Source organism: Quercus lobata, chromosome 1, assembly GCF_001633185.2.
Source record: "Quercus lobata isolate SW786 chromosome 1, ValleyOak3.0 Primary Assembly, whole genome shotgun sequence".
NCBI classification, from domain to species: Eukaryota; Viridiplantae; Streptophyta; class Magnoliopsida; order Fagales; family Fagaceae; genus Quercus; species Quercus lobata.
This window is the reverse complement of record NC_044904.1, coordinates 11,402,432-11,474,520: the sequence shown is the minus strand read 5'-3', so window position 1 is coordinate 11,474,520 and position 72,089 is coordinate 11,402,432. Positions and strand designations below refer to the sequence as shown.

At 31.3% G+C, this 72,089-nt stretch overlaps 2 protein-coding genes and 1 long non-coding RNA gene across 3 annotated transcripts in view; 1 reads left to right on the top strand and 2 right to left on the bottom strand.

Annotated features, from left to right (window-relative positions):
* The window catches only part of LOC115995055 (wall-associated receptor kinase-like 8), a 17,954-nt gene extending 14,670 nt beyond the window's left edge, over positions 1-3,284 (bottom strand). The window contains exon 1 of the mRNA XM_031119471.1: positions 2,344-3,284. Coding sequence (XP_030975331.1) covers positions 2,344-3,253 — 910 coding nt within the window. The 5' untranslated portion in view covers positions 3,254-3,284. The remainder of the gene's footprint in view (positions 1-2,343) is intronic.
* Positions 3,285-25,141: 21,857 nt separating this feature from the next.
* Positions 25,142-51,036, top strand: LOC115978749 (wall-associated receptor kinase-like 8). The gene is made up of 3 exons (XM_031100609.1): positions 25,142-26,134; positions 35,345-35,464; positions 49,658-51,036. Exons 1-3 carry the CDS (start codon positions 25,216-25,218, stop codon positions 50,854-50,856), a joined length of 2,238 nt encoding a protein of 745 aa, XP_030956469.1. The 5' UTR covers positions 25,142-25,215; the 3' UTR covers positions 50,857-51,036.
* LOC115978760 lies at positions 32,943-36,213 on the bottom strand. Its single transcript, XR_004088861.1, has 2 exons — positions 36,106-36,213; positions 32,943-33,208 (listed from the first exon to the last, which is right to left on the bottom strand). It is a non-coding gene; the product is annotated as an uncharacterized LOC115978760 (long non-coding RNA).
* Positions 51,037-72,089: the final 21,053 nt, after the last annotated feature.

Here is a 72,089-nt window from a genome sequence, read left to right as displayed (position 1 = left end):
GATTTGAATGCTTCACGTCTTTTACTGAGGAGTCTAGTTTCAACTTTCACATGAAAAAGAGAGAAACAATAAGAGAGAGAGGGAGGGAGAAAGTATAGAAGAAGATGCAGAGCAAAACACACCGATGGATGCCGATGAAAACGAAGAAGTAATCTGAAAGCAAAGAAAAAACAAAAAGAAGAGAGAGACCAAAAATCTAAAATCATCACAGACACTGTTAGATCAATCTAACCAAAACAACCAAATCTAAATTTGTCTATTCAGAATACCTTTACCACTTCCAATTCCGGTTGTGGGATGCTGGCCTATGCTTGCTTGACGGTTGTAGTGCCCTCAAATTTCTTACTCTTTTTTCTCTCCTTACGCCTTACTTATGTTTTCTTCTCAATAACAATTTTTTGTTTTAATATATATATATATATATATATATATCTTATGTAGTTAGTTACTGAAAATTGAATCAACAAAATGAAAAAACACAATTGTTCAAGTTAATATCTTGTGAAACGAATTGAACTAAACAGTAAGTTAAAATCCCAAAAGAAACAATTGTTCAGTGTTTTTAAATATAGGCGTGTCAATAATTTATGTAGCCACATGGTGCAATGAGGTGCAGTCAACAAAAAGTCAAACGTTTCGGCTATTAGTTATTATATAGATATAGATATATAGATTATTAAGAATATTTGAGTCCCTGAATGTTGGGAGGCATCCCTTATTTATAGAGGTGTTAATTGCTTAGAAAATAAGGTAGGTTTGCTTAAAAATTAAGTACAATCAGCTTAAAAAATAAGCAAAAACGTATGGGGAAAATCCTTAAAAAAAAGGAGATTTGGATAAGAATAAGCTGATTTTTCAGATCAGAACCAGTTTCAGTATTTTGATCATATCTCTTTACTCAAAATTCAAATTAAGATGAAATTTTGACAGCTGAAGGGAAATTCGATTCTCTACAACTTTTTCAGAAATAGCCTAGTCCGAATTTTGAGTTCTACCATGCCAAAAGTGCCTTAGAACGTGAATCTGAAATCTGCTACTTGATTAGCACGTTTTTGAAGTGTTTTCCAACTCTAAAACTGTATTTGGACGAATTTCAGAGTTATTTTCATGATAAACCTCATTCCAAAGTGATAATTATGACTTTTAAATAATTATTTTGAATATAATTATCCCAAAAGCTTAATTATCTACAGTTTTTAAATATTATCAGTTTATTTGTTTTAATCCCATGCAACAAATCTCACTTTAAGAAAAATACTCCACTAATCACATAAATCCATTTAATTAATTTTAATCATTAACCAATCAAAATTAATTTCAATTAATCACATGTGATCGGCTTCACCTCACACAATACATACAAACTGGGAAAACTTGATCTTGTGATATATTTCAATTCGATGGTCTGATTTAGAAACCGGACATACTGTTGTAACCATTAGAATCTCAAGATCATTTTTATGATATACAATAGACAAATTAATGCATGTAATGAAATCATGATTTTTGGGATACGTGGATGGTTACTCCAATCATCTTCCTTGATTAAATCATGGGTGCAAAATCGAGTGTCTACAGTATTTTTGCACAAATTTTATCTTTGTAACTAAGTTTCTATTGCTTAGTGCCATATGTGATTTTTTTTTTTTCTTTTCTTTTTAAAGCCTCCACGTGTGACTTTCAAGATATTTTTTTCCACAGTGCCTATATGATTTAGAAATTCATATAATACAACCAAATACCAATAGTTCATGTTAGTTAATTCTAAAAGAAATAAAGAAGTACAATCCACTTGCAGCCAAAGAAGAACAAATGCAATATTGTTCAATTAATAATTGGAGAGAAAATTAAAACACCACACAAAATTTTAAAAAATATAATTAACAATGAAGTATGTCATGTGACAACATTCCAAGAGTTATATGTAACTGATCGTAACTGTCAAGAGGGAATAAAAAAAAGGGTTGTTCAAATTTTCAAGCTATGAGATGAGATCTAATATATAACATATTAACTTCCGTTTGTTATATGAATTATACCTTATTGTTCAATGAGTTTTATTTTTGTGTAAATATATATTTCATAAATTTTAAAAAAATATTAAATACATTTTCGAGATATTATTTCATTTTCAGTTATAAAAGTCCATTAAATATAATAGAAAATCTAAATTGAGTTTGAAAAATATGTTTGCTTAGTACTTTTCAAAGGAGCATGAAATGAAATTTCATTTCATTCGTATATTTACAAATAAATAAAATAAAATAAAATGAGTGAATTAAAGTAGTGAAAACTAGATGAATAATATGCGAGAAAATGAAAGCTTGTTGGTAATTGGCTGACCTTGACATCCCGTGGGAAGATAAGGATTTCCTTGGTATCCTTTAAGGCAATAATAATATTTGGTCCCGTAAAGTGTAGGATACCCTTCTGAGTTCCGTCTTCTCAGCTCGTTTGGATCCACGGTAATAAAGTCAGATGCTGTCCACTCCAGCACCACAGGAACGTATTCCAAAAACTGCACATTGTAAGTGATATCTTCTGAACTCAACCATTTATCATCTGCAAGGAAGGCATATTTGCATTCTTCACTGACTTTATTTTCTTCTTTTATGCTTCTGAAACTTGCATTAAGTACTTGAATCCCAGAAGGGATTGTGATCATGCAGCAGTTGATGCCTGAGCAGTGCTTAAGTTTGATGTCCTCTATCACGCTTTTATCAACGCAATTCGATTTGCATCCAACCGCCACCATGCCGGTCATCATGGCGAAGTTGTCGCATCCAACTGAAATGAATTTATCCCGATAAGATGAGAAGAAAAAAGGACTACCTGAGATATTCACACCACCAATATGGCTGGAACTCCTATTCTTACAGCTGGAAGAAATAATTGGCACGTTGAGTCGAACGAGTCCCGGATCATTCCAAAAATAATAATCATTATACGGATCAGTAAGATTGATTTCCAGGACCTCCATGCCAATGCTGGGTAGGAATGCTTTAAGAGAGCCGCCAGTTTCATTGCAAACAATTTTGAACCAGTAATTCAAGTAACATTCGGTAGTCTTTCCAAACGGGTATGGAATGTAAATATCTCCACAGCTATCAGAACAATTGGGTTTTGCTATAGGTGCTGCAGCTTCTGCTAACTCATAGGTGGTCAGTAGAAGAAAGAAAGTAATTCGCATTACCACTTGCACAGCCATTTCTGGGTGTCTATAGTTCAACAAAGCAAACCAGCTGGCCTTCATATATAAACCAATATATGTAGCCTTACAAGAAAAGTACTCCTATATCTAGAACCTCGACATTAAGTGGACCCAAGTTCAAGGCACAAGAACCAACATGACATTTTTTTCGTAGTGGGTGGAGGTTTTAATAGTTATATAAATGCCCGTGAAACAGACATCAATTTTTCTAACCCGGAAATACTATTGACTTTTTTTTTTATTTTTCTCATCGTTATTTAATATAAGACTTCACTCATATGTGTATATCCAATGAATAAATTATGTATAATGCTCTTGCTATAGAATAACCCATAATTTTGTGCTTCCACCAAGTTCCAATTGTTCAGACACAATAATGGGTTCTCTGAGAATGATTTAAATATTTTCTGTAGCTACTTCAAGGGTTGGTAGAATGGCAGTAGAATTTAATATGCAATTTTTATTGCAGAGCAGGCATAAACATCTATCATCGATGATATTACGTTGAATGGACAGGAGCCAATCCAATAACATTGCGTGAAGTGCAGGGGCAATTTTCCTCACTCTATCAATTGAAAGATATCTGTTAACTATATAAAAAGAGCCAACAGGCTTAGGAATAGTATTTTGGTTTAGCCTAGTTCTTGGACTCATTCTAATGCTACTAAAAAACCTTTCATACTTATTCAAGACATTTGGCCAATCTGGTGAGATGGATTTTTTTTTCTTTTCAAGTACACCAATTTGTTTTTGTTTGTTTTATATTATATTAGCTATATATAAAAAGAGCACATGGCTTGAAGTTACAGTGTTTTTGGTTTGTTCAACTTACACTGTCAATTGAAAGATATTTGTTAACCATATAAAAAGAGCCAATAGGCTTAGGAATAGCGTTTTGGTTTAGTCAAGTTCTTGGACTCATTCTAATGCTACTAAAAAAGCTTTCATACTTATTCAAAGCATCTGGCCAATATGGTGAGATGGATTTTTTTTCTTCTCAAGTACACCAATTTGTTTTTGTTTGTTTTATATTATATTAGCTATATATAAAAAGAGCGAATGGCTTGAAGTTACAGTATTTTTGGTTTATTCAACTTGCACTGTCAATAGAAAGATATTTGTTAACCATATAAAAAGAGTCAATAGGCTTAGGAATAGTGTTTTGGTTTAGTCAAGTTCTTGGACTCATTCTAATGCTACTAAAAAAGCTTTCATACTTATTCAAAGCATTTGGCCAATCTGGTGAGATGGATTTTTTTTTCTTCTCAAGTACACCAATTTGTTTTTGTTTGTTTTATATTATATTAGCTATATATAAAAAGAGCGAATGGCTTGAAGTTACAGTATTTTTGATTTGTTCAAATTGCATTGTTTCACCATAAGCATTTTTTTTTTTCCTTTTCGAATGCGTAAAGTTACAGTAGTTTAGCTACACTAATTTTGGTTTGTTCAATTCACAATGTTTCACAAAAATATTAACACAACAAGTTGACACAATATTTTCACAATGGTTGAGGTGTTAATTTCTTATGGGTCAAAATAAGATAATAAAATATCACTAGCCACATCATATGCGCTTTGTGCGTGCGACGAGGCTTTTTGTTTAGGGGTCCTATTTTGCAGCCAAAAAAAAAGAAAAAAAAAAAGAAAAAGAAAACCGGTGTTTTTAATTTTTTATATATAATTTTTATTTTGAGAATCTAATTTATAAGTGAATAAAGTAATTTGAAAATCAATATAAAAGTGACCCTATTTTTTTGGTAATGTTTTACTAGGAGTTAGAGTAGTATTTTTACAAGATTTCCTTTATTTTTGTCTCTAATTAAACATAGGGGAGTAGGGGCTTTTTTGAACCAAAAAAATGAGGATCTCAAATAGGAGAAGCCCCTTAAAATAGTACAGATATTGGAACCAACAACAACTAAAAATAAAGGTATTGTGTAAAAAAAGTGCTACATCCACAACATTCTCCACAACACTTTCATAACAAACCATAGAAGGTAAATTGTTATTAGTTCTAATTTAAACTTGCTAATTAAATTATTTTTTGCCCAAAGATAACAACCTGTACCAATCTATTGCTTATAATTTGTGATGCAAATGTCATCGACATAACATTTCAATTGTGAAAAGTTTAAGACATCTTGTTGTCATAACAATATTTACATAACTACTGAGTTATCAATTCTTTACAAGTCCAAATAAAATATAAAAGAGCCAATACGCTTAGGAATAGTGTTTTGGTTTAGTCAAGTTTTGGGACTCATTCTAATGCTACAAAAAATCTTTCATACTTATTCAAGGCATTTGGCCAATCTGGTGAGATTGATTTTTTTTTTTTTCTCAAGTACACCACTTTGTTTTTATTTTCTTTTATATTATATTACCTATGGATAAAAAGTGTGAATGTCTTGAAGTTACAGTATTTTTGATTTGTCCAACTTGCAATGTTTCACCAGCCACTTTTTTTTTCATTAATTGTGTAAAGTTCCAGTAGTTTTGCAACATTATTTTTTGTTTGTTCAATTGGCAATGCTTCTCAAAATAGTAAAATATTAACACAACAAATTTGCTCAAAATTTTCCCAATTTTTGAGGTGTTCATTTCTTATAGGTCAAAATAAAATAATAAAATATCATATTGGAAACAATCACAACTAAAAATAAAGTTATTATGTAAAAAAAGTGCAACATCCACAACATTTTTCACAACACCTTCATAACAAACCATTGGTGGTAAATTGTTATAGGTTCTAATCTAAAGTTGATAATGAAATTACTTTTTTTATTACCAATAATAACCTACTACTTCAAATTTATTTTGAAAATGCCGTGGAAATAACATTTCTGCAGTGAAAATTTTAAGACATCTCATTATCGTCTCAATATTTTCAAAACTGCTAAGCAATTTGTTCTTTACAAGTCAGAAAAAATATATTAAAATTTCCAATAGGCTTAGGAATAGTGTGTTGGTTCAGTCAAGTTTATGGACTCATTCTAACGCTACTAAAAAAGCTTTCATACTTAGTCAAGGCATTGGGCTAATCTGGTTTTTTTTCTTTAATTGCGAAAAGTTACACTAGTTTTGCTACATTATTTTGGGTTCGTTCAATTTGCAATGCTTCTAAAAATAATAAAATATTAACACAACAAAATGGCACAATATTTTCTCAATTTTTGAAGTGTTCATTTCTTATAGGTCAAAATAAAATAATAAAATATCATATTGGAAACGATCACAACTAAAATAAAGTTATTATGTAAAAAAGGTGCAACATCCACAACATTTTTCACAACACCTTCATAGCAAACCATAGGTGGTAAATTGTTATAGGTTCTAATCTAAACTTGCTAATGAAATTACTTTTTTTTTATTACCAATAACAACCTACTACTTATAATTTGTTATGAAAATCTCGTGGAAATAACAATTCTGCTAAGAAAATTTTAAGACATCTCTCTATCGTCTCAATATTTTCAAAACTGCTAAGCAATTTGTTCTTTACAAGTAAAAAAAAAAATATATTAAAATTGCCAATAGGCTTAGGAATAGTGTGTTGGTTTAGTCAAGTTTATGGACTCACTCAAAATGCTATTAAAAAAGCTTTCATACTTATTCAAGGCATTTGGCCAATCCGGTGAGATTGATTTTTTTTCTTCTCAAGTATTGATTTTTTTTCTTCTCAAGTACACCAATTTGTTTTTCTTTTCTTTTATATTATATTATCTATTTATAAATGTGCGAATGCCTTGAAGTTATAGTACTTTTGATTTGTTCAACTTACACTGTTTCACCGGCCACTTTTTTTTTTCTTTAATTGCGTAAAGTTACACTAGTTTTGCTTCATTATTTTGGGTTTGTTCAATTCGCAATGCTTCTAAAAATATTAAAATATTAACACAACAAAATGGCACAATATTTTCTCAATTTTTGAAGTATTCATTTCTTATAGGTCAAAATAAAATAGTAAAATATTATATTGGAAACGATCACAACAAAAATAAAGTTATTATGTAATAAAAGTGCAACATCCACAACATTTTTCACAACACCTTCATAACAAACCATAGGTGGTAAATTGTTATAGGTTCTAATCTAAACTTGCTAATGAAATTACTTTTTTTTTTATTACCAATAACAACCTACTACTTATAATTTGTTATGAAAATCTCGTGGAAATAACATTTCTGCTGTGAAAATTTTAAGACATCTTACTGTTGTCTCAATATTTTCAAAACTGCTAAGCAATCTGTTCTTTACAAGTCAAAAAAAATATATTAAAATTGCCAATAGGCGTAGGAATAGTGTGTTGGTTTAGTCAAGTTTATGGACTCAATCAAAATGCTACTAAAAATGCTTTCATACTTATTCAAGGCATTTGGCCAATCTGGTGTGATTGATTTTTTTTCTTCTCAAGTACACCAATTTGTTTTTCTTTTCTTTTATATTATATTATCTATTTATAAATGTGCGAATGCCTTGAAGTTATAGTACTTTTGATTTCTTCAACTTGCACTGTTTCACCAGCCACTTTTTTTTTTTCTTTAATTGCGTAAAGTTACAGTAGTTTTGCTTCATTATTTTGGGTTTGTTCAATTTGCAACGCTTCTAAAAATAGTAAAATATTAATACAACAAAATGGCACAATATTTTCTCAATTTTTGAAGTGTTCATTTCTTATAGGTCAAAATAAAATAACAAAATATCATATTGGAAACGATCACAACTAAAATAAAGTTATTACGTAATAAAAGTGCAACATCCACAACATTTTTCACAACACCTTCATAACAAACCATAGGTGGTAAATTGTTATAGATTCTAATCTAAACATGCTAATGAAATTATTTTTTTATTACCAATAACAACCTACTACTTATAATTTGTTATGAAAATCTCGTGGAAATAACATTTCTGCTGTGAAAGTTTTAAGACATCTTACTGTTGTCTCAATATTTTCAAAAATGCTAAGCAATCTGTTCTTTAGAAGTCAAAAAAATATATTAAAATTGCCAATAGGCTTAGGAATAGTGTGTTGGTTTAGTCAAGTTTATGGACTCATTCAAAATGCTACTAAAAAGGCATTCATACTTATTTAAGGCATTTGGCCAATCTGGTGAGATTGATTTTTTTTCTTCTCAAGTACACCAATTTGTTTTTCTTTTCTTTTATATTATATTATCGATTTATAAACGTGCGAATGCCTTGAAGTTACAATACTTTTGATTTGTTCAACTTGCACTGTTTCACCGGCCACTTTTTTTTTCTTTAATTGCGTAAAGTTACACAAGTTTTGCTTCATCATTTTGGGTTTGTTCAATTTGCAATGCTTCTAAAAATAGTAAAATATCAACACAACAAAATGGCACAATATTTTCTCAATTTTTGAAGTGTTCATTTCTTATAGGTCAAAATAAAATAATAAAATATCATATTGGAAACAATCACAACTAAAATATAGTTATTATGTAATAAAAGTGCAACATCCACAACATTTTTCACAACACCTTCATAACAAACCGTAGGTGGTAAATTGTTATAGTTTCTAATCTAAACTTGCTAATGAAATTATTTTTTTATTACCAATAACAACCTACTACTTATAATTTGTTATGAAAATCTCGTGGAAATAACATTTCTGCTGTGAAAATTTTAAGACATCTTACTGTTGTCTCAATATTTTCAAAAATGCTAAGCAATCTGTTCTTTAGAAGTCAAAAAAATATATTAAAATTGCCAATAGGCTTAGGAATAGTGTGTTGGTTTAGTCAAGTTTATGGATTCATTCAAAATGCCACTAAAAAGGCATTCATACTTATTCAAGGCATTTGGCCAATCTGGTGAGATTGATTTTTTTTCTTCTCAAGTACACCAATTTGTTTTTCTTTTCTTTTATATTATATTATCGATTTATAAACGTGCGAATGCCTTGAAGTTGTAGTACTTTTGATTTGTTCAACTTGCACTGTTTCACCAGCCACTTTTTTTTTCTTTAATTGCGTAAAGTTACACAAGCTTTGCTTCATTATTTTGGGTTTGTTCAATTTGCAATGCTTCAAAAAATAATAAAATATTAACACAACAAAATCGCACAATATTTTCTCAATTTTTGAAGTGTTCATTTCTTATAGGTCAAAAGAAAATAATAAAATATCATATTGGAAACGATCACAACTAAAATAAAGTTATTATGTAATAAAAGTGCAACATCCACAACATTTTTCACAACACCTTCATAACAAACCATAGGTGGCAAATTGTTATAGGTTGTAATCAAAACTTACCAATGAAATTACTTCTTTTGTTACCAATAACAACTTACTACTTATAATTTGTTATGAAAATCTAGTGGAAATAACATTTGTGCTCTAAAAATTTTAAGACATCTTACTGTTGTCTCAATATTTTTAAAATTGCTAAGCAATCTGTTCTTTACAAGTCAAAAAATATATATTAAAATTGCCAATAGGCTTAGGAATAGTGTGTTGGTTTAGTCAAGTTTATGGACTCATTCAAAATGCTACTAAAAAAGCTGTGATACTTATTCAGGGCATTTGGCCAATCCGGTGAGATTGATTTTTTTTTTCTTCCCAAGTACACCAATTTGTTTTTCTTTTCTTTTTATATTATATTATCTATATATAAATGTGTGAATGCCTTGAAGTTACAATACTTTTGATATGTTCAACTTGCACTGTTTCACCGGTCACCTTTTTTTTCTCTTTAATTGCGTAAAGTTACACTAGTTTTGCTTCATTATTTTGGGTTTGTTCAATTTGCAATGCTTCTAAAAATAGTAAAATATTAATACAACAAAATGGCACAATATTTTCTCAATTTTTGAAGTGTTCATTTCTTATAGGTCAAAATAAAATAATAAAATATCATATTGGAAATGATCACAAGTAAAATAAAGTTATTATGTAATAAGGGTGCAACATCCACAACATTTTTCACAACACCTTCATAACAAACCATAGGTGGTAAATTGTTATAGGTTCTAATCTAAACTTGCTAATGATATTACTTTTTTTATTACCAATAACAACCTACTACTTATAATTTGTTATGAAAATCTCGTGGAAATAACATTTCTGCTAAGAAAATTTTAATACATCTCTCTGTCGTCTCAATATTTTCAAAACTACTAACCAATCTGTTCTTTACAAGTAAAAAAAAAATATTAAAATTGCCAATAGGCTTAGGAATAGTGTGTTGGTTTAGTCAAGTTTATGGACTCATTCAAAATGCTATTAAAAAAGCTTTCATACTTATTCAAGGCATTTGGCCAATCCGGTGAGATTGATTTTTTTTCTTCTCAAGTACACCAATTTGTTTTTCTATTCTTTTATATTATATTATCTGTATATAAAAAGTGCGAATGCCTTGAAGTTACGGTATTTTTGATTTGTTCAACTTGCACAGTTTCACCAACCACTATTTTTTTTTTCTTTAAATGTGTAAAGTTACACTAATTTTGCTACACTATTTTTGGTTTGTTCAATTTGCAATGCTTCTCAAAATAATAAAATATTAACACAACAAAATGGAACAATATTTTCTCAACTTTTAAGGTGTTCATTTCATATAGGTCAAAAAAAAAAAAATATCATATTGGATACAATCACAACTAAAACAAAGTTATTATATAAAAAAAGTGCAACATCGACAACATTTTTCACGACACCTTCATAACAAACCATAGGTGATAAATTGTTATAGGTTCTAATCTAAACTTGCTAAAGAAATTACTTTTTTTTTATTTCCAATAACAACCTACTACTTATAATTTGTTAGGAAAATGTCGTGGAAATAACATTTCTGCTGTGAAAATTTTAAGACATCTTTTTATCGTCACAATATTTTCAAAACTGCTAAGTAATCAGCTCTTTACAAGTCAAAAAAATATATTAAAAGTGCCAATAGGCTTAGGAATAGTGTGTTCGTTTAGTCAAGTTTTTGGACTCATTCTAATGCTACTAAAAAAGCTTTCATACTTATTCAAGGCATTTGGCCAATATGGTGAGATTGATTTTTTTTTCTTCTCAAGTACACCAATTTGTTTTTATTTTATTTTATATTATATTATCTATAAATAAAAAGTGCGAATGCCTTGAAGTTACAGTATTTTTGAATTGTTCAGCTTGCACAGTTTCACCAGCCACTATTTTTTTTTATTTAATTGCGTAAAGTTACACTAGTTTTGCTACATTATTTTTCGTTTGTTCAATTCGCAATGCTTCTCAAAATAATAAAATATTAACACAACAAAATGGCACAATATTTTCACAATTTTTGAGGAGTTCATTTCTTATAGGACAAAATAAAATAGTAAATTATCATATTGGAAACAATCACAACTAAAATAAAATTATTATGTAAAAAAAGTGCAACATCCACAACATTTTTCACAACACCTTCGCAACAAAGCATAGGTGGTAAATTGTTGTAGGTTCTAATATAAACTTTCTAATGAAATTACTTTTTTTATTACCAATAACAACCTACTACTTATAATTTGTTATGAAAATGTCGTGGAAATAACATTTTTGCTGTGAAAATTTTAAGACATCTAATTGTCGTTTCAATATTTTCAAAACTGCGAAGCAATCTGTTCTTTCCAAGTCAAAAAAATATATTAGTAGTGCCAATAGGCTTAGGAATAGTGTGTAGCTTTAGTCAAGTTTATGGACTCATTCTAATGCTACTAAAAAAGCTTTCATACTTATTCAAGGCATTTGGCTAATCTGGTGACATTGATTTTTTTTCTTCTGAAGTACACCAATTTGTTTTTATTTTCTTTTTTATTATATTATCTATATATAAAAAGTGCGAATGCCTTAAAGTTACAGTAATTTGATTTGTTCAACTTGCACTGTTTCACTAGCCACTTTTTTTTTTTCTTTAATTGCGTAAAGTTACACTAGTTTTGCTACATTATTTTTGGTTTGTTCAATTTGCAATGCATCTCAAAATAATATAGTATTAGCAAAACAAAATGGCACAATATTTTCTCAATTTTTGAGGTGTTCATTTTATAAATGTCAAAATAAAATAATAAAATATCATATTGGAAACAATCACAACTAAAATAAATTTATTATGCAAAAAAAGTGCAACATCCACTAAATTTTTCACAACACCTTCATAACAAACCATAGGTGGTAATGAAATTGTTATAGGTTCTAATCTAAACTTGCTAATGAAATTACTTTTTTTTTTTTATTACCAATAACAACCTAATAATTATAATTTGTTATGAAAATGTTGTAAAAATAACATTTCTGCTATGAAAATTTTAAGACATCTAATTGTCGTCTCAATATTTTCAAAACTACTAAGTAATCCTTTCTTTACAAGTCAAAAAAAATTATTAAAAGTGCCATTAGGGTTAGGAATAGTGTGTTGGTTTAGTCAAGTTTATGGACTCATTCTATTGCTACTGAAAAAGCTTTGATACTTATTCATGTCATTTCGCCAATCCGGTGAGATGGATTTTTTCTCTTCTCATGTACACCAACTTGATTTTATTTTCTTTTTTATTATATTACCGATATATAAAAAGTGCAAATGCCTTGAAGTTACAGTATTTTTGATTTGTTCAACTTGCACTGTTTCACCAGCCACTCTTTTTTTTCTTTAATTGCATAAAGTTACACTAGTTTTGCTACACTATTTTTGGTTTGTTCAATTTTGAATGCTTCTCAAAGTAGTAAAATATTAACACAACAAAATGGCACAATATTATCTCAATTTTTGAGGTGTTCATTTCTTATAGGTCAAAATAAAATAATAAAATATTATATTGGATACAATTACAACTAAAATAAAGCTATTATTTAAAAAAAAGTGCAACATCGACAACATTTTTCACAACACCTTCATAACAAACCATTGGTGGTAAGTTGTTATAGGTTCTAATCTAAACTTGCTAATGAAATTACTTTTTTTATTTCCAATAACAACCTACTACTTATAATTTGTTATGAAAATGTCATGGAAATAGCATTTCTGCTGTGAAAATTTTAAGACATGTTGTTGTCGTTTCAATATTTTCAAATCTGCTAAGCAATCTTTTCTTTACAAGTCAAAAAAAAAAAAAAAAATTTAAAAGTGCCAATAGCCTCAGGGATAGTGTGTTGGTTTAGACAAGTTTAGGACTCATTCTAATGCTACTAAAAAAGCTTTCATACTTATTCAAGGCATTTGGCCAATCTGGTGAGATTGATTTTTTTTTCTTCTCAAGTACACCAATTAGTTTTTATTTTCTTTTATGTTATATTATCTATATATAAAAAGTGCGAATGCCTTGAAGTTACAGTATTTTTGATTTGTTTAACTTGCACTGTTTCACCAGCCACTATTTTTTTTCTTTAATTGCGTAAAGTTACACTAGTTTTGCTACATTATTTTTGGTTTGTTCAATTTACAATGCTTCTCAAAATAATAAAATATTAACACAACAAAACGGCACAATATTTTCTCAATTTTTGAGGTTTTCATTTCTTATAGGTCAAAATAAAATAATAAAATATCATGTTGGAAACAATCACAACTAAAAATAAAGTTATTATTTAAACAAGTGCAACATCCTCAACATTTTTCACAACGCCTTCATAACAAACCATAGGTGGTAAATTGTTATAGGTTCTAATCTAAACTTGCTAATGAAATTACTTTTTTTTATTACCAATAACAACCTCCTACTTATAATTTGTTATGAAATTGTCATGGAAATAACATTTATGCTGTGAAAATTTTAGGACATCTTATTGTCGTCACAATATTTTCAAAACTATTAAGCAATCAGTTCTTTAGAAGTCAAAAAAAAATATATATTAAAAGTGCCAATAGGCTTAGGAATAGTGTGTTGGATTAGTCAAGTTTCTGGAGTCATTCTAATGCTACCAGAAAAACTTTCACACTTATTCAAGGCATTTCACAAATCTGGTGAGATGGATTTTTTCTCTTCTCATGTACAACAATTTGTTTTTGTTTCGTTTAATATTATATTTTCTTTATATAAACAGAGCGAATGCCTTGAAGCAACAATAAATTGGTTTGTTCAACTAGCATTGTTTCACCAGCCACTTATTTTTTGTAATTTGTAAAGTTACAGTAGTTTCACTACATTATTTGTGGTGTGGTCAATTTGCAATGTTTCACAAAATAATAAAATATTAACACAACAAATTGGTACAATATTTTTCGCAATTGTTGAGTTGTTAATTTCCTATAAGTCGAAATAAAATAATAAAATATCATATTGGAACCAACTACAAGTAAAATTGTGAAACTACTGTAACTTTACATGTTCAAAAAAATAAGTGGCTAGGGAAACAATGCAAGTTGAACAAACCAAAATTATTGTTGCTTTAGGGCATTCGCTCTCTTTATATATAGATAATATAAAATTGTACGATACAAAAAAAAAAATTGTTGTACTTGAGAAGGGAAAAAATCCATCTCCTAGATTGGCGAAATGCTTTGAATAAGTATGAAAGTTTTTCTGGTGGCATTAGAATGAGTCCAAAAACTGGACTTAACCAATACACTATTCCTAGGCCTATTGTCACTTTTAATTTTTTTTTGACTTGTGAAGAACTAATTGTTTAGCAGTTTTGAAAATATTGTGACGACAAGAAGATGTCTTAAAATTTTCACAACAGAAATGTTATGTCCATGACATTTTCATAACAAATTATAAGTAGTAGGTTGTTATTGATAACAAAAAAAAGCAATATAATTAGCAAGTTTAGATTAGAACCTATAACAATTTACCACATATGGTTTGTTATGAAGGTGTTGTGAAAAATGTTGTGGATGTTGCACTTTTTTCACATAATAACTTTATTTTTAGTTGTGATTGTTTCAAATATGATATTTTATTATTTTATTTTGACCGATAAGAAATGAACACCTCAAAAATTGAGAAAATATTCTGCCAATTTGTTGTGTTAATATTTTATTATTTTACGAAGCATTGTAAATTGAACAAACCAAAAATAATGTAGCAAAACTACTGTAACTTTACACAATTGAAGGAAAAAAAAAAGTGGCTGGTGAAATAGTGCAAGTTGAACAAATCAAAAATATTGTAACTTCAAGGCATTCGCTCTTTTTATACATAGATAATATAATAGAATAGAAAATAAAAACAAATTGATGTACTTAAGAAGAAAAAAAATCAATCTCACCAGATTGGCCGAATGCCATGAATAAGTGTGAAAGCTTTTTTAGTAGCATTAGAATGAGTCCAAAAACTTGAAAAAACCAAAACACTATTCCTTAGCAAATTGGCTCTTTTATTTATTTATTTATTTATTGACTTGTAACGAACTGATTGCTTCGCAGTTTTGAAAATATTGTGACGACAAGAAAATGTCTTAAAATTTTCACAACAGAAATGTTATGTCCACGACATTTTCATAACAAATTATAAGTAGTAGGTTGTTATTGGTAATAAAAAAAGCAATTTCATTAGCAAGTTTATATTAGAACCTATAACAATTTACCACCTATGGTTTGTTATGAAGGTGTTATGAAAAATGTTGTGGATGTTGCACTTTTTTCACAGAATAACTTTAGTTTTAGTTGTGATTGTTTCAAATATGATATTTTATTATTTTATTTTGACCTATAAAAAATGAACACCTCAAAAATTGAGAAAATATTATGCCAATTTGTTGTGTTAATATTTTCTTATTTTGAGAAGCATTGCAAATTGAACAAACCAAAAATAATGTAGCAAAACTACTGTAACTTTACGCAATTAAAAAAAAAAAGAAAAAAACAGTGGCTGGTGAAACAGTGCAAGTTGAATAAATCAAAAATACTGTAACTTCAAGGCATTCGCTCTTTTAATATATAGATAATATAATATAAAAGAAAATAAAAACAAATTGGTGCACTTTAGAAGAACAAAAATCAATCTCACCAGATTGGCCAAATGCCTTAAATAAGTATGAAAGCTTTTTTAGTAGCATTAGAATGAGTCCAAAAACTTGACTAAACCAAAACACTATTCCTAAGTATATTGGCTCTATTATATTTTATTTTGACTTGTATAGAATTGATAGCTCAGTAGTTTTGAAAATATTGTTATGACAACAAGATGTCTTAAACTTTTCACAGTAGAAAAGTTATGTCGACGACATCTGCATCACAAATTATAAGTAGTACGTTGTTATTAGTGGGCAAAAATTTAATTTTATTAGAAATTTAAATTAGAGCCAATAACAATTTACCACCTATAGTTTGTTATAAAAGTGTTGTAAAAAATGTTGTGGATGTAGCACTTTTTTTACATAATAACTTTATTTTTACTTGTAGTTGTTTCCAATATGATATTTTATTATTTATTTCAACCTATAGGAAATTAACACCTCAACAATTTTGAAAATATTGTTCCAATTTGTTGTGTCAATATTTTATTATTTTGTGCAACATTGAAAATTGAACAATCCAAAAATAATGTAGCGAAACTATTGTAACTTTACACATTCGTAAAAATAAGTGGCTGGTGAAACAATGCAAGTTGAACAAACCAAAATTATTGTTGCTTTAAGGCATTCGCTCCCTTTATATATAGATAATATAATGTTAAACGAAACAAAAACAAATTGTTGTACTTGAGAAGAGAAAAAATCCATCTCCCTAGATTGGCGAAATGCCTTGAATAAGTATGAAAGTCTTTTTTGGTAGCATTAGAATGAGTCCATAAACTTGATTAAACCAACACACTATTCCTAATCCTATTGGCACTTATAATATTTTTTTTTTTTTTTACTTGTAAAGAACTGATTGCTTAGTGATTTTGAAAATATTGTGACGACAATAAGACGTCTAAAAATTTTCACAACAGAAATGTTATGTCCACGACATTTTCATAACAAATTATAAGTAGTAGGTTGTTATTGGTAATAAAAAAGGTAATTTCATTTGCAAGTGTTAGTTTCTAAAGACTTAGGAACTAATGTATTTACAACTCTAATGTGTATTGTTGGCAAACCATGATTAAAACAAGTTGTTTAGTCTTGTTTAGACTTGCTCAAAGTTGTATCTTTTATGTAAAGTTGGATTCAAGCTGATGCAGAATGAATAGTGCATTTCGGCCTGGTTCGATCGATCAAAGCTTAGGCTTGATCAATCGAAATTCGAGCAGAATGCGTTTTTCTACAGAATTCCAACTCAGGCCTAGTTCATTAAAACGTTTAGGGTTTTATGTTTTTGCCCTAGGTATATAAGGCAAACCCTAGCCATGTTTTAGTGTTGCTCATATTGCTGTTTATGTAAATCTCTTGTGAGATCTGTGAGGAGTTTTCCTTTACACAAGCTTAGGATTATTAAGAAGGAGATTCTCGTTCAAGAACGTGATGATCATTCAGTTGCTGCCATAGAAGCTTAAAGAAACACAAGTGGGTGTGCTTGTACTTGCTAGAGAATCCAGGAAAGAAGGAGTTCGTGGTTTCGGAGCTTGAACGTGGTCGTGTTAGTAAGTTTCTACTGGTGGGTAGCAATAGGATATTAGAGGTCTAAGTCCTGTTGTAAAACTTCGATTATTTCATAGTGGATTCAGGTTTACCTTGAGGATAACTAGGTTAAATCCTCCCCAGGTTTTTACCAGTTTGGTTTCCTGAGTCATCATATCATTGTGTTATTCATTTTTCCACTGCTTTACAGGATATGATTGTGATAACCTAGATTTGGAATTTGGACTAAGTAAATAACTTGGCTAATTAACTAGGTTAATCCAATTGTGTTTTAAGGGGTCTAAAAACTCACAGCAAGTTTAGATTAGAACCAATAACAATTTACCACCTATGGTTTGTTATGAAGGTGTTACGAAAAATGTTGTGGATATAGCAATTTTTTTAAAATAATAACTTTATTTTTACTTGTAGTTGGTTCCAATATGATACTTTATTATTTTATTTCGACTTATAGGAAATTAACACCTCAACAATTGTGAAAATATTGTACCAATTTGTTGTGTTAATATTTTCTTATTTTGTGAAACATTGCAAAACAAACCACAAATAATGTAGCGAAACTACTGTAACTTTACACATTCGTAAAAATAAGTGGTTGGTGAAACAATGTTAGTTGAACAAACCAAAATTATTGTTGCTTCAAGGCATTTGCTCCCTTTATATATAGATAATATAATATTAAACGAAACAAAAACAAGTTGTTGTACTTGAGAAGAGAAAAAATCCATCCCACCAGATTGGCAAAATGCCTTGAATAAGTATGAAAGTTTTTGTGGTAGCATTAGAATGAGTCCATAAACTTGACTAAACCAACACACTATTCCTAAGCCTATTGGAACTTTTAATATATTTTTTGACTAGTAAAGAATAGATTGCTTAGCAATTTTGAAAATATTGAGACGACAATAAGATGTCTTAAAATTTTCACAGCAGAAATATTATTTCCACAACATTTTCATAACAAATTATACGTAGTAGGTTGTTATTGGTAATAAAAAAAAGTAATTTCATTAGCAAGTTTAGATTAGAACCTATAACAATTTAACACCTATGGTTTGTAATGAAGGTGTTGTGAAAAATGTTGTCGATGTTGCAATTTTTTTACATAATAACTTTATTTTTAGTTGTGATTGTTTCCAATATGATATTTTATTATTTTATTTTGACCTATAAGAATTGAACACCTCAAAAATTGAGAAAATATTGTGCCATTTTGTTGTGTTAATATTTTATTATTTTGAGAAGCATTGCAAATTGAACAAACCAAAAATAAAGTACCAAAACTACTGTAACTTTACGCAATTAAAGAAAAAAAAAGTGGCAGGTGAAACAGTGCAAGTTGAACAAATCAAAAATACTGTAACTTCAAGGCATTCACACTTTTTATATATAGATAATATAATATAAAAGAAAATAAAAACAAATTGGTGTACTAGAGAAGAAAAAAAATCAATCTCACCAGATTGGCCAAATGCCTTGAATAAGTTTGAAAGCTTTTTTAGTAGCATTAGAATGAGTCCAAAAACATGACTAAACCAACACACTATTCCTAAGCCTATTGGCACTTTTAATATTTTTTTTTTGACTTGTAAAGAACTGATTGCTTAGCAGTTTTGAAAATATTGTGATGACAATAAGATGTCTTAAAATTTTCATAACAGAAATGTTATGTCCACGATATTTTCGTAACAAATTATAAGTAGTACGTTGTTATTGGTAATAAAAAAAGGTAATTTCATTAGCAAGTTTAGATTAGAACCAATAATAATTTACCACCTGTGATTTGTTATGAAGGTGTTATGAAAAATATTGTGGATGTAGCACTTTTTTTACATAATAACTTTATTTTTACTTGTAGTTGGTTCCAATATGATATTTTAATATTTTATTTCAACCTATAGGAAATTAACACCTCAACAATTGTGAAAATATTGTACCAATTTGTTGTATTAATATTTTATTATTTTGTGAAACATTGCAAATTGAACAAACCAAAAACAATGTAGTGAAACTACTGTAACTTTACATATTCAAAAAAATAAGTGGCTGGTGAAACAATGCAAGTTGAACAAACCAAAATTATTGTTGCTTCAAGGCATTCACTCTCTCTATATATAGATAATATAATATTAAACGAAACAAAAACAAATTGTTGTACTTGAGAAGAGAAAAAATCCATCTCACTGGATTGGCAAAATGCCTTGAATAAGTGTGAAAGTTTTTTTGGTAGCATTAGAATGAGTCCAAAAACTTGACTAAACCAACACACTATTCCTAAGCCTATTGTCACTTTCAATATATATATATATATATATATATATATTTTTTTTTTTACTTCCAAAGAACAGATTGCTTAGCAATTTTGAAAATATTATGACGACAACAAGATCTCTCAAAATTTTCAAAGCAGAAATGTTATTTCCACGAAATTTTCATAATAAATTATAAGTAGTAGGATGTTATTGGTAAAAAAAAAGTAATTTCATTATCAACTTTAGATTAGAACCTATAACAATTTACCACCAATGGTTTGTTATGAAGGTGTTGTGAAAAATGTTGTGGATGTTGCACTTTTTTTACATAATAACTTTATTTTTAGTTGTGATTGTTTCCAATATGATATTTTATTATTTTATTTTGACCTATAAGAAATGAACACCACCTCAAAAATTGGGAAAATTTTGAGCAAATTTGTTGTGTTAATATTTTACTATTTTGAGAAGCATTGCCAATTGAACAAACAAAAAATAATGTTGCAAAACTACTGGAACTTTACACAATTAATGAAAAAAAAAGTGGCTGGTGAAACATTGCAAGTTGGACAAATCAAAAATACTGTAACTTCAAGACATTCACACTTTTTATCCATAGGTAATATAATATAAAAGAAAATAAAAACAAAGTGGTGTACTTGAGAAAAAAAAAAAAATCAATCTCACCAGATTGGCCAAATGCCTTGAATAAGTATGAAAGATTTTTTAGTAGCATTAGAATGAGTCCAAAAACTTGACTAAACCAAAACACTATTCCTACGCATATTGGCTCTTTTATATTTTATTTTGACTTATAAATAATTGATAGCTTAGTAGTTTTGAAAATATTGTTATGACAACAAGATGTCTTAAACTTTTCACAATTGAAAAGTTATGTCGACGACATTTGCATCACAAATTATAAGTAGTAGGTTGTTACAAGTTGTTATTTGTGGGCAAAAAATAATTTAATTAGCAAGTTTAAATTAGAACTAATAACAATTTACCACCTATAGTTTGTTATGAAAGTGTTGTGAAAAATGTTGTGGATGTAGCACTTTTTTTGCACAATACCTTTATTTTTAGTTGTTGTTGGTTCCAATATCTGTACTATTTTTTAAGGGGCTTCTCCTATTTTAGATCCTCATTTTTTGGGTTAAAAAAAGCCCCTACTCCCCTATGTTTAATTAGAGACAAAAATAAATGACAATCCAGTAAAAATACAACTCTAACTCCTAGTAAAACATTACCAAAAAAATAGGGTCACTTTTCTATTGATTTTCAAATTACTTTATTTACTTATAAATTAGATTCTCAAAATAAAAATTATATATAAAAAATTAAAAACACCGGTTTTCTTTTTCTTTTTTTTTTTCTTTTTTTTTGGCTACAAAATAGGACCACTAAACAAAAAGCCTCGTCGCACGCACATGAAGCGCATATGATGTGGCTAGTGATATTTTATTATTTATTTTGACCTATAAGAAATTAACACCTCAACCATTGTGAAAATATTGTGTCAACTTGTTGTGTTAATATTTTTGTGAAATATTGTGAATTGAATAAACCAAAATTAGTGTAGCTAAACTACTGTAACTTTACGCATTCAAAAAAAAAAAAAAATGCTGGTGAAACAGTGCTGTTTGAACAAATCAAAAATACTGTAACTTCAAGCCATTCACTCTTTTTATATATAGCTAATATAATATGAAACAAACAAAAACAAATTGGTGTACTTGAGAAGAAAAAAAATCCATCTCACCAGATTGGCCAAATGCTTTGAATAAGTATGAAAGCTTTTTTAGTAGTATTAGAATGAGTCCAAGAACTTGACTAAACCAAAACACTGTTCCTAAGCCTATTGGCTTTTTTTATATGGTTAACAAATATCTTTCGATTGACAGTGCAAGTTGAACAAACCAAAAATACTGTAACTTCAAGCCATTCGCTCTTTTTATATATACCTAAAATAATATAAAACAAACAAAAACAAATTGGTGTACTTGAGAAGAAAAAAAATCCATCTCATCATATTGGCCAAATGCTTTGAATAAGTATGAAAGCTTTTTTAGTAGCATTAGAATGAGTCCAAGAACTTGACTAAACCAAAACGCTATTCCTAAGCCTATTGGCTTTTTTTATATGGTTAACAAATATCTTTCGATTGATAGTGCAAGTTGAACAAACCAAAAATACTGTAACTTCAAGTCATTCGCTCTTTTTATATATAGCTAATATAATATAAAACAAACAAAAACAAATTGGTGTACTTGAGAAGAAAAAAAATCCATCTCACCAAATTGGCCAAATGTCTTGAATAAGTATGAAAGGTTTTTTAGTAACATTAGAATGAGTCCAAGAACTTGGCTAAGCAAAATACTATTCCTAAGCCTGTTGGCTCTTTTTATATAGTTAACAGATATCTTTCTATTGATAGAGTGAGGAAAATTGCCCCTGCACTTCACGCAATGTTATTGGATTGGCTTCTGTCCATTCAACGCAGTATCATCGATGATAGATGTTTAATCCTGCTTTGCAATTAAAATTGCATATTAAATTCTACTGCCATTCTGCCAACCCTTGAAGTAGCTACAAAAAATATTTAAATCATTCTTAGAGAACCCATTATTGTGTCTGAACCATTGGAACTTGGTTGAAGCACAAAATGACGGGTTATTTTATAGCAAGAGCATTGTACATAATCTATTCGTTGGGATACACATACGAGTGTTATATTAAATAATGATGAGAAAAATGAGTGGTTAATAGTGGTTAATATAACATAATTGAGCACATGCTCATTAGGCTTAGGTCTTTTAAGTTAGATTGTGTGTGCCAAAAAAAAAAAAGGTTTAAATAAAATTCCACCCACTACCAAAAAAAAAAAAAAAAGACGTCAATAGTATTTTCAGGTTAGAAAAAATATAAGTCATTCAAATTCAACCCACTTCCAAAAAAACAAAAGTTTCATTAAAATTCCACCAACTGCAAAAAAAGAAAAAAAGAAAAAGAAAAAGAAAGTCAATATTATTTTTGGGTTAGAGAAATTAATGTGTTTCATGGGCATTTATTAACTCATTCTACCCACTTAATCGCGACTCCAGGATATATTTTTAGGGGATCAGTAAAAGGATACACTTTGGGTAAAAAAAAAAAAAAAGTGAATTTTACGGTCTACATGATTTTTTTATTACAAAAGTTTTCATAGCACGTACTAGTAAGAGAATAAAAGATGAGAAGTACTACATATACAATATTTTCACAACACTTTTCCAACAAATTTTAGATTATAAGTTGTTATTAGTTCTAATTTAAACCCACTATTGAAATTACTTTTTTTCTCATCAGTAACAATTAGTAACAATTTGCCACTTAGGCTTTATTATAAGCGTATTATGAACAAAGCGTTTCTCATATAAAATAAACTATAAGTTCATTGAATATTCTTTATTAATACGATGAAGATAATAATTATTGTTGCTAAGATTAATCTTTAAAATTATCTATTGTTTTTAAATATAATTAACATATGAATTATTGTTGTTAAGTGAGCTCCAAGTGAGATCTAAATACAATAAACTTTTATGTATTAGTTTATTTCAAATTTGTTAAGATCTAAATGATTTTTTTTTAGATTTTAGATGAACAAATTTATGCTTTTGTTGTTAGGCTTACTATTTTTTCCTTCATATTTTAGATCAAATTGGTTTTTTATTGTTTTTTTTTTTTGTGTGTGTGTGTGTGTGTTTTAAGAGGGTCAAATAAAAAAAAATTAAAGAATTATATATATATATATATATATGGCATAAAACCTAGAGCCGCCCAGAACCCAATATATATATATATATATATATATATAAATTTATTAAAATTCCACCCACTAGAGAGAAAAAAAAGTTTTATTAAAAATCCGGCCACTAACTACAAAAAAAAGTCAATAGTATTTTCGAATTAGAAAAATTAATCTGTTTCATGGGCATTTATATCATTGTCATGGATACCGTTCCGTTCCGGCCGGGGGCCTGAAAATTTCGTACCGGCAAGCAAACTGGAACGGCAAGCCCCTCTATTCCACCTCGGGTAAGATTTCGGCCTATTCCGGTGTGTTTCAGCAGTTCCGGGCTGTTTCGGTTAATTTCGCCCGAAATAAAAAATTCGGCCGGTATGAGTTTGTTGCACAGAAAGTTGAACTTGGGAGTCTTGGATCTTCATAACAGACCAAAATCGATCCCATCGTTCCTTTCCACAAATACACTGTGGTCTTTTGCTTCATAAGATGAATTGTAGAGGAATAACAGTGTCAAAACTAGAGGAATGTTGTGGCTCACGCAGTCATGCTTAACAAATCTGGATATCCATCAGAGAGAGAGAGAGAGAGAGGAGAATAGAGAAGAGAGAAAAGACTTGAGAGGAAAACTGAGATAAGTTGCGTGTGAGAGTAAAAAAATAAAAAGAAAGATGAAAGTCATGAAAAGATAAGATAGTGGGTCAGTTTTAACGTGTAGATCTCATAAAAGATGGGATAGAATTCAAAAGTGAGTAGTGTAAATATCAAGGAGTTAGATACAGTAGACGTGTGTGGATGAGAGAAAACAAGAGAGAACAAATTAAAAATAGGAAGAAAGTGAAATATGGTGGGTGAGGAAAAATATAATAATATAAAAAGTTGTAAATAGAGTTGGCTTGGTGGTCTGCTTTAGTCAAATTATGAAGCCACTGTCCAGGCTTACTTCAAATTTGCCTTTGCATTAAAAAAAAAAATAATTAGTATTTTAATTAAAATAATAATATTTTAAGTGAATTAATTAGATTAATCTTAAAATAACAAATTTTATAAATGTATGAAAATATAACTTTTATGTTTTTTTTTTAATATAAAAAGTAATAGGATATGAAATTATATAAATATATATATTATTTTTTTGGAATCCGGAACACCTTGAAACAGTACACTAAAATTAGCTGATACCGAAATATTCCGTTTCACTAGACAAATCGAAACGGGTCCGAAACGGTATTCATAACAATGATTTATATAACTCAATAATGAGTTTCTCAAAAAAAAAATAAAAAAGTTAATAGTATTTCCGGGTTAGAAAAATTAATGTCTGTTTCACGGGCATTTATATAACTATTAAAACCTCCACCGATTACCAAAAAAATGTCATGTTGGTCCTTGTGCCTTGAATTTGTCCACTTAATGTCAGGATTCTAGATATAGGAGTACTTTTCTTGTAAGGCTACATATATTGGTTTATATATGAAGGCCAGCTGGTTTGCTTTGTTGAACTATAGACACCCAGAAATGGCTGTGCAAGTGGTAATGCGAATTACTTTCTTTCTTCTACTGACCACCTATGAGTTAGCAGAAGCTGCAGCACCTATAGCAAAACCCAATTGTTCTGATAGCTGTGGAGATATTTACATTCCATACCCGTTTGGAAAGACTACCGAATGTTACTTGAATAACTGGTTCAAAATTGTTTGCAATGAAACTGGTGGCTCTCTTAAAGCATTCCTACCCAGCATTGGCATGGAGGTCCTGGAAATCAATCTTACTGATCCGTATAATGATAATTATTTTTGGAATGATCCGGGACTCGTTCGACTCAACGTGCCAATTATTTCTTCCAACTGTAAGAATTTGAGTTCCGGAAATATTGGTGGTGTTGATATCTCAGGTAGTCCTTTTTTCTTCTCATCTTATCGGGATAAATTCATTTCGGTTGGTTGCGACAACTTGGCCCTAATGACCAGCATCAATCCTATGGTGGTGGTTGGATGCAATTCGATTTGCGTTGATAAAAGCATTATAAAGGACATCAAACTTAAGAACTGCTTAGGCGTCAACTGCTGCATTACCACAATCCCTTCTGGGAATCAAGTACTTAATGCAAGTTTCAGAAGCATAAAAGAAGAAAATAAAGTCAATGAAGAATGCAAATATGCCTTCCTTGCAGATGATAAATGGTTGAGTTCAGAAGATATCACTTACAATGTGCAGTTTTTGGAATACGTTCCTGTGGTGCTGGAGTGGACAGCATCTGACTTTATTACAGTGGATCCAAACGAGTTGAGAAGACGGAACTCAGAAGAGTATCCTACACTTTACGGGACCAAATATTATTATTGCCTTAAAGGATACCAAGGAAATCCTTATCTTCCCACGGGATGTCAAGGTCAGCTACTGCAATTATCAACAAGCTTTCATTTTCTCGCATATTATTCGTCTAGTTTTCACTACTTTTATTTATTTATGTGTAATTATATGAATGAAAACCATGTAATTTGGGGGAAATTTTTCTTCATTTCATGCTCCTTTGAAAAGTACTTAGCAAATATATTTGTCAAACTCAATTTAGATTTTCTATTATATTTAATGTACGTACTTTAATAACTAAAAATGAAATAATATCATGAAAATGTATATGATATATTTTGTTAAATTTATAAAATATATTTACACAAAATAAAACTCATTGAACAATACAGAGACGGGAAGTTAATATATATTATATTAGATCTAACCTCATAGCTTGAAAATTTGGACAACCCTTTTTTCCCCTTCTTTTAGTTATATAACCCTTGGAAAGTTGCTACATGATATACTTCATTATTTGTTAATTATATTTTTGAAAATTTTTGCGTGGTGTTTTAATTTTCCCAGTATTGCATTTGCTCTTCTTTGACTGCTAGTGGATTGTATTACTTTATTTCTTTAAGAGTTAACTCGCATGAACTATTGGTATTTGGTTGTATTAATGTGGAAAAAAAAAAATTGGCATGTTAAAAATCACATATGACATTAAGCAATAGAAACTCAGTTACAAAGATAAAGTTTGTGCAAAAATACCTAAGGCAAAGTTTAATAATCCTAGAATTTAAAATTTAATAAATACAAACAAAGAAAATGAATTTTTGGCAATCTTTCACTAAAGAACCTATTGAGTATTGCATGAAATACAAATTTGAATAGAAACATAAACCTATAAAAAGATTTCTTATTCATTTTATTAAAAAAAAATGTATATCATGAATATTATAAATTTTATTGAATCTAGAAAGATCAAGTCACATATTGCAAATTTAACAAACAAAAATAACCCATAACTTTAATGAAGAAAATTGAAAAAAAGAAGAAAAAGAAAGGAACAACTTAAGATTATCCCTACTAATTACAATCCCAACTATTCTGGTTTAGGAGGGTATGCATGGTACCGTTGGTGCGGTTATTGAACAAATTTGCCACCCCATCATAGGGGTTAGTTACCCCTTTCACTACCAAAAAAAAAGTTTGTTTTTTTTAGGGTCCAAACCCTTAAAAAAAAAAATTATGAAAAACCCTTTAAAAAATTATTTTGAGGCTCAGCATGACTTTAATGACCTTTGAAACAAATTCCCTCAAAAAAGAAATTTTGACAGCCTACATGTACATGTGCAAGGATTATCAATGGCTGAGATGGATAATAGTTGATTTAGAGGATAGTTGAACCTCCGGAACAAGATACAGGGAACAGGGGATTAAAGGAGGGAAAGAAATAGAAGAGATGAGAAGAATGAGAGTATCATTAGTCAATTGCTTGAATGTCTTCACATACTGCCCTTATATACTGATCTATTACTTCTACTAATACCTGCCAACCACACATTATAACTGCTGCTAACCACACCTCAGTCCTACTAACCCAGCCTTACTAACTATAGTCACTTACAAGCCTCATACAACAGTAAAACATAGCACAGTATAGTAATATTGAATTACAATGTTTATCACAACCACACTACACTACAAAGTAATGATCCTAACAATTCCACCCCCCCCCCCCCTTAAAGCACCTTGCCTACAAGGTGTGGGAACCGAGTCTGCAAGTCATACAATACTTTCGAAGTAGCATCTTCTTTGCTCTCTCCTTGCCACTACACTAACACCTGAGTCACAATCCTGCTCCTTAGCTTGATTGATTTCCTATCCGAAATCAGCACAGGTACAAGAGTAAGCACCATATCAGCATTGACAACAGGTAAAGTGGGTCTTGACACCACTTGATTGCCCAATTTAGCCTTAAGGTTGGATACATGGAACACAGGATGGATCAAGGAACCAAGAGGCAGATCCAGCTTGTAGGAAACTTCCCCAATCTTCTGAAGAACCTTAAATGGCCCATAATACCTTGGAGCAAGCTTACCCAGCTTTTTGTTGTGCACTGAAGTCTGCTTGTAAAGCTGTAATCTGAGGTACACCCAGTCCCCCACAGCAAAGGACCTTTCCACCCTTTTTTAATTAACAAACCACCTCATACGTTCCCGAGCAGCACACAAGTTCATCTTGAGCAAAGAAAGAATCTGCTACCTATCCCTTAACATCAGATCAACTACATCAATCCTTGTAGTACCAGCCACATAGTTTAAAACCCTTGGGGGAGGGTATCCATACAAGTTTCAAAGGGTGTCATCTTAATTTAGGTGTGGAAGTTGGTATTGAACCAGAATTCTGCTAAGGGTAGCCACTACACCCAAGTGCTAGGCCTATCAACTGCAAAGGCCCTTAGGTAGTACTCCAAGCTCTTGTTCACCACCTTAGTTTGGCCATCAGACTGAGGGTGATAAGCTGAGGACATGGCCAGTGAAACACCCTGTAATTTCATCAATTCCTTCCAAAAGTGTGAGGTAAAAACTGGATCTCTATCACTAACAATGGTTGAGGGCATCCCATGCAGCTTAAACACATAATGCAAATAAAGATTAGCAACCTTGGCAGCAATGTAAGGGTGGGAAAGATCCATGAAATGAGTGTATTTGGAGAGTCTATCTACAACTACAAACACTACAAACTTCAAATGGGACTTAGGCAAACCTTCATCAAAGTCCATGCTCACATCCAACCATGGTTTCTCAGGAATGGGCAAGGGTTGCAACAATCCAGCAGGAAAACAAGTTTCATGCTTAAGTTTTTGACAGGTGTCACACTCTTTCACATACTGTTATAGATCTTGCCTTATGCCAGGCCAAATAAAATCCTTTTAAAGCCTGTGCAAGGTCTTTAGGTTTCCAGAGTGACCACCCAAAGGGCTATCATGTACCTACTGCAATACCACAGCCTTCAAATCCTTATTAGAGTCACCCAAATACAATCTATCTTTGTAAAATAGCAGCCTATTACAGAATGTGAACCCTGGGAAACTGTTGGTACTTGACTGTATAGCTTGCAAAATAGCCTTCAGTATTGGATCAGAATCATAGCTGCTCTTGCGCTTAGATAGCCAAGAAGGAGTGGGAAATGAGATAATGCATAAAGTACCTATAGAAGCAATACAAACATCAACACCACGAGAACTACTTGCAGTAAGAACCAAGGCTTCAGACTAAGCTAAATCAGAAGAAGAAACAGCAGCAACATCACACTGCCTCCTAGAAAGGGCATCGGCCACCACATTCTCCTTACCTGCTTATACTCCTCTATGAAAGCCTATTCCAATAGCTTAGAAATCCACTTTTGTTGGGCTGGGGTACCCACCTTTTGTTCCAGCAAATACTTAAGACTATGGTGGTCAGTCATGGTAACAAAAGGCCTCCCTAGTAGGTAAGGTCTCCATTTCTTTATTGCCACCACCAAGGCCAATAACTCCTTCTCATAAGTGGAGAGAAAGAGCTTACTTCCCTTCAAAGCTTAGCTGTGATAAGCAATAGGCCTGTGGTCTTGCATTAAGACAGCAAATCAGGCAAGGCCAGAACTGGAGGGCAAGAAACAGCTGCCTTAAGCCTTTGAAAAGCATTGTCAGCCTCTAAAGTCCAAACAAAAGAGTCTTTCTTCAAAAGAGCAGTCAAAGGGACTGCAATTTGGCCATAACCCTTCACAAACTTCCTATAGTATCAAGTTAATCCAAGAAACCCTCTCAAGGCCTTCACATCTTTAGGGATTGGCCATTGCTGCATAGCTGCAGTCTTCTTAGGGTCAGTTCTAACTCCCTCACTAGAGATAAGGTGTCCAAGGTACTCCACCTCATTAGTAGAAAACATGCACTTGGACTGTTTAGCATAAAGTTGGTGCTTTGCCAATGTTTCCAAAACTGACCTAAGATGACCAATGTGATCCAAAAGAGACTTGTTGTATACTAGGACGTCATCAAAGAACACAAGGACAAACTTCCTCAAAAATGGTCTAAAAATAGCATTCATTAAGGATTGGAAGGTAGAGGGGGCATTGGTCAAGCCAAATGGCATAATCAAGAATTCATAATGCCCCACATGTGTCCTAAAAGCAGTTTTGTGTATATCCTCTTCTTTCATTCTGATTTGATGGTAACCAGACCTCAAATCCAACTTAGAAAACAAACAAGCACCTCCCAATTCATCCAACAACTCATCAATGACAAGAATAGGATATTTTTCTTTAATAGTATCTTGATTTAAAGCTTTATAGTCAATACACATTCTTCATGAACCATCAGTCTTCCTAACCAGAAGAACAGGAGATGCAAATGGGCTACAACATGCCTAATTGAACCTACAGAAAGCAATTCTTTGATTATTTTTTCAATTTCATTTTTTTGGTAAAAGGGGTACCTATATGGTCTTTGGACAATGGCTTGGGCACCCTTCTTGAGCTGAATCTGATGCTCATGTCCCCTAATGGGAGGTAAGCCCACAGGTGTGGCAAATACTGCCTCAAATTCCTTCAGCAAAGCAGCAACCTGTGTAGGAATCTGAGTAGCACCCTCTATAGTCTGAGTGGAATCAGAAATCTGCAAAACCAAACCCCTCTTAATAGGTTCCTTCAAGAAATGAACCCCATCTTGAATGAGATTACCTTTTTCCCCCTTTAAACCATGGAGAAGTACAAACCCTTGGCCATACAAGAAGCACATGGTTAGCAATTTGAAGTCCCATTGGATAACCCTAAGGGTACTCAACCACTGAGTACCTAAGATCAAATCACACCCTCCCATAGGCAAAACATGCAGTTGTGTAAAAAATTGATGTCCTTGCAACACAATAGGAGCATCTTTGCACAACCATGAGTTCTAAGCATCTCACCATTAGCAACCTTTACCTTCAGGATTTGTGTACTGTCCACAGGTATATGCAACTGAGAAGATATTGCAATATCAACAAAGTTGTGGCCTGAATTTATCAATATTATCACAGACTTATGCTGGACTTTACCCCTCACTCACTTTGTACTAGAAGTAGGAGTACCACTTAGAGCATAGAATGTAATACCAACCTCCTCAACACCACTGTATTAACAATCCAAAGAGTTTCCAGATGCATAACTACCAATACTATCATCTAACTTAGTAATGTGCACTCTTGGATTAGCATTAGGCATAAACTCCACACAATCAAGAAGAAATAGCATGGCATTTTTACACTTATGACTAGGACCCCATTTCTAATCACAATTGTAACATAAACCCTTTTTCTTTCTTTCCTCCATTTGAGTAGGAGATATTCTCTTAAAGGGTAACCTATTATTCTTAGCATTTGTCAAAGTTGGCATTTTAGGAGGTGGACCAAGAATGGAGGACTTACTGGTTCCAATTGATTCTTGGAAATCTTTTTACGACTCCAATTGTACTCCTTTTGAATCTTGGACAACCCAAAAGCCTCATTCAGTGACTGAGGATTAAGCATTCATACAGGAAGTCTAATCTCATCCTTCAACCCACTGAGGAAGCAACTCAGTTTTTGTGTAGATGAAAGACCCTTGATCTTGTTTGACAAAACTTCGAATTGGGCCTTATACACTGCCGCAGAAGAGGTCTGTCTCAATCTTGTTAGTGTTTCCATTGGGTCATCATATGCAGTGGTACCAAACCTCACATGCAAAGCTTGAATTAAAGAATCCCAATCATGAAACACCCCTGTTTCCTCACCTTCTTGGAACCAAATAAGGGCCTCACCTTCCATGTGAAATGAAGCTAACATCAACTTTTCTCCAATAGGGGTGTTGTAGTATCTGAAATATTAATTAGCTTTGTAGACCCAACTCTTAGGATCTTTCCCAAAGAATCTTGGAAATTCCAATTTCATGGTGTGAGATACAGGTAATAACGCAGAACCAGAATTAGGATTCATATTCTTACCATTTCTCTAAGACTCGAATCCCTGTGAACCTTGATCAAAAGAACTTAATTTCTGTAACCCCATATTCAACTGTTGGCTCATATCATTTAGAGTTCTTGTGTGAATTTCTTGTACAATTTGCATCTCCTAGAATTCCTTAGTATGGTGATCAATGATGGTTCTAAGCGATGCAATAGCTTCATTGGTTGCTGTTGTAGCACGCATCTCTGTCATGGTTGATCAGGAAAGCCTGCACTGATACCAAATTGCAAGGATTATCAATGGCTGAGGTGGATAATAGCTAATTTAGAGGACAGCTGAACCTTCAGAACAAGATACAGGGAACAGAGGATTAAAGAAGGGAAAGAAATAGAAGAGATAGGGAGAGTGAGATAGCGAAGAATGAGAGTATCATTAGTCAATTACTTGAATGTCCTCAATCATACACGTGCCCTTATATACATGATCTGCTACTTCTACTAATACTTGATCTGTTACTTCTAACTAACTCTCCAACTCACACTACTCTGCTAGCCACACATTATAACTGCTACGAACCACCCCTCAGTCCTATTAACCCAGCCTTACTAACTATAGTCACTTACAAGCCTCATACAACAGTAAAACATACCACAGTATAGTAATATTGAATTACAATATTAATCACAACCACACTACACTACACAGTAATGATCCTAACAACATGACCCTCAAAACAAGTACTTTATCTTTATTGAGGATCACCAACCCTTGAAAAAGTTAAAAATAATTAATTAAGGGTAAAAAGATTTAAAAGTACTACTTTTGATAAAGAAGGTTATTTAAGGGTCTCCTAACCCTCAAAATAAGATTTTTGTTTATAATAATTAAAAAAAAAAAATTAAATCACTGTCATGCACATATACTTTAACGAACCACACAACAACAAAAATATAGATTATACCAAAACACAATATTTTATAGCCGGGTCCAAATCTCTTTCAATGTGTACTACAACCACACATACATCAAAACACCACATATTACAAAGTCCACATATTTGAAAGAGAGAGACATTGATTACAATTCTACAGTTCAGATAGATACTATCTTAAAAAAATCATATTCCAAAACCAAAAACTGCCCGTATCTTATGGAGATCCCACTATCCCCTCTCAGTATTCTCCACCACAATCGGATTCCCATATCTGCAATAAAAAAACCAATCCAAACACTATTAAAAAAAAAAAAAAATACAAACCAAACACAACCCAATCAGCTCACCATTAAAGAAAACAATAAAGGGAAAGGTTTTGCAGCAAGCAGTAATAACTGCATAATGGGTTATGTGGCAGCAAAAATAAAACATGTATCCCAACAATAAAAGTCTCATTCAACAAAGCACGAAAATAAAAATATACCATTTAAACCCTATAAGTAATAAATTAAGTCCCCATCTCTAATAAACTCCAAAATCTCAATCCTTGTTAAACACCTAACACAAACACAATATCATTACAGGTTTTTATTTTTTTTGAGAAATACAAGTTTTTAAGTTGGCCATTGAGGTGGTAGAGAAAATCATTTTTTATTATTACGTTTGACACATCAAAATTTTCAATTCAAGAGATAACAGCAATGACTAAATTAACTCAACATTGAAAGGTTTTGGACCAAATTGACACAATTGAAAGGCTAAGGACCAAATTGACATATGGTGTAAAGTATAAGGACTAACTCTGCAATTTACCCAATTATTTTTCTATAAAAAAATTAATGCCTATGTTTTAATTCAAATTATATCACCCTGATCATTGGAACCATACATTTGGATCCATGGAAATATTTGCAATCATAATAATTTATTTGTTTTAGTGGAATCATAACAATTTGAGAATGGGTATCCACCCATGACCCATGCTATGAAATGTTTAGGAGATTAAATTGTCATTATTACTTCATATTATAGTAGGAAATAAAAAATAATAGCATATTAATTAGGAGATTCAAATGGCAGTGGAAAGAATTTTGATATGTATCATTGTCATATGCTTTCACAACATGAAAATGCCAATAAATAAATTTTATAACTTACCTTTTATTTTATTTTATTTTTGGGCGCATAATGTTTATACTAGGGGACCATTTCTCAAAAAGTAGTTGGCATATTAAATAATTACTATTAGGGTAATTTACACATGCCACTTTTATTTTGTGACACTAACCTTCCTTACGGTTTACTTTATAAATCATTTACCACACTTGTGATTTCTTTATGAGCTATTTTCACTAACTTTTAACGGAATTTGATTATGTAACAAGTGGAAACATCACATAACACACACACATATATATAATTTTTTGTAGCAAAATTTAAAAATAAAATAAAATAAAACCTGTTTTTTTTATATATTTTATATATATATATATATATAATATTTTTATTTTGAAAATCTAATTTATAAATAGATAAAAAAATTTGAAAATTAATAGAAGAGTGGCCTTATTTTTTGGGCAATGTTTTAGTGGAAATTAGAGTTGTATTTTTACCGGATTGTCATTTAATTTTGTCTTTACTTAAATGTAGGGGGGTAGAGGTATTTTGAACCAAAAAAAAAAAGAGAATTCCAAATAAGAGAAGCCTCTTAAATAGTAGTGTATATACACACACACACACACACACACAAAGTCATTAATGTGAATATCAAATGATATTTTTTAAGAAAACTCATATTACATTTGCATATTCATTATATATATTTTTTATCTTTTAAGGATATTTTGAATGAATAAGTTGTTAAAGTTCCACTAATGAATCAAATATTCTTAATAGTTAGATTAACACCAAGTACGACTTCCGCAAATTATGTTATTAGGTAATTACCCCAAATTTGATTTCTTATTACACAAATTTTATGAAGAAGAATAAATTAGTAGATAAAGAATTTAATGTCCTGTTAAGTAACTTTTGTTTTTATATTACCTTTTGAAAGATAATAATAATGTTCTTTCTTTCTCTTTTTACTTTTGTTAAGACTTAAGCTTTGTTATTTTCCCTTTTGTTCACGAGCCATTTACTTTTTATAGGTTCTGAATCTTAAAATATATTGATTAAATAAGGAATTTTTTTTGAATGAATTTCGAAAACATAGAAGAGATAATAGTGTATTCACTACAGGTGTGATAAAAATTTAATATGTTAATAAAGAAATTCCATAAAATAACTTCACCCAAAAATATAAGAAAAAAAAAATACAAATTCTAATTGAGGCAGGGGCATTAATTGTAAACTATCTGTTAGCCGCTAATTCTAATTTGTAAACTAATTTGTTTGTTTCAATCAGATATAAACGAATGCGAAAACAAGACACTCAATAAATGTCCCAACAAGTCAGATTGTGTGAATACACAAGGTAGCTACAATTGCAACAAGCCAAAATCTCCAGTGAAGATGGCCATTATAGGTATGCCAATTTTTTAACTGTTATACGCATGCCTTATACTTAGGGGTGTGAGCAGTTCGGTCGGCTTAGTTTTTTCTCAAATTTATTATCAAAACGATAGGGATCAGTTTTCTCATAATTAGAACCAATGCACACTGTCTGAGGTCGGCTTTTAAACTGATAGCGGTGCGATTTTTTGCAGTCGGTTTGGTCGGTTTGCTTGGTTTGATATATTAAAAAAACTATATCAATACACAACCTGTTTAATATTTCAAACAAAATGTCCAATTGACAAACTTTTCACACATAAACCGGTTTACATATTAATACAAAAACATGTTCACACATTAATACATAAACCTGTTCACACATAAACCTATTTACACATCAATACATCAACCTTTACAATGAATTTATTGTATAACAATTAAACAAAAGCCAATGCCTAATAGCCTAATAGATAGTACGGTAGTACCACAGGTCCATGGTAGTTCTACTCTACAGCGTCTACTTACTCAAAATCCCCAAGTCAAAAAACATAAAAATAAAAATACAAAAATGCTGAAAATATTTGAAACAAACTGGATTAGCGGACCTAGAGAATAGAGAGAGAATACAGAGAGACAAAATGGATTAGTGGAGTATGAAACATCGAAACTTACCGGCGGTATTGTGGCGGACTGGTAGGAGAGTGAGCACTGCTATACTGAGCAGCTTCAGTGCTACAGCAACTGAGAGGCGAGAGAGAGAGATTTTGGAGATCAAAAGTTGGAAAAGAAGTATTTATATGGTTCCTCAATTTTTATAACCCTAGCCTTCCAGTTCCATGACGTCTTTTTTTTTTTTTTTAACAGCCTGGTGAACGGCGTTGTTTCGTTACTTTCAGGTGTAAAAACTTAATTTAAATATATTAAAATATTAAAGAATATATATATATATATATATATATATATAAAATAGATCGGTTCGGTGAGGATTTGGTTTTTGGAAATCAATTCCGATTGCATCACCGCACCGGTATTGGAAAGATCCACGACCTCCACTCGTCGGCCTCAGCTTCTGCTGTTGGCCCCAGGTGCGGTGCGGTTTCTCAACTCCAGTCAGCCCCAGTGGTTGCAGCGGTTATTTGCACACCCCTACTTATACTGATTTAACTAAACAGTAACTTGTGTAATGCATGAAAAATTTTTAATATAAATTTTTTTTTCACTTTATAATACTAAATATGAAATTTGACAATCATAATAGTTACTAATAGACATTTATTATTATTGTATTTATTATATATAGAACTATATATTCTATACCTGGCAGTGAGAACTATATATTCTACCATTAAAATAAAATATAATGTGTCGTGATTCAAATTATGGGTTTAAATTAATATAGAAACAAATTTATATTCAATTAAAAAATATTATAATGATGTGTAAAGTTGTGCAATCTCAAAAGTTTATTTGGCAAAATATATGAGGTGAACCATAAGTCAAATGTTTTCAATATTATAAATATTAGTTGTTAATCTATGTAATGAATGATAATTTATATAGTATGATATAATTTTTTTATCTTAAGTATTAAAGTCGAAAATTATAGTAGATCTTAATAAGAATTTTTATTTTTTATTTTTTTATTTTATATGATTGTGTTTGTATACAGAACTATATATTCTAGGAATTAGATAGAATTAATTTTTGTAAGGGCCTTTTATGCTTTTGGACTCAGGCATTCTGTAGTAGGTAGGAGAGTTGGGCCTGACTTGTTATCTCCGTAGGATCTGCTCAGAGCTAGTTCGTACACAAGAAAAGACACCCCAAAAAAAACAAGAAGACACCCCATTCTTATTTCTTGAAGAGGGTCATCTCCCCATGACTAAATATTTCACATTGCCCATGGGCCAATGTTTTCTATTCCTTGTTCTTTATAGGTATTTTTTTTCTCTTTAGGCCCCTGCTTGTGCCAGGCTTATTCACTTTCTGGGCCTTAGGGGTATGACCCTATTGTTTTGCTTCTATTCTCTAATCTCTCCCTCATTTTTCTTGGTTAGGTTTAGGCCTTTATGTCCATATTATCAAAAACGGGTATCAACAATTTTAAATTTATTTTCTTATAAAATTATATATTCTAGCATTTATAGAAAATATGATGTGCCAAAATTCTAATGGATGGTTTAAATATATAATAGAATTCAAAATCAATTAAAAAGTATATATTAAAATAATTATGTGTAAAATTGTGAGGTTTCAATAGTCTATATGACCCAATATCATGAGGTTTATCAAAAGTTAAATGCCTTTAGTGTGTGTGTGTGTGTGTGTTTTTTTTTTATTTGATAGCTACAACAGGAAATGTGAGATTTGAACTTTGGATGTCTTGAAAACACAAAACAATGTCAACCAATTGAGTTAGAAGGCACTCGGCATAAATTATAATTATAAATTTGAAAAAAATAAATAAAGTGAAAATAAAAACAAGATCATAGTTACGTGATAGAGAGGCGCTATACCATAAATCCTTGACAAGAGGGACTATACACAAATTTTCATCCATTATTGTAACTAGCTTGTAACCCCATACATATGTATGGATACGCTTAAAAATATACAATAAGATGTATATTGATAGTCATTTTTATATTTTGTTAACTCTTTAAAAAATTTTGTAAGGATATTATTAGATATAAAATGTAAATTGTCCTTTTTTTTTTTTTTAATGATTGTGAAACACTTTTTTTTTTTTTTTTTTTACGATTCATTTATTTTAGATTATTTGGTTTTTGTACTTAATAATAACTCACTTGGATTAATATTTATGATGTGGTCCTACATTTGATTCTAAAATTAAAAAATAAAACTCTTTAAGAATAAATAATTTAGGACACATGGCACAAAATTGGAACTCTAATTTGGAATTCTAATTTGAGTTTCTCTCAGATTTACCTATTATTATTATTATTATTATTTATATAGATTCTATGGTGATATATAATTCTAACATCCATTCATTAGCATAGAATTTTTTTAGTTAAATTTTTGTATGGATTTGAATTTTTGTTTTTACTTGGCAAATAGAATTGTACTTTTAGTTTATTGGTTTTACTCAGCTCAATGGATCATGGAAGGGAATGAGTTGGCCACTTGGGTATCCTACCATTATGAGCTAAAAAAAAAAAAAAAAAAAACTGTATTTTATGCCCTTTTAGGTTGTGTTTTAGCATTAGCTGAAAAATGCAGTTTTTTTTTTTACTATTTAGTTTATTTTTACTACTATTCAACTTATTTTTTCTATTATTTATGGTTCTTATTGTACTTTTTGGTACTATTCATATACCCCACTATACTATTTTAGTTAGCTTTTAACTTCCTTTTTTTTTTTTTTTTGAGAAATAAACACACACACACACACACATAATGGAGAGGGAAAGAGGTTCTAACACAAAAACACACCACAACTATACTCAAAAGTTATAGTAAACTTAGATTGTACTTTTTGGTACTATTCATATGCCCCACTATACTATTTTAGTTAGCTTTTAACTTCCTTTTTTTGTTTTGAGAAATAAACACACACACACACACAATGGAGAGGGAAACGGGTTCTAACACAAAAACACACCACAACTCCACTCAAAAGTTATAGTAAACCTAGCTTTTAGCTTTATCTACCTTACTTTCACCAAAAAATATTTAGTTTCACCTAAAATCAGCTGTTCCTAAACTAAATTTATGTACATTTAGAAGATGAAGAAGTACTTTAAGTTTTGTTCTTTTCGCAATAAATCACTAAAAGATAAAACATGCATTTTATAATTTGATAGTTTCAGACTTTTAGCAGAATTGCATTACTCATCACTCTTACATGCCTTTTTATTTTATTTTATTTTATTTACTTAAAAATGTACTAAATCATAATATGATTGTCTGTTATTTAATACTAGTGTGTAACTCAAGCATTTACATGTATATATATATATATATATATATATATATTAATAGCAAAACCTGAGAGAAAATTCAATTAAATTTTAAATTAGAGTCTAATTTTGTGCCATTTGTCTCATTTAATTTTTAAATTTGTGTGTCAATAGAAGTTCAATTTTTTAATTTTAATTGAATTTCAATTTTATTTTGTGTGTCTCAATTTTAATTTTTAATTTTTAATTGAAGTTCAATTTTTCGTTATGTGTCTTAACTAATTTTTTTAATTTTTGTGGCAAGTGAATTATTGGGTACAAAAACCGAAGAGTCTAGATCCAATTAGATTCTTAATCATATATATATATATATATATATTAATAGGTAAAACTAAAAAAAAAGTTAAATTAAAATTTGAAATTAAAATCCAATTTTGCGCCATATGTTTAAATTTATGTGGGGACCATATCATAATTATCTACTTAAGTTTGTGCCATGTGTCCACTTAATTTTTTTTTAATCTTTGTGCTAAGTGAGTTAATGAGTGCAAAATACTAAGAATCTAAATTAATGAGCTATAAAATAAATAATAAAAAAAAACCAATCTCATATACTCAATAAAAATTACAACATAACAAAGATCACCACACATTCTTTCTTATTAAAAATTAGAAAAAAAGAATATGATCATAAGGAGTATTAAATTTAGATAAGAATTTTAATATGTGACTAATTACGTTTGCCATTTAAAAAAAATTTGACTAATTATTTATATTTTTATGGAATCCAATTTTGTGTCATGTGTCTAAATTTATATGAGGATCACATCATAATCATCCAGTTAAGTTTGTGCCATGTGTCCACTTAAATTTTTTAATCTTTGAGCCGAGTAAGTTAATGAGTACAAAATACTAAGAATCTAATACTAATGAACTGTAATTAAAAAAAATAATAAAAAATAAAAATAAAAACCAATCACATATACTCAATAAAAATCACCACATAACAAAGATCACCATACGTTCTATCTTATTAAAAATTAGAAAAAAAAAATTATCCTATGTAGTGTTAAATTTAGATAAGAATTTTAATATGTGACTAATTACATTTACTTTTTTTAAAAAAAAATTGACTAATTATTTATATTTTTTATGACAAAAATTGTGTTTAATTTTAAATGTATCCATACTTATGCATGTGTTACATGCTATTTGTTTTTTGTTTTTTTTTTTTTTTAAAATTAACTAATTGTTTATATTTATAATAAAAATTATTTTTAATTTTAAATGCACCCATGCGTTTGCATGGATTACATACTAGTCTATATATCTATATATATATAATAATAGGTAAAGCAGAGAGAAAATTTAATTAAATTTCAAATTGGAATTCAATTAGAGTCTAATTTTGCACCATGTGTCTCATCTAATCTAAATTTTAGAATTTTGTGCCAAGTAAGTTAATTTAGTATAAAAATTGAATTTCAATTACAGTTTAATTTTGTGCAACGTGTCCCATCTAATTTAAATTTTTAAATTTTTGTGCCAAATTAGTTAATTTAGTGTAGAAAACAAGGAGTCCAATATAATAAACCATAAAAAACATAATCATATAACTAAAAAAATTCAAAATTATAAGTAATCTATATATATATATATATTAATAGGTAAACCTTAGAAAAAATTGAATTAGAATTTGAAATTATAATCCAATTTTGTGCCATGTGTCTAAATTTATGTGGGAACTACACCATAATTATCCACCCAAGCTTGTGCCATGTGTCTACTTAAGTTTTTTAATCTTTTGTGTCAATGTGAGTTAATGAGCAAAATACTAAGAATCTAATATCAATGAACAAAATCCAATTAAATTTCCAATTGGAATTCAATTAGAGCCTAATTTTGCGCCGTGTGTCTCATCTAATCCAAATTTTAGAATTTTGTGCCGAGTTAATTTAGTGTAAAAATTGAATGAGAAATGCTAACGAATGCCCTTAGGGCATTGGTTAATAATCTATTTAAAGAAAGTTTTTATAGGAAAAGAAAAAAAAGTAATTAATGTTTTGACATCTTTTTTCATTTCCCATATGAAAGCTCAAAATGTGTGAAAATACAAGAGCTTGTTTAGACCCCCAATTCAAATTACGGCTTGGTTGATTTTACACTAACTTAATACTAAGTGTGGAATAGTGTAAACACAAGCAAGTAAACATGAGAGCTACTCTAATCCATATTTAAAGCAACACAGCAGTAAAATGAAATGAACAAGAGTAGGGAAAAGAGATGCGAACATAGATAACACCAAGATGTGTTATCGAAGAGGAAACTAAAGACCTCGGCGAAAAACCTCTTCGCCGCCCTCCAAGCGGTAATCGATCCACTAGACAATCAGTTGAGATACATGGGTAAGCAAGAGACCCTCCAAGCCTAATCTACCCTCTGTACCTAAGCCCTCTAAACTCCTACTCCAACAAGGCTTTTCGGAACCGTGTCTTGTCTAGCTCTCCAGATCCCGCAACAAGTTCCATGTTGCATCTACCATCCTTGGCTTCTTCCAATGTTTCCCAGTAGAACCAAAACCTCATTGGACACTCTCAAAAGGTGTGGTAAGTGTTTGGGCTATTGACCTCTCCATGGTATGGAAATGGAGAGGTAGGAGATGAGAAAATTCCACAAACAAATGTGTAGAGAATTGTTGGTATAATAATTTCTAACTCTCAAGTGTTTTAGCTAAGGTTTTCTCTCTAAAACTCTCTGTTACATTTGTGGGTAATATGGATATACATAATGAGGGTACAGAAAGTGTGTATCAGGCAATACAGACTGGCAAAATAGAGTGTCTCGCGGGAAGGCCTTACCCACGAGATACTCGCGAGACACAACTATCTCCATCTATATAGACTCTTCGCATTTCAGTCATGTGCAAGGCACATGACTCTTTTCGCGGGATGCTTAGTCACGAGATACTCGCGAAAACCTTCCTTGCTTTAATAGCTTGAGTCTTCACACTCTCTCTCACTATCACACAACCCTTACAATAAATTCCCATAACAGATACAGGGTACAAAAGATTGAATAAAATTACAATCAAATTTTGCACGGAATAAAAGCCAACAAAATACATATTTGTAAATCACAACTTTACAATTTCTCCCTTTGGCTATTTCGTGACAAAACCCCTAAAACAGACTCTAGACTTAAACGTGAGTTTGGGAACAATGACAAAACTCACTCACACCTAATCTAGAAACTGTGAAGCACTTGCAGTTTATACCTATAACCTGAAACACTTGCACACAAACAAATCTTTCATTAAGCTTATGACAAATTGAACACAAGGTATGAACAAGAGCAAGTATAGTGCGATCAAGTATGTAAACAATAGATATCATGCAAACAAACACTTGATCAAACAAGGGCAATCATTAAAGAATGACTCCAATGAACATATAACAAGTAAATGTTCATCCGGACATGTACAACGAAGCAATCACTTATGATTATTTGCATGTCCAATCACACAACCAATACAACATACACGAAGTATATGCATCTAGGAACAATCCTACTAAGGGCACAAGTGTGAAGTACTCAAGAAATTATAGCAATATCTAAAAGTACACCAAGAATGCTACACAAGCATTAAGAAAGTCACAAAGACAATATATTAAATAGCTAAGCATAATCATGAACTATGAGCAAAGCAAACATAGTTAATGTAGCACAAATCTCTTTCTCTCTTTCTCCCCCATCATATCACTCCTCCTATCATGAATCTTAGGAGCTGTGATGAACTTGGAACATATATATTTGTAACCTGAAACACTTGCACAAAACACATTAGACCCTCAAGATAAAGCAAGTAATAAAAGGACAAGTATAATATAACAAGTAAATTACGATCAAGTAAACATGATGTGAAACATAAGAGCAACTTGATCATACACCAAAACAGTCATATAGAAATGACTACAATGACCACATAGCAAAGCAAATGATCATCCGAAGAAGCATAAGGATGTATGCATGTTCAACACATAAACACGATGCGATGAGAGCAATAAAGCATAGAACACAAAGCACCATAAAATACTGAGAAAACAAGTATAAGGTAAAGCAAGGTTTTCTCATAAAAGAAATTTTCTCATAAAAGAATGTCTTCTCCCCCTTGATATATGCATCTCCCCTATGGATTTCTCCCCCTACGAATGTGCATGAGGTAGAATTTATCCCTTTAAGAATGTGCATATGAGTCATAAAATCTTCTCCCCCTTTTTGTCACAAATAGACAAATGAATCAAGAGGAAGGAGGGAAAGAAAAGAAGATACAAACAAGGGTGAAAGATGATGCATGAGGGGTGCAAGATGAATGAGAAAATGAAGGTTAAACAAAAGACAAAAACATCTTAAAAAAATGTTATAAAGCATAAAGAGCATGACATGCTAAGGATGATGGAACATGATGTAAACCTAGGCATGATATAGACACAAGAATATGTTAAGTGCTAAAAGGTCTAAAAAGACTTAACTAGCATGAGAGAAGTGCAAAACATGTCAAGTGTTAGAGTGTGTGTAGCAAGGTACATCTAGTGTGTATGTGAGATGCATGACCAATGCATGAATAAGCACTCACGGGGCAAAGTGCATAAAACACACCACCAATGATCAAAACATGATAAACTGAATAATTATGGTGATCCCCAAAGTTTGGTACTCATCAGAGACCAAATCAACAACAAAATTCCATTTGGGCATTTTATCGAACATTTAGAGTGCACACACTACATATATATGTTAAACAATGCATAAACATATGAAAATCTTGCCTAAATACATGTTATTTTTTCCACAAGAGGCCAACATTCAAAGTAAGTCATCATTTAAAACAACGCCCAATCAAAAAGATTGACAAAAAATAAGTTTTCCAACTCCCAATTGAGAAAATCCCAACTATGAACAAAAAACCCCCAAAAACATAATCTAAGAATCAAAATCAATGAAAAGAGTTAAAAATTACCTTAGAGATGTTAATGGAATGAAAAACACTTGAATTTATTTGGGTTTTGATGTAGAAACATTAAAGCAGGGGTTTGAGAGAAGATGAGAGGCGTTTAAAACAAATGTCCCACAAAATAACCTTTAAAAAGCTGATCTAGAAATTTTCGCTTGTATCTCGCTGGTTAGCTTCCCGCGAAAATTTCGCTAGTATCTCGCTGGTAAGCCTTACTCACGAAACAGCCGTGAAACAGTAGCGAAACTCTCTGTGTAAAGTTGAAAAACTTGAGAATTGGACCTTTTAACTCCTAGCTGAGCTTACATGTGAAATGGGTAACAAAAACACCTGTAATTTTTTTTTTTTTTTACACAAAAACAATTTGAAAAACATTGAAAAACATGGGTGATACAAATCACTTCCAAAAGCAAACAAAAAGAACACAAATATTTTTGGTTTGATCCACATATGGTTGAGCACACACACATCACATTTGAACATGTACAACCACACAAATGAAATAGGCATTCATTGAACATTAAACTTGTGTGCTCTGTGTGTGGATCAAGTGTGGAATAGTCCTTAGACTAGAGTGAACCTTCAATAATCAATTCAATCAAGTCATACACAACTGATACGAAATCAAGTAGTCTATCTGAATTATAGAAATGGGCATATATGACCTCCCACAAAAATGATTACAAAATCTTTGAAACTTTTCATTTGGCTTCTTTACAAATCATAACATTTGATCATTTTTTAAACAATACATCTCTTTTTGAGATTGGTTCTTGAAATTTTTTATATTTCAACTTTTAGATTTAGTCTTTAGCTTTTTGAGCGCCATACATTTTAATACAAAAGTCGAATTCCCTTTTTTCTAGTCAAATACTAGTATGTGCGACAGGCTTTTGCAGCTTATTATCTCTTTTCATTTGGAGATTTACATTTGGTGAGCTTTATAGCAAAAACATAAAAAATAAAGTGGGAAGAGATATAGGCACAAGTCTATGCAAGTATTAAGACCATCAAGACTATTGACCAATCATTCATGACAAGCTTAAAGATCTATTTACAACAATCACACATAGTTTTCAAGATTTCTCCCACAAAGATATATGTGCATACATAACAAGCTAAGTTCGTAAATGCACTACGCCATTAGTACAAAGGTACTAGGCCAAACTCACATGTGATATGTGCTCAAAACTTATACGATCAAACTTTTTGAATTTTTCACTTTTTATGTGGTTTTGGATTTTTACACACACAAAATAAAGACATAAAAGTAAGATAAAAAACAAAAACAGAACAATGCATATAAAGAGATGCAAAATGTACAAATGCATGACAATGAAGCATCTAATGCATGAAGGGTCCTACAAAGATCGAAAGAATTAGATCAAGGACCAAATGAGCAAAAGCTCAACCATAGGAACCCTTCCTCATCCAAAAGGAATGATTGTTTGGAATGAGTGTCTCATGAGAAGTGAGATGAGGGTTGGAAGAGTGTGAACTGGAGATGCACATAGATAAGAAGGTAAGAACATCAAAAACTTTTTCCAACAACTTACCATTTTCCCCTAAAATCGGTTTTGCTTTCATAGCACACCTTCCAAACAACTCAAGTTTCTCTTTTCTTTTGATTCTTTTAAGAGCTTGAAACTTAGAGCAATGTGGTCTAAGATGACCAAAGGCACCACAATGGTGACAAACAATGGGTTTAGGTCCACTGGGCCTTTTAGGAGGGGATCTAGCAACATGAGTTTTTTCTCTCTTTAACTTAGGGCATTGAGGTCTTATATAACCGATCACACCACAATGGTGGCAATTAGGAACAAACTTAGATCCACTCAATTCCTTAGGATGGGACCTAAATAGAGGCTTAGGCTTAAGAGTCTTTCTCTCCACCTTTTGGTTTCTTTTGTGTGGAGGAATATACACCGATTTATTCTTTGAGGTAGAACACGCAATAGGCACAAAATCAAATACCACAACATGATTGCAACAAATATTATCATCTTTTTTAATAGAAGGTTTAGCAATCAAACACTTGGCATGCATCTTAAGAGATTCATTTTCACATTTTAGCTCATCAACAAGTTTGTTAGACAAAACAAGTTTAATTAGCATCCAAGTCCATATTCAAACACTCAAACTCTTTCAGTTTTTCATTAGAATTTTCAGCAAGATTCTTATATTTCTCAACCAATTTGTTAGATTCATTGAGCTTAGAAATCAAATCATCATTTTAACAAAATAACTTGCTCAAATATTTATGAAACTTCTTAGCCTTTTTCTTGAAGAGTTTGATGTTAGGAATATCAATAACACCCAAAGATTCATGTAACATGGCATCACAATCATGAGGATAAACACTCATATAGGCATTTTCACAAACACATGGCATGTTACAATCAACAACATCCATAGAAGCATACAAAGCATTATCTATGGCAAAACACACAAGGGGTCAAGGATCACACTTAGGTAATGAAACCAAATCAAGTGTACCCACTCTGATACCAATTGAAAGCTCGAAATGTGTGAAAACACAAGAGCTTGTTTAGACCCCCAATTCAAATTACGGTTTGGTTGATTTTACACTAACTTAATACTAAGTGCGGAACAGTGTAAACACAAGCAAGTAAACACGAGAGCTACACTAATCCATATTTAAAGCAACACAGCAATAAAATGAAATGAAAAAGAGAAGGGAAAACAGATGCAAACACAGATAACACCGAGATGTGTTATCGAAGAGGAAACTAAAGACCTCGGCGAAAAACCTCTCCGCCACCCTCCAAGCGATAATCGATCCACTAGACAATAAGTTGGGATACATGGGTAAGCAAGAGACCCTCTAAGCCTAATCTACCCTCTGTACCTAAGCCCTCCAAGCTCCTACTCCAATAAGGCTTCTCAGAACCGTGTCTTGTCTAACTCTCCGGATCCCGCAACAAGCTCCATGTTGCATCTGCCATCTTTGGCTTCTTCCAATGTTTCCCAGTAGCACCAAAACCTCACTGGACACTCTCAAAAGGTGTGGTAAGTATTTGTGCTATTGACCTCTCCATGGTATGGAAATGGAGAGGTAGGAGATGAGGAAATTCCACAAACAAATGTGTAGAGAATTGTTGGTGTAATAATTTCTAACTCTTAAGTGTTTTAGCTAGGGTTTTCTCTCTGAAGCTCTCTGTTACATTTATGGGTAATATGGGTATATATAATGAGGGTACAGAAAGTGTGTATCAGGCAGTACAGACTGGCAGAATAGAATGTCTCGCAGGTGTCTCGCGGGAAGGCCTTTCCCGCGAGATACTTTCAAGACACAGCTGTCTCCATCTATACAGACTCTTCGCATTCCAGTCATGTGCAAGGCACATGCATCTTTTCGCAGGATGCTTAGTCACGAGATACCCGCGAAAACCTTCCTTGCTTCAATAGCTTGAGTCTTTACACTCTCTCTCACTATCACACAACCCTTACAATAAATTCTCACAACAGATACAGGGTACAAAAGATTGAATAAAATTACAATCAAATTTGGCACGAAATAAAAGCCAACAAAATACATATTTGTAAACCACAACTTTACACCATAAAAGTTGTGTCAAAACTTTCCTATAATGGATTGTTAAGCAATACCCTAAGCGCACTCGTTAACATGACCCAAATTGAATTTCAATTAGAGTTTAATTTTGCGTCACGTGTCCCATCTAATTTAAAATTTAAATTTTTTAAATTTTGTGCCAAATTAGTTAATTTAGTGTAGAAAACTAGAAGTCCAATATAATAAACCACAAAAAAAATTCAAATTTGTAAGTCATCTATATATATATTAATAGGTAAACCTTAGAAAAAATTGAATTAGAATTTGAAATTGTAATCCAATTTTGCGTCATGTGTCTAAATTTATGTGAGAACTACACCATAATTATCCACTTAATCTTCCGCCACGTGTCTACTTAAGTTTTTTAATCTTTTTGTCAAGTGAGTTGATGAGTGCAAAATACTAAGAATCTAATGTTAATGAACTGTATACTCAATAAAAATCACAACATGTTTCTCAAAAAGTCACCACATAACAAAAATCACCACACGATCTATTTTATTAAAAAATAGGAAAAAAAATGATCATAAGTAGTATTAAATTTAGGTAAGAATTTTAATATGTGACTAATTATGTTTACTTTAAAAAAATAATTTGACTAATTATCTATATTTTATGATAAAAATTGTGTTTAATTTTGTATATATCTATATGTATGCATGAATGCATGTGTTACATGCTTTAAAAAAAATTAATTTGACTAATTATTTATATTTTTATAATAAAATTTTTGTTTAATTTTAAATGCACCCATGCGTTTGCATGGAGTTACATGCTAGTTTATATAAAATGAGAAACCATTACTTATTTTAGAAATTCATGGCTTAAAAAATGTGTAAGTTAAATATAATGGTTTAGAATCTAATATGTAATGGTTTCTCATTTTATATAAATATATGATTTAGAATCTAATTGGATTTAAACTCTTTAGTTTTTACATCCAATAATTTACTTTCTACAAAAATTTAAAAATTAGATAAGACACATGGCGAAAAATTGAACTCAAATTAAAATTCAATTTAGAATTTAGTTGAATTTAGACTCTTTGATTTTTGCACCTAACAATTTACTTGACACACAAATTTAAAAATTAAATAAGACACGTGGCATAAAATTAGACTCTAATTAAAAGTTTAATTAGATTTTCTCTCAACTTTGACTATATATATAAATAATATATATATATATATATATCTTTCTCTTGAAAAGACAATTTCTTTCTATAAAGTTGCATAATTCTTCATTTAATTTAGGTTTTTGAATCTATTATAATATATATTTTTATAGTAAGGTAGGCCTGCCAGGTACATGTTGCAAAGTTAGCTGGAGCCATGATACGGGGAAATTTTTGTTGCACCCATAAAGCCCTTAAAACGCAATAGACTTGCATGAAAAATCAAGAACCTAACAAGAAATTTTATGTATAAAAAATATTTCCATAAAACAAAACAATAAATTTTATTCTTCCTAAGAAATTAATTAGCAGTTAACACCAATTTATATTCTAGGATATTATGAGAAAATATTTATGTAAAAAAAGAAAAAAAAATAGTAACTTCTTTTTAAAACGCGTGAGAAAGATATTTCCAATTCATTGTACTTTTCTTCAAATCTATTTTACACTTATTCACAATTTTACATAATCCGAATTTAGGTTGATGTGATATTTCTATTTAATTTTCTTGATTTGTGCAGTTATTTGTTCAAGCCTTGGGGCATTGTTTCTATTCACTATTACATGTTGCTTGTACAAAATCATAAAGAAAAGAAACAAAATCAAGCTCAAGAAAAAATTCTTCAAAAGGAATGGTGGTTTATTATTACAACAACAGTTATCTTCAAATGACAACAATGTTCAAAAGACAAAATTATTCAATTCAAAGGAGTTAGAAAATGCGACTGATCATTTTAACAAAAATAGAATTCTTGGTAAAGGTGGGCAAGGTACAGTTTATAAAGGAATGTTAGTTGATGGAAGATTTGTGGCAATTAAAAAGTGCAACACGGTGGGTGAGGGGAATCTTGAAAAATTCATTAATGAGATTATCATTCTTTCCCAAATCAACCATAGAAATTTGGTCAAACTACTTGGGTGTTGTTTAGAGACAGAAGTTCCTTTGTTAGTTTATGAATTCATTCCCAATGGGACACTTTTTCAGTACATTCATGAAGAGAATGAAGATTTTCCATTGCTAACATGGGATATGCGCTTTAGGATTGCCAAAGAAGTTGCAGGATCTCTTTCTTACTTACACTCAGCAGCTTCACTTCCCATTTACCATCGAGATATAAAATCTTCAAATATACTCCTCGATGACAAATATGAAGCAAAAGTAGTAGACTTTGGAACTTCAAGATCAGTGGCCATTGACCAAACTCATGTAACCGCAATGGTATATGGTACTTTTGGGTACTTGGATCCGGAATACTTTCAAACAGGTCAATTTACAGAAAAAAGTGATGTTTATAGTTTTGGAGTAGTCCTTATTGAGCTCTTAATGGGAGAAAAACCAGTTTCTTCAACAAGATCACAAGAAGATCGAATTTTATCTACATACTTCATTCGTTCAATAAAAGAGAACCGTCTTTTTGATATACTTGATACTCAAGTAAGGAAGGACGGCAATAAACATGAAGTCATGGCAATTGCTAATCTTGCAAAAAGATGTTTGCACTTGAATGGAAAGAAACGACCTACAATGACAGAGATTGTGATGGAGTTGGAGGGAGTTCAAAAAGTTTACTATGATCAACCAAATTTTGAAGAATTTGATGGTGTTAGAAATGAAGAAATGGGGCCTTGGAATGACATTCCTATTTTATCAAGATCGAGTTTAGAAATAGGTGAACCTTCATCATCATTTGTCCTTCCACTTTTATCTCACTTTGATTAATAAATTATCTGTTTTGGTACTTTCTTTTCCTTGTTGTAAACTATTATAACTTCTTTTAGGCATATGCACAATATACTAGTCAATGTATAGGTTCATTTTGAAATATTGTGTAAGAAATTATGTTTATGAGCCATATTTGGGGAATTAGGTTCAATTATAAGAAGAAATAGAACATGTAGTTTAGACCCTAGTTGTGTATTATGCATCAGATTAATTAATTGTATACCAATATGCACCATATCATAAAGCAATAGATGCACAATATGGAGATGAAGTAGAAAACTGATGGATCTTGATTTTAAAGGGGGAAAAATGGTTTTAGATTAAAATTCTTTTTGAGAAACCCATGACTTATAAGAATTAATGTTGAGATAAACTAAAAATCTCAATGTTTCCCATGTTATGATCGGAGGTCCTAGCCATCCTTAAGATCCCATCATTCTGTTGTGAATAATGTGGTTATTTGATTGATGAGGTTTGAACCAAGTGATTACATAGAGGAGAACCTCCTCAATGATTTCATTAATCGAAGGCTTTTTGAAAAAGGGGAAACCTTTAAACCAGAACTAAAATATAATTTTTGAAAAAAAATTGTGCTTTGAAAAGAGAATTTTGGAAGATCAAATTTTTTTAATGAGATATAATTTTGGCAACATAATTGCTTTAAAAAGAAAGTTTTGGAAGATCAAATTCTTTTTTTTAATGGAGATTAGGAAATAAATTTTGAGACAGGATTTTGGTAGCATAATTGCTTTAAAAAAAAAAAAAAAGAGTTTTTGAAAACTTGATTTTTAATGGAAAATCATGAAACTAGGGTTAAGAATTAATTTTGGCAGCATAGCTATAGAATTTCATCATTGGCTAAAGAGATCATGAGAAATGGGAGGATACATGTATGCAAGACTATAATGTTATAGAGGGGTATACACAATGTTAATACCCATTTTTGATAACAAGGGCCCAATGGCAGAAAAGCCAAAATTGAGCCAAGAGAAAGAAAGAAATGACTAAGAAATAATGGCAGGAACAATAGGACCATGTCCCTAAGGCCCAAAGAAAAGGAATGATGTGCATTGACAATAGCTTAATTTTGCATATTTATATCATTGTTAGAAGGCATTATCATACTTATTTTGAGTTAATTCATGCATTTTATATTTGGTTTTGGAATAATATTGAATAATCAATTTTGAGCTTAATTGAATCTTATTGCATGAATTTGTCTTTTGTAGGAGAATGGAATTAAATAAGTGGATTTGTGAAAAGAAGAAAGTTAATGGACTTTACTTTTACAAGGGCCATGATGAAGTTAGATAAGGCCAACCCAATTAAATTTAAGTTCAATTAGAGTAAGGAATCAAAGGAAATTTGAATCAAATCCAAGTCCAATTCGGATTAGGATTCCAGCCTGCACACCAGTTAGTATTTTTAGCATAACTTTCAGCTCAGATGTCCAATTGAGATGATTCAAGTTGGACTGGAACGTTAACTTAAAGGGATACAACTTTGTAGTTTTCCAAAAGTCCGAATTCAAATATTAATTGGGCCAAAATCGTCAGTTAATTGAAGCCTAAATATCTGGGATTTTCTCTGAATGGTAATTCAACTTGTAATAGGATTCCTTGACCTATTTAAAGGCTCTTTAGGGCAAAATTCAGGAGAGGCCGAGGCTAGTGCTAGGGCTGAGGGCTGAACATAGAGAATGCGGCTACTTCTTTGGTTTTCTTGCATGACAGTTAGTTTTACTTTATCTGTCTTGTTTAATGTTTAGTATTTTATTTTTGTGTTTTCTTTCAATTACCATGAGTAGCTAAATTTATAATTAGGGTTGAGGATGAAACCTTGTTAAGGATTATCAGTAATATTTATGTGATTTGATTTTTTCCACAATAGTTGTTCTTTAATGATTTAAATTGTTCTTGCTTCATATCAATTGACTAAGATGGGATTTTAGATATGAGTTCAATCATGTTTTTCTCATGATTTAGGATTTATCTTAATTAATTGAATGCTTGGTTTATTAATTCTTGATTATAAAATTGGATATCACTTGTGATTTGTTTGTCAATGGATACAATTTATGATTTGATTTTTAGAATTAGATATATCTTATGATTTGTTTGGCTACGGGTACAATTGATGATTTGATTTTATACTTAAAAAGCGAAGAAGAAAATGCTTTAGATTTTTAAACATAAGTTTTAATGATGATATTTTCCATGATAGCAAGATTGATATCTAGATTATTATGTAGTGGTTGGAAAAAATTAATGATCATAAATATATGCTCATATGACTTACAAGGTGGATTCCAAAACCTTAATTCCTTTCTCTTGATTGTTTACATCTTTTTATTGTTTTATATCTTTTGCTTAGTTTAACTATTTGCTTAATTTTATTATTTGCTTAGTTTATTTAATCTCAGAAAACCAATTTTTATTAAACTAGATTAGGATTAATTTGGTTAAGGTTTAATTAATTTTCCTACGTTCATTTAAGTCCCTGTGGGTTCGACCTCGTTCTTGTCAAACTATACTTCAGTACGGTTTGTGCACTTGCGAGTACTTTAAAATTTCACAACAAGGAATACCCATAAAAAAAGTAAGGAATAGATTACAATGGCCCATGAGCAGTAGGGAAGGGCCAACCACGGTGAGATGGCCCTTTCCAAGAGAGAAGAAAATAGGCCCTGGCTAGCTCCAAGAGGAAGGGAAGAGAAAAAAAAAAAAGAAGGCCAAATGGGTCGACCTAGCAAGAGTTAGAAGAAAATAATAAAGGAAATACCTTGAGAGGTCCATGGGCCCAAAAGGGGAAGATGAGACAAGCTCACATTGTTTTCGTAAGGGGCAAACACGTGTGAAGGGAATTAATTTCAAAAAAGAATAAAATGAGACAACATCCAATGGCAGCGCTAGAAATTGTGTGGGAAAGGAAGAAGACAAAACGTGAAGCAATAAGACAACAATGCTATGGTCAGAGCACCACTAATTTGTACCCAGCCAATGCAAGGGAGGTGGACCCATGGTCAGGGGAATTACAAAGGGTGTGGTTTGGTGGAGGGGGGAAAAAGATCTATTTCCGGTATCCAGCCAAGACCTCTTTTGGGAAGTGCTCTACTGGGAAGGCATCTTGGTCCAAAATATGTAGTAAACCGGCTGGGACCATTTGATGCATGCTAGAGAGATAGGTAGAGAGAGACCTAAGGTTTTACCCAGCAAAGGATAGAGAAAGATATACGGTAGAAGGGAATGGATAAGAATTTTTTGTTCCTGTGTATTTGTTGAATGATTTAATCGTTAAAAATGGGTTAAAGTACAGTCATACTTTAAGAAGGTGCTGTTTTTAAAACTATGTATTGATAAATAATGTAAAATTTTTTGGAAGTAAAATATTTTCTATGTAAATCATTTTTCTTTTTTTTTAGATGTTTGGTATAAGTTAAATGCAAAATATTTCAAGCACAAACCACCAAAACTAGTAGCTCTAACCATCAAAACCATCAATGACCAGATTGTCATTTTGGATGCAAGACTAGCTGCTCCTGTGACTTGACCCTTAGTATCGGCCATCTGAGTGGCAACTCTGACAATCAAATTGGCAACTTCAGCAACCGAATTATTGGCATTGGTTGCCTAGTCCATTGAATTGGTGACCTAGCCACCAGATGAAGGGAGGACCACTGTTTGTTTTTGTAAATTATTTTACTAAGTGTTTAAAGGTAAGACATTTTACAACTTTTTACAAATAATTTTAGGCTTAACTAAAAATATTTTTTACAAGTTTGACCACATTTTACATATAAAAAAAAACACTAAAATGAGAAAATATTTACTTTTAAAAATCATCCAACCCTCTGCATGATTCAAAGGAAAGAGCTAATTTTACTCCTATGAACAAATCACAAACAAATTGCTCTCTTATGTTGAAGCTCAAATTAGACCTAAACCAACAAAAGTATCAGGTAATGTTTGGTAATGTTTTTAGCTTTCTATTTGCAGAAATTTGTTTTTAATAAATAAAAAAAAGCACTTGGTAAGTTGGGAAAAAAGTTTTTCGAAAAAAAAAAAAAAAGAAGATTTTATTTTTAGAATAGATTTGTGTGTGTGAGAGAGAGAGAGAGAGAGAGAGAGAGAGAGAGAGAAAAGAAGGAACCGATAGTACAATAGTTTTTTAAGACTATATATGTATATTCAGAACAGCAACTTGAACTAAGAATGAAACCACTGCCACAAACCCAACTAATTTAGTACCCTTCGTTTTTTTACTATGGACATTTTGCAACTAATTCATCAATGGAAAGATTTCCATTTCGCCATTAACTTTTTACTGATCTACTGTTGTTCAAAGGCAGGAAGCTCTTAGATAGGTCATAAATCTTATATGAGAAGCAATAGGTTTAATTAGAGAAGCAATTTAGACAGGTCATAAATCTTTAAAATAACAAATAAATATTTAATTGCAAGCATGACCATATGCAAAAGCATACACATATGGCTATATGGATAGAAATTTATGTTGCATCGTTTAATTGCTTCTTTTGAATATGGTTTGCACTTTATGACGTAGACCTTAAACCAACAAATAATAACTCACAATAAAATTTGACATCTCTATCCATTAAAGAAATTAATTTCATCTTTAAGTAAAAATTACATGTATGACCTAATAAAAATAAAGGACCAAATATGTCAAAGTAAATGAACCCAAATAAAAAAAAAAAAAAACGCATGATTTATGAAAATCAGTTAAATTTTTTAATTAATTTGATGCTCAAAACTTTAAGAGTAATGCTACAGCCACAAACTATTATACAACATTTTTACAAAATGTTGATGTGGCCAACCTTTTATTGGTTTTCATCTAGACTTATCATTAATATCACTTTCTCATTTACCAGTAATCACTCACCACATCAGCAGTTTGTAAAATAGTTTGTATATCTTGCATTATTCAAACTTTAATGGCATACTTAATAAATGAGACCCAAATGGTATATTTAGTACAGATTTTCTAAGGAAATACACTAAACTTTTAGCATGGGTTCCATAGAAAATTAAATACTTTTTCCACAATTAAGATGCAAAATGGGTAATTTCATTAGTTAAGTGCTACCTCATTTGATTCAAGTTCAATTTTTGCCCCTAACTAGTTAAATTAAAGGGAATTTTATGATCTTAAACATAATTCCAAAATTAATCCAATCACATGGTCAAATTTCAATTAAAGCTCAATTAAATTTAGCCAACCGCATTAAAATTGATAAAAGTTAACCAAAAAAAAAAGAGGTTTAACTATTAAAACCATGAAATCCTTTAATTTAGGACTAAAACTTCTAGCAAAATTTATAGCCGAAAAAAATACAGTATCATCAACTAGTGTTGCCAATTGCATTCATGCTAAGAAATTTGTAAAGATACCACTCACCAAACTGCTAACACTATACTCGAACTTTGTCAACATTATGTTTACATTGATATGATTGTCATGTTGTTCTACTTCTATTGGGTGTAGATACCACATTTTGTACCCCTTACGACTCGGGCCCCCATTCCCTAATGACAACATTACTCTGAGGCTCAAGGTTGATTTTGTTGCAAAATCTAGTTTTGCATCTCATACAAAACACACAGCAGAAGCAATAAAACACATATTTACTTCATTCATGAGAGATAACACGTAACCTTGAATTCTAGAATAAATAATAGAAAACGTACCTTAATGCAATGAAATTCAAAACCAAGACTTGAGAATACCTCTAATCAACATCTCAATTCCACATGGTGCCCAAGATGAGTGGTCTCTCAATCAGTCTTTTTGTACATTGATTCTTAAAGAAAGTTCTTCTTCTTCTCCTTATAGAGAAAAACTATTTTCTTTTCTTTTCATCATACGTACATACTAACTACCTTGATAGTTACTTTATTTAATAACTCTTATTAAATAAAAACTAATTATCTAATTGGGTTAGCCTTTTGGGCCTACCCAATTGGGCTTTAGTTTGTGGCTTGAGATGGGACCAAAGGGAACAAATAAGACTAGTTCCAATGGGCTTTAGGCTTATCTGTCAACTCTTAACAAGTCCAAAGTTACCATTAATTATATTTAATATTACTATATAAAATATAATTGCACTCTAGGCCTTATTAATAAATTATATCCTAAGACTCTAATGATATCATTTGACCCCTCCATGAAATATCCATAGTGAACAAAGTCATAATGAACTGTCACTTTGTAAACAATTATTTTATCCTTGAGTAGCCGGTTTAATCTTTTAGTTATTTATATTTATTGAAATTTGATTTCAATAAATATAAACTTTAATAACTCCTTACTAAAGTGGGCGCCCTAAATAACCAGTTCCCATTAAACTTATCTCAAGAGGATATTTCGTGTCTCTATAAAAAGAGATTATGGATTCCATTTTGAGAATATGTGTTCCCTCAACACTACGTGTGGTTACCCAACATACTGAGATTTTGAACGTGAATATTAGATCTTACTCCTGATATATCAAAGTAACCTACATTTCATGATTGGGTTCATTATCCTCTTAGGATTGAGAGTCTATGAAATTAGAAGTCATGAAATTAATTATTCAGGTGACAGTTGTTGACTGAATAATTAATCTCACAGAAGTCCAGTTCAATATGTCTTAACACTTACGACATATCAACACATCAACTAGAAGTCTCCACTTCCATGATCAAGACAAACTATCTTAGTTGATGTGTTATAGTCTTCGCAGATGAAACACCCAATTTCATCACCGACTACGAACTACGTTTTGAGTTTACAAGGAAATTGTGATTTATATCTTCTGTAACTAAATTATATACAATGCATCTCAAGGACTATGATAATGTCCCATTAGTTCATTTATAAATAGTCACATATAATTAAAAATTTTAATTATTTATGACATGCCAATAAATTGGATTTTAAGGCATAAACCCCAACAAATTGAGGGCCCAATCTTGTAAAAATTGACTTGAGAATTTATTTATGGAGAAAATAAAATTATTTTTGGAAGAATAAACCTATTTTTGGAAAAGAAAGATTGTAGGAAACCCTAAGTGTATGTACTTGTAGGGGCGGTTTTTGGGGCCCAGGCCCAGCAAGTAAGTGGTTCTGGCCCAAAGGACCCTAGACAATGAATTTGTAGAGAGCGAGTTACAGAACTAGGACTGGACGAAGTGAATGTTAGTTAATTGTATGCCATGCAACAGTCTGAACGTAAGAATATCTCCTTTATCCACAGGATACTCCATCTGAGGAGATTTATGAGTGCACCTCTTGTTATGATTAAAGACTACAAAATTCTTCTCTCTCTCTCTCTCTTTCTTTCTCTTCTAAACTTTTCCGATCCCCTCTTCATGGGGATTTCCTTCTCTTATATAGCCTCCTTAAATTGATAAGAACCTTACACTTGTTAACCATCTGGACCCTCACTTGAGTGTCTGTCCCATCGGACATCCACCTTATCTTTTTGTGAGTTGCATTAGCCAATGTAACACTATTCGCCTGTCTTCTCCACATTAATGCGGCTGAAAAAGTAGCTTCCTTGGATTTAATGCGGCAGTTGTGGTTGCCTCCTGGACGTCTTATCTTTTCCTCCTTCTTCCAGCTTTGTGAGGCTTATCCTTATTACCCATATTTGTTTGGAATGACTCCTTATTATGGATAGGGTGTATGTTGGGCTCGTATTTGGCGCGTCCAAGGAGACACTCCTCCTCGAACGTCTCCTTTAAATAAGTTTGGACTTATTAGGGTTGGGCTGGCAGTTGTTTTGGCGGCCCATTTTCCCTTTGGTCGTAGTTGGACTCTGTATAGGGCCCAAGGCCCGTTGTTTGACTTGGGAATTTTACCCTTACAGTACTCATACACGTGTATGCTCACACACACTTGAAGCATGTGTACGCATACTTAGGGTATGCACACACATACCTCGAGCATGCGCACACAGTTAGGGTTCCAGAATTATATGAATGGAAAGTTTTCTGCATTTAAATTTGTGTCAAACGAATCCCACATCATCTAGGAGCTGCCCCACATCCTTATTTTACCACTATATAAAGCCAGAAAAGGCACTTTTTCAATGGGAAGGCAAATATACGCAAGATTCACTAGAAAATAGTGAATCAAAGAGGGAGTTTTTCACAAAACATCCTCAAGTCAAGTTTTATTTGGTTGGGACCTATTTTGGTCTTGGATTTTGAGTTCTAAAGCTTACTATTTTATTGTTGATTAGATTGATTGAAGGGAATGGTCAAATCAAGCTCTAGTTCTTGTGTTGAGGTATAGGTTCCAACTTCGGTTCTTCACTTTTTCTTTGTTTTGTTGTTTGTTTATATGTTTTATATGCTTTAATATGTTTTAATATGTTCATGTTAGTTTAGGTTTATTTTGTGTTTGTATTAGAAGCATGATAGGTTGTTAGTTTTCTTATTTTCTTTTGTTTTCTTTGCTGAGTTGCTGGGTTTAAGGTTCTAGGTGTGTATTTGTACGCATGCTTTATGCATGCATATGCATACAATTGGGATGCGCATGCATACTCGTGTCCAGAAACCCTAAATCACTTTTTTCTTCATTTTCTTTTGTTTTCCTTCACATGTTTGGCTTTTGTTTTAGTATACCTTTCTTATTTTAAGCCTCTGTTCATCTGCTTTAACATGTTTTGTTCTTTTTAGTGATCAAATCTTGATTAGGGTTTTGTTGGTTGGATACCATGAACATACATATGAATATGAACATGCATTGATTTATAAGTATTGTGATGCAATAAGGTAAGTGAGGTAAGTTATGCATAAATCACATGAACATGCATTTAGATATTTGAGTTTTGAGTTGCTTAATATGCTTGGTTGAATATTATGAGTTTGATGCTTGGATATTTAGATGTGTTTACTCTGATCTGCCTTTTGATGCCGTTGTTTTGTTGGTTTGTGTTGAATACCATGATAGATGAATGCTAGGCTTAGGGATGATATGCCATGTTTTCTTGCTTTAGATGCATGTTAGAATGTGTGTGAGTTATAAGACCCTTTAATGAGACTAAGATTTGGACCACAATGAGTGGAGGCCAACCCACAGGTCGAGTGGGGTTGGGTTTTTAACACCTTCCCATCCCCATACATAAACTCCAGACACGTGCTCTGGTAAATATCAGTCCTTCCACAAGGGTGCTATATTTATGGTTCCTAGACCTAATTTAGGTGGCAACTCCATTTACACCTTCCGCCATGGTCCACCCTAAGCCAAGGCATACTTCTCACGAGAAGCCCAAAAACTCGTTGCGGGTGCTTGCGCCCATATTTGGCCATGATAGAGTATTGCCTTAAGAGTAAGGAAGCTTTGCCCATATAAGTAGGTATGCTATCCAAATTCCACCTCACTATGACATGACCATGCATGCATACATACATATATTACAATATTTTCATTTTGTTGTGTGTAGGGGCCTTTTGTATTTTTGGGCTAAGGCCCTTTCTACTATGGGTCGAAGAGTTGGGCCTAGCCTACTATCTTCGCAGGACCATGCTAAGGGGCTAGTCTGTGAACAAGACAAACATCCTAAAAGAAAGACAACAAGTAATATATGTATATACGTGTGAGCACATGAATATATATATAAATATATATATATATATATATGTATATATATATATATGTATATATATATATATGTTATGGCAAAAAGATTAGTCAAAAGAACCATTAGTAATTAAACGTAGTTAAAGCAGCAGAACGTAAATAATAAGTCTCCCACAGGAAGTGAACTAAAGAGAGCCCAAATCCCAACCTGGACAACCTTATTACTAAATTAAACCATAAATTTGTTCATTTTGGAGAATGGGTCTAGATAGCTACTTCTTGTTTTGCTGGGATTACAAATAGTGAGTTTGTTACATAAAGAAGGGAAAAGATTTCCTATTGATGCATGCTATTTCTTTTGTGATCACTCTTCTATCTTTCTAAGTCTTACTTCACTCTCTCTTTTTTCTTTCTTATTTCCTTTTCAATTCTCTGTGTTTCTTGCCTTAATCATTGTCCATCTTCCTCTTATGGTTATTGTTCCTATTTATATTGAATCAAGCCTACATGATTTCTCCCTATTATCCTTATTACTCACCATCCATTTTTGTCTACTGTGAACACCCCTCAGAAGTGCCCACTACCCTTCTGGCTGTTCGGCCTCCACTACATCTGGGCATGCTCAGTGTTTTCTCTCTCTTACAATACCTATCCCACAAAAAATTCTTATCCATTCCCTTCTACCGTATATCTTTCTCTATCCTTTGCTGGGTAAAACCTTAGGTCTCTCTCTACCTATCTCTCTAGCATGCATCAAGTGGTCCCAGCTGGTTTGCTACCTATTTTGGGCCAAGATGCCTTCCCAGCAGAGCACTTCCCAAAAGAGGTCTTGGCTGGATACCAGAAACAGACCTTCTACACCCCCCCCCCCTCACCAAACCACACCCTTTGTAATTCTCTTGACCATGGGTCCACCTTTCTTGCATTGGCTGGGTACAAATTAGTGGTGCTCTGACCATGGCATTGTTGTCTTATTGCTTCACGTTTTGTCTTCTTCCTTTCCCACACAATTTCTGCTGCTGCCATTGGATGTTGTCTCATTTTATTCTTTTTTGAAATTAATTCCCTTCACACATGTTTGCCCCTCACGAAAACAATGTGGGCTTGTCTCATCTTCCCCTTTTGGGCCCATGGACCTCTCAAGGTATTTCCTTTATTATTTTCTTCTAACTCCTGTTGGGTCGACCCATTTGGCCTTTTTGTTTTTTTTTTTTTTCTCTTCCCTTCCTCTTGGAGCCAGTCAAGGCCTATTTTCTTCTCTCTTGGAAAGGGCCATCTCATCATGGCTGGCCCTTCCCTACTGCTCATGGGCCATTGTCACCTATTCCTTACTTTTTTTTATGGGTATTCCTTGTTGTGAAATTTTATAATACTCGCAAGTGTACGAACCGTACCGAAGTATAGTTTGGCAAGAACGAGATCGAACCAACAGGGACTTGAATGAACGTAGGAAAATTAATTAAACCTTAACCAAATTAATCCTAATCTAGTTTAATAAAAATTGGTTTTCTGAGATTAAATAAACTAAGCAATAATAAAATTAAGCAAATAGTTAAACTATGCAAAAGATATAAAGCAATAAAAAGATGTAAACAATCAAGAGAAAGGAATTAAAGTTTTGGAATCCACCTTGTAAGTCATATGAGCATATATTTATGATCATTAATTTTTTCCAACCACTACATGATAATCTAGAAATCAATCTTGGTATCATGGAAAATATCATCATTAAAAATTATGTTTAAAAATCTAAAGCATTTTCTTCTTCGCTTCTTAAGTATAATCAAATCATCAATTGTATTCGTAGCCAAACAAATCACAAGATATATCCAATTCTAAAAATCAAATCATAAATTGTATCCATTGACAGAAAAATCACAAGTGATATCCAATTTTATAATCAAGAATTAATAAACCAAGCATTCAATTAATTAAGATAAATCCTAAATCATGAGAAAAACATGATTGAATGCATATCTAGAATCCCATCTTAGTCAATTGATATGAAGCAAGAACAATTTAAATCATTAAAGAACAACTATTGTGGGAAAAATTAAATCACATAAATATTACTGATAATCCTTAACAAGGTTTCATCCTCAACCCTAATTATAAATTTAGCTACTCATGGTAATTGAAAGAAAACACAAAAATAAAATACTAAAAATTAAACTAGACAAATAAAATAAAACTAACTATCATGGAAGAAAACCAAAGAAGTAGCTGCACTCTCTATGTTCAGCCCTCAACCCTAGCACTAGCCTCGGCCACTCCTAAATTTTTCCCTAAAGAGCCTTTAAATAAGTCAAGGAATCCTATTACAAGTTGAATCCTCGTTCGGAGAAAATCCCAGATTTTTAGGCTTTACTTAACCGATGATTTTGGCCCATTTAATATCTGAATTCGCACTTTTGGAAAACTACAAAGTTGTATCCCTTTGAGCTAACGTTTAGCCCAACTTGAATCATCTCAATTGGACATCTGAGCCGAAAGTTATGCCAAAAATACTAACTGGTGTGCAGGCTAGAATCCTAATCCGAATTGGACTTGGATTTGATGCAAATTTCCTTTGATTCCTTACTCTAATTGGACTTATATTTAATTGGGTCGGCCTTCTTTAACTTCATCATGGCCCTTGTAAAAGTAAAGTCCATTAGCTTTCTTCTTTTCACAAATCCACTTATTTAATTCCATTCTCCTACAAAAGACAAATTCATGCAATAAGATTCAATTAAGCTCAAAATTGATTATTCAACATTATTCCAAAACCAAATATAAAATGCATGAATTAACTCAAAATAAGTATGATAATGCTTTCTAACAATGATAAAAATATGCAAAATTAAGCTATTATCAATGCACATCATTCCTTTTTTTTGGGCCTTAGGGACATGGTCCTATTGTTCCTACCATGATTTCTTAATCTTTTCTTTCTTTCTCTTGGCTTAATTTGGGCTTTTCTACCATTGGGCCCTTGTTATCAAAAATGGGTATTAACATTGTGTATAACCCTCTATAACATTATAGTCTTGCATAAATGCATCCTCCCATTTCCCATGATCTCTTTAGCCAATGATGAAATTCTATAGCTATGCTGCCAAAATTAATTCTTAACCCTGGTTTCATGATTTTCCAATAAAAATCAAGCTTTCAAAAACTCTTTTTTTTAAGCAATTATGCTGCCAAAATCCTGTCTCAAAATTGATTTCCTAATCTCCATTAAAAAAATTTTTTTGATCTTCCAAAAATTTCTTTTTGAAGCAATTATGTTGCCAAAATTATATCTCATTAAAAAAATTTGATCTTCCAAAATTCTCTTTTCAAAGCACAATTTTTTTTTTTCAAAAATTCTATTTTAATTCTGGTTTAAAGGTTTCCCCTTTTTCAAAAAGACTTCAACTAATGAAATCATGAAGGAGGTTCTCCTCTATGTAATCACTTGGTTCAAACCTCATCAATCAAATAACCACATTATTCACAACAGAATGATGGGATCTTAAGGATGGCTGAGACCTCCTATCATAACATGGGAAACATTGAGATTTTCAGTTTATCTTAACATTAATTCTTATAAGTCACGAGTTTCTCAAAAAGGTTTTTAATCTAAAACCATTTTTTCCCCTTTAAAATCAAGATCCATCAGTTTTCTGCTTCATCTCCATATTGTGCATCTATTGTTTTATGATATGGTGGATATTGGTATACAATTAATTAATCTGATGCATAATATACAACTAGGTCTAAACTACATGTTCTATTTCTTCTTATAATTGAACCTAATTCCCCAAATATGGCTCATAAACATAATTTCTTACACAATATTTCAAAATGAACCTATACATTGACTAGTATATTGTGCATATCCCTGAAAGAAGTTATAATAGTTTACAACAAGGGAAAAAAAGTACCAAAACAGATAATTTATTAATCAAAGTGAGATAAAAGTGGAAGGACAAATGATGATGAAGGTTCACCTATTTCTAAACTTGATCTTGATAAAATAGGAACTATTGACGCCTTTTTTTTTTTCTTTTCTTGTTGTAGTGGGTGGAATTTTAATTAAACCTTTTTTTTTTGGAACACACAATCTAACTTAAAAGACTTAAGCCTAATGAGCATGTGCTCAATTATGTTATATTAACCACTCATTCTTCTCATCATTATTTAATATAAGACTTCACTCATATGTGTATACCCAATGAATAGATTATGTATAATGCTCTTGCTATAGAATAACCCATCATTTTGTGCTTCCACCAAGTTCTAATTGTTCAGACACAATAATGGGTTCTCTGAGAATGATTTAAATATTTTCTGTTGCTACTTCAAAACTACTGAGCTATCAATTCTTTACAAGTCAAAATAAAATATAAAAAAGTCAATATGCTTAGGAATAGTGTTTTGGTTTAGTCAAGTTTTTGGAGTCATTCTAATGCTACTAAAAAATCTTTCATACTTATTCAAGGCATTTGGCCAATCTGGTGAGATTGATTTTTTTTTTCTTCTCAGGTACTCCAATTTGTTTTTATTTTCTTTTATATTATATTATCTGTAAGGTTAAATTTAATCAACCATTTTATTGGCTTTATTCCGTGCCAAATTTGCTTGTATTTCAGCATTTAGTAACCCTGTATTTAGGTGGGTTTGTTGCAAGGGTAGTGAGTGAGATAGAGTGTTGATTGCTTAAGAGTGTGCAAGAAAACAAAGACTCGCGGCTTGTTCTCATGGGTGGCTCGCGGCTTCAAGCCGCCAGACGCAGCACACGTGCCAGAAGGTGAACAATCATGCTAGCTGGAGCATTACAGGACAAAACAAGATAACTGGCCATATGGTTATCTCGTGACTGGATCTCGCGACTCAGTCAAGCCGCGAGCCACCCCTGTTTTGTAAAACCTGATGTTTCACATTCCTCTCTCACTCTAATATAAATACCCTTTATACCCACAAATGAAAGAGAGCTTCCAGAGAGAATTTTGAGAGAGAAACCCTAAAGAAAAATAAGATTGATTCACCTACAATCTATACATTAGAGTCTCTTCAAATTCCTCAACTCTCTTCCTCTCCATTGTCAAATCCTTGAGAGGCATTTTACCAAAACCTTGTTCTCACCATATTCATCATTGTGAGAGGGCTGTTTAGTTTTCTAGGAAGCAGTTAGGAAGGAACCAATCTACATTGGTTGATGCTACGGTCTAGTAGTGGAATCCGGGAAGCTAGAAAAGAAAAAGGTTCGGCGCAACCTCGTTGGAGCAAGAAGCTTGGAGGGCTTAGGTGCATTGGGTAGATTAGGCTTGGAGGGTCTATTGCTGTCCATGTATCCCAACTACATTTTCTAGTGGATTGTTCACCGCTTGGAGGGCGGCGGAGAGGTTTTACGCCGAGGGCTTCGGTTTCCTCTTCGATAACACATTGCGTGTTGTCTTTGTGTTTGCATCTTCCTTCCCTTTTATCTTTGCCTTTTATTATCTGCTGTGGGTTGTGATTTTAATTTGGCTTAGATTGTTTTACTAATTCTATATTATAGCTTATGCCCATTTTCCGCACACTTGTTGTTTGACATATAGCTTGAATTGGTTAATTTGTTAATTGGGGGTCTAAACGTTCAAGGGTGTTTATACACATATTTGAATTTTCATTATCTATATATAAAAAGTGTGAATGCCTTGAAGTTACAGTATTCTTTATTTGTTCAACTTGCAATGTTTCACCAGTCACTTTTTTTTTCTTTAATTGTGTAAAGTTCCAGTAGTTTTGCTACATTATTTTTGGTTTGTTCAATTTGCAATGCTTTTCAAAATAATAAAATATTAACACAACAAATTGGCACAATATTTTCACAATTTTTGAGGTGTTCATCTCTTATAGGTCAAAATAAAATAACAAAATATCATATTGGAAACAATCACAACTAAAATTAAAGTTATTGTCTAAATAAAGTGCAACATCCACAATATTTTTCACAACACCTTCATAACAAACCATAAGTGGTAAATTGTTATAGGTTCTACTCTAAACTTGCTAATGAAATTATGTTTCTTTATTACTAATAACATCCTACTACCTATAATTTGTAATGAAAATGTCGTGGAAATAACATTTCTGTTGTGAAAATTTTAAGACATCTTGTTGTCGTCACAATATTTTCAAAACTAGTAAGCAATCTATTCTTTGGCAATCAAATATATATATATATATATATATATATATTGAAAGTGCCAATAGGCTTAGGAATAGTGTGTTGGTTTAGTCAAGTTTTTGGACTCATTCTAATGCTATCCAAAAAACTTTCACACTTATTCAAGGCATTTCGCCAATCTGGTGAGATGGATTTTTTCTCTTCTCAAGTACAACAATTTGTTTTTGTCTCGTTTAATATTATATTATCTATATATAAAGAGAGCGAATGCCTTGAAGCAACAATAATTTTGGTTTGTTCAAATTGCAATGTTTCACCAACCACTTATTTTTTTGAACGTGTAAAGTTACTGTTGTTTCGCTACATTATTTTTGGTTTGTTCAATGTGCAATGTTTCACAAAATAATAAAATATTAACACAACAAATTGGTACAATATTTTCGCAATTGTTGAGGTGTTAATTTCCTATAGGTCGAAATAAAATATTAAAATATCATATTGGAACCAACTACAAGTAAAAATAAAGTTATTATGTAAAAAAAGTGTAACATCCACAACATTTTTCATAACACCTTCATAACAAACCATAGGTTGTAAATTGTTATTGGTTATAATCTAAACTTGCTAATGAAATTACTTTTTTTTTTATTACCAATAACAACATACTACTTATAATTTGTGACGAAAATGTCGTGGACAAAACATTTATGTTGTGAAAATTTTAGGACATCTTGTTGCCACAATATTTTCAAAACTGCTAAGCAAACAATTCTTTACAAGTAAAAAAAAATTATATTAAAAGTGCCAATAGGCTTAGGAATAGTGTGTTGGTTTAGTCAAGTTTTTGGACTCATTCTAATGCTACCAAAAAAACTTTCACACTTATTCAAGGCATTTCGCCAATCTGGTGAGATGGATTTTTTCTCCTCTCAAGTACAACAATTTGTTTTTGTCTCGTTTAATATTATATTATCTATATATAAAGAGAGCGAATGCCTTGAAGCAACAATAATTTTGGTTTGTTCAACTTGCAATGTTTCACCAGCCACTTATTTTTTTGAATGTGTAAAGTTACAGTAGTTTCGCTACATTATTTTTGGTTTGTTCAAGTTGCAATGTTTCACAAAATAATAAAATATTAACACAACAAATTGGTACAATATTTTCGCAATTGTTGAGGTGTTAATTTCCTATAGGTCGAAATAAAATATAAAAATATCATATTGGAACCAACTACAAGTAAAAATAAAGTTATTATGCAAAAAAAGTGCTACATCCACAACATTTTTCATAACACCTTCATAACAAACCATAGGTTGTAAATTGTTATTGGTTATAATCTAAACCTGCTAATGAAATTACTTTTTTTTTTTATTACCAATAACAACATACTACTTATAATTTGTGACGAAAATGTCATGGACATAATATTTCTGTTGTGAAAATTTTAGGACATCTTGTTGTCGTCACAATATTTTCAAAACTGCTAAGCAATCAGTTCATTACAAGTCAATATATATATATATATATATATATTAAAAGTGCCAATAGGCTTAGGAATAGTGTGTTGGTTTAGTCAAGTTTTTGGACTCATTCTAATGCTACTAAAAAAGCTTTCATACTTATTCAAGGCATTTGGCCAATCTGGTGAGATTGATTTTTTTTCTTCTAAAGTACACCAATTTGTTTTTATTTTCTTTTATATTATATTATCTATATATAAAAAGTGCAAATGCCTTGAAATTACAGTATTTTTGACTTGTTCAACTTGCACTGTTTCACCAGCCACTTTTTTTCTCTTTAATTGCGTAAAGTTACAGTAGTTTTGCTACATTATTTTTTGTTTGTTCAATTTGCAATGCTTCTCAAAATAATAAAATATTAACACAACAAAATGGCACAATATTTTCTCAATTTTTGAGGTTTTCATTTCTTATAGGTCAAAATAAAATATCATATTGGAAACAATCACAACTAAAAATAAAGTTATTATGTAAAAAAAGTTCAACATCCACAACATTTTTCACAACACCTTCATAACAAACCATAGGTGGTAAATTGTTATAGGTTCTAATCTAAACTTGCTAATGAAATTACTTTTTTTATTACCAATAACAACCTACTACTTATAATTTGTTACGAAAATGCTGTGGACATAACATTTCTGTTGTGAAAATTTTAAGACATCTTGTTGTCGTCACAATATTTTTAAAACTGCTAAGCAATCAGCTCTTTACAAGTCAAAAAAAAAAAAAAAATTAAAAGTGCCAATAGTCTTAGGAATAGTGTGTGTTGGTTTAGTCAAGTTTATTGAGTCATTCTAATGCTACCAAAAAAACTTTCATTGTTATTCAAGGCATTTCGCCAATCTGGTGAGATGGATTTTTTCTTTTCTCAAGTACAAAAATTTGTTTTTGTTTCATTTAATATTATGTTTTCTGTATATAAACAGAGCGAATGCCTTGAAGCAACAATAATTTTGGTTTGTTCAACTTGCATTTTTTCCCCAGCCACTTATTTTTTTGAATGTGCAAAGTTATAGTAGTTTCGCTACATTATTTTTGGTTTGTTCAATTTGCAATGTTGCACAAAATAATAAAATATTGACACAACAAATTGGTACAATATTTTCACAATTGTTGAGGTGTTAATTTCCTATAGGTCAAAATAAAATAACAAAATATCATATTGGAAACAACTACAAGTAAAAATAAAGTTATTTTGTAAAAAAAGTGCTACATCCACAACATTTTTTACAACACTTTTATAACAAACTATAGGTGGTAAATTGTTATTGGTTCTAATTTAAATTTCTAATAAAATTTAATTTTTGCCCACTAGTAACAACGTACTACTTATAATTTGTGATGCAAATGTCGTCGGCTTAACTTTTCTATTGTGAAAAGTTTAAGACATCTTGTTGTCATAACAATATTTTCAAAACTACAGAGCTATCAATTCTTTACAAGTCAAAATAAAATAGAAAAGGGCCATTACACTTAGGAATAGTGTTTTTGTTTAGTCAAATTTTTGGACTCATTCTAATGCTACTAAAAAAGCTTTCATACTTATGCAAGGCATTTGGCCAATCTGGTGAGATTGATTTTTTTCTTTTCAAGTACACCAATTTGTTTTTATTTTCTTTTATATTATATTATCTATATATAAAAAGTGCGAATGCCTTGAAGTTACAGTATTTTTGATTTGTTCACGTTCCACTGTTTCACCAGCCAATTTTTTTTTCTTTAATTGCATAAAGTTCTAGTAGATTTGCTACATTTTTTTTTTTTTGGGTTCAATTTGCAATGCTTCTCAAAATAATAAAATATTAACACAACAAATTGGCACAATATTTTCACAATTTTTGTGGTGTTAATTTCTTATAGGTCAAAATAAAATAATAAAATATCATACTGGAAACAATCACAACTAAAAATAAAGTTATTATGCAAAAAAAAGTTCTACATCCACAAAATTTTTCATAACACCTTCATAACAAACCATAGGTGGTAAATTGTTATTGGTTCTAATCTAAACTTGCTAATGAAATTACTTTTTTTCTCATCAATAACAACCTACTACTTAAAATATGTTATGGAAATGTCGTGCACATAACATTTCTTTTGTGAAAATTTTAAAACATCTTGTTGTCGTCACAATATTTTCAAAACTGCTATGCAATCAGTTCTTTACATGTCAAAATAAAATATTAAAAGTGCCAATAGGCTTAGGAATAGTGTAATCAAGTTTATGGACTCATTCTAATGCTACCTAAAAAACATTCATACTTATTCAAGGCATTTTGCCAATTTGGTGAGATGGATTTTTTCTCTTCTCAATTACAACAATTTATTTTTTGTTTCATTTAATATTATATTATCTATATATAAAGAAAGCAAATGCCTTGAAGCAACAATAATTTTGGTTTGTTCAACTTACATTGTTTCACCAGCTACTTATTTTTTTGAACGTGTAAAATTACAATGGTTTCAGTACATTATTTTTGGTTTGTTCAATTTGCAATGTTTCACAAAATAATAAAATATTAACACAACAAATTGATGCAATGTTTTCACAATTGTTGAGGTGTTAATTTCCTATAGGTCAAAATAAAATAAAATAAATATCATATTGGAACCAGCTACAATTAAAAATAAAGTTATTAGGTAAAAAAAGTGCTACATCCACAACATTTTTTACAACACTTTTTTAAGAAACTATAGGTGGTAAATTGTTATTGGTTCTAATTTAAATTTCTAATAAAATTTAATTTGTGCCCACGAATAACAACCTACTACTTATAATTTGTGATGAAAATGTCATCAACATAACTTTTCTATTATAAAAAGTTTAAGACATCTTGTTGTCATAACAATATTTCCAAAACTACTGAGCTATAAATTCTTTACAAGTCAAAATAGAATGTAAAAGAGCCAATATGCTTAAAAATAGTGTTTTGGTTTAATCAAGTTTTTGGACTCATTATGTTAGGTTCTAAATGTTTAGAATAATTGGCAAATCGTGAACACAAACTTGTCTAGATATAGATCTTAGAGTCTATAGGTATTATTAGACAATGCTCAAGGTGATTCAAGTCAAGATTCAAGAACATACAAGCTGCAGGAAGAAGATTTCATAATCTGTCTGGTTCAATTGATCAAAAGACAGACTCGATCGATCGAAAGTCGTATCTGCAGAATTTTAAATAAGCCTAAACAATAATTCAAGCCCATTAAGGATTAGGGTTTCTAATGTACTTCTCCCAGTATATAAAGGAAACCCTAAGCAGGTTTTTATGTGGCTTTTCAGAGAGAAAAGAGGGTGCATCTTTTGTATTTAGGGTTTTGTTCCTAAAAAGCTCTTTTATGTCTTCTACCGGTGCTATTCCTTGAAGAATCTCAAGATCCGATATTGTAGAAGTTGCTGCCTTCTCTTGTCATCAAAGGTGTTGATGATCTAAACCTTCAAGGGTGGTCTTGGAGTCACAAACAGGAGAGTTTGTATTGCTAAACCTTTGAGTGGGATCTCGAAGTCACAAATGGGGGTGTTTGTGTTTTGCAAAGGCCAAAGAAAGAAGGATTTCGTGGATTTGGAGCTTGCACGTGGTCATGTCAGTAAGTTCTACTGGTAGGTAGCAATAAGAAGTCGAGCGTGGGGGATTGTAAGTCTTATTGTATGAGTTTTGATTCTTTCTAGTGGATTTGCTTTTTACCTTGAGGATAGCTAGGTTATATCCTCCCCAGATTTTTTACCGGTTTGGTTTTCCTGGGTTATCATATCGTTGTATTATTTATCTTTTCGCTGCTATGCATGATATGATTGTTTGATTGTGATAACCTAGACTTGTAATTTGGACTAAGTAATCACTTGGCTAATTACCTAGGTTAATCTAATTGTGTTTTTAAGGAGTTCAAAAACTAACAAGTGGTATCAGAGCTAGTAGCTCCCTTGTTTTAGATCTTTTGATCTAAGAGTTGATCCTTGACCCCTGTTGTCATGGATA

Coding starts and splice junctions, on each gene's coding strand:
- LOC115978749 (XM_031100609.1), top strand. CDS start 25,216: ATGAAGGCCAGCTGGTTTGCTTTGTTGAACTATAGACACCCAGAAATG. Junction 26,135..35,344: donor TCTTCCCACGGGATGTCAAG/GTCAGCTACTGC, acceptor TGTTTCAATCAG/ATATAAACGAATGCGAAAAC. Junction 35,465..49,657: donor AGTGAAGATGGCCATTATAG/GTATGCCAATTT, acceptor TGATTTGTGCAG/TTATTTGTTCAAGCCTTGGG.